This window comes from Mustela erminea, chromosome 10, assembly GCF_009829155.1.
Source record: "Mustela erminea isolate mMusErm1 chromosome 10, mMusErm1.Pri, whole genome shotgun sequence".
Classification (NCBI taxonomy): Eukaryota; Metazoa; Chordata; class Mammalia; order Carnivora; family Mustelidae; genus Mustela; species Mustela erminea.
Window position 1 is genome coordinate 21,807,557 of NC_045623.1, and position 72,089 is coordinate 21,879,645.

The 72,089-nt window shown below is 34.6% G+C and overlaps 1 long non-coding RNA gene across 1 annotated transcript; it reads left to right on the plus strand.

Moving 5' to 3' along the window:
• The first annotated feature begins 27,254 nt into the window (after positions 1–27,254).
• On the plus strand, positions 27,255–44,084 carry LOC116600644. The gene is made up of 3 exons (XR_004289740.1): positions 27,255–27,359; positions 29,847–29,852; positions 44,075–44,084. It is a non-coding gene; the product is annotated as an uncharacterized LOC116600644 (long non-coding RNA).
• Positions 44,085–72,089: the final 28,005 nt, after the last annotated feature.

The window sequence follows — 72,089 nt, forward strand, 5'->3', positions numbered from 1 at the left end:
AGCAGGCTCCCTGCTGAGCAGAGACCCCCCCGCCATGTGAGGCTTGATCACAGGACCCTGAGATCATGACCTGAGCTGAAGGTAGTGGCTTAACCCACTGAGTCACCCAGGTGCCCCAAAAAACATTTTTCTTGATCCATGGATGCTACAGCATCTATTATTTTGGTGGATATTAATTTTAGTTTTACTTAAGCTTTATTCTTCCCTTCATTGCTGCTATTTCCTAAGTTCCTTTATTTTCTTACAATTTTAGTTTGTCATATTAGATGCTATCTGTTCATGTATATAGGAAGGACACTAATAAGCTTCTTGAAAATGGTGTGTGTGTGTGTGTGTGTGTGTGTGTGTGTGTGTGTTCAGAATAGAGCTTATTGAGTGGTGAGCTTTGATGTAAAATATTTGGGTGAGACCCATATCTTTCACTGAGAAAGACATTATGTTGATATTTGAAAATATTTTCTCTTGGGTCAATTTCCCCAAAAAGGAATTTCTAGTGTGGCAGTGGGCACTATATAGATAAAGGATGTTGGAGGCTCACTGTCCAAGGGTGGATTTTCACTAACTCCTCCTGCTTTTAACAGAGGCCACCAGCCCTCATCAGTGCCTATTCTTTCAAGTTTAAATTATCATTCATTAAATCTTATTATTCTGAGAGGTTTTCTAGGATGTGGGAGCTTATCCACAATTGTGTGTGTGTGTGTGTGTGTGTGTGTGTGTGTGTGTGTGTGTCTTCCAGAAAGTGGTACTTACCTAGCTATGCTGAATGGCATAGCTGATCGAGAGTGTATATATATATATATATATATATATATAACAGCTTTTCTGCCAGTCATCCTCTTACATTCAATTAGACCTGAAATTCTTCTTCCAAGACTGTGCTCCAATCCTTTCCTCTCCCCCATCCTTATAGGCAGACACTTTGGTTTTGGCTTTGTTGAGTCTGTTTAGTTATTGCTCATTCCTGTATTGTCCAATGTACAAAATGTTGTTGTATCCTCTCTTGTTTTAAAGTCAGAATGTGGGGGCGCCTGGGTGGCTCAGTGGGTTAAAGCCTCTGCCTTCGGCTCAGGTCATGATCCCAGGGTCCTGGGATCGAGCCCCACATCGGGCTCTCTGCTCTGCAGGGAGCCTGCTTCCTCCTCTCTCTCTCTCTCTGCCTCTCTGCCTACTTGTGATCTGTCAAATAAATAAATAAAATCTTAAAAAAAAAAATCTTAAAAAAGAAAAATAAAGTCAGAATGTGTGTTTAATTGCCATGCTTTACCAACATTAAATATTAAACATTAAATATCTTAATATTAAACATTATATCTTTCACATTAAGAAATATCTTAATATTAAACATTAAACATTAAATATCTTTTCAAAAGACAAAATAACCATCATTAGCTCATCTGTCATAGAGTGATAGTTGATTTTCTTAATAGCAATAACAGTTTAACAACAATGTATGTTAGATGGAGATTGCATATTTGACTATTTGTCACTATACACCATGATATTGTCAGCTATGAATTGGGTAAATTAATATAATTGTAGTGCATAAAAATAATTTGTATTTAGTACTTTAAAATTATTATTAAATTTGAGTTAAAATACAAGGATGAAGACCTCAAGAAAAAAGGACATTAAATTACGAATATTTTTAAAGGTTAGCTAGGTATTGTCATCCAATAAAACCACACATTCAATTAAAATGTCAGCAAAAATGAAAAGCTTATCTTCTCTTTATACTTTGGTTATATATTTTATTTATTTATTTTTTTAAAGATTTTATTTATTTATTTGACAGACAGAGATCACAAGTGGGCAGAGAAGCAGGCAGAGAGAGCCGGGAGGGAAGCAGGCTCCCTGCTGAGCAAAGAGCCTGATGTGGGGTTCATCCCAGGACCCTGAGATCATGACCTGAGCCAAAGGTAGAGGCTTAACCCACTGAGCCACCCAGATGCCCTAATTTTTTTTTTTTATCATTCTTATTCTCCTGATTTCTTTGTTGGAAACAATGTGTTAATTTTTCAACTTAACAATGAACGCTTTCACTACATTTTTAGATCTCAGCTTTGTAAGATAACTATGTAAGTTTTGAATTTTCCATGAGATTTACATATTTAAAATATGTGTCACTTAAAATTTTAATTTCTTGGGAAATTACTATGTCTAGGTTTATGCTTTCATGGATTTGCAGCTATATCATTGGCATGTAATCAATTTTGAACTATTAGGAATTAATACTTACTAAGTCTAGGATAGAATTAGGAAACCAAATCCTTTTGTCCATATTCTATTAATGCTGTTTGCAAAATTAAGATATAGACAAAGGAAACATTCATTAATACCTTTGTAAAGTGTGAGGGTTATAAGACAAATCAATTTTGATTTTATATGTCGGTAGACCAACATAATGGATGGATTGGGTCATTCATTTACTTTTGGTGTCATAAAAAAGGTGCAGACTGGACCTATGGTCCTACAACATTCTAAATATAGGAGGTTTTTTTGTAATTAATTATGAATAGAGTTATAATGAAATTGGTCATTGCAGTGAAGGTAGTAGTACCTACACACATACTAACTAGGAAGGGAAATATATTTTGACAAGTTTAAAACCAAATATAACCTCCCCCAATTTAATATTCTGCTGGATGAATTTGTTATTGTGAACTATTAGAAAATTTCTTCTTTTAGAGTGGAATATTTGATGTCTTATTTTATTTAGTGCTTTGAAACAGCACTTTAAATATTAAAATAAAAAATTCTATATCTGGTTAAAATTTTTAAATACACAAGAATATATGTAGAAATTAAAGTTGTTAAAATAAAATGACAATAGATAATAGCTCAGTGTCTTAAATACATAAGTTGATCGATTGATTGATTGACAGAGCTAATATTTATGTAAGGTAAAGAAGCAAGTGAATGAAGCTGTAATTTTATTTCACTTACTCTTAGGACATTCATAACTATTTCCATCTACATAGATCTTTAAAATAAGCATACATGAGTATTGACTATTATCTACAAATATTTATTGTAACACTTGAATAGAAATATAGGTTAGCATGATGTATTTATTATTATTGAATTTAATTTAATAATTTAATTAGAATTTAAAGTTTGTATACCTAAAAGATTTTCCCATATTGCTATTTCTTTTTATTTTTTTAAAGATTTTATTTATTTATTTGACAGAGATCACAAGTAGGCAGAGAGGCAGGCAGAGAGAGAGGAAGGGAAGCAGGCTCCCAGCTGAGCAAAGAGGCCCCCATGGGGCTCGATCCCAGGAACCTGGGATCATGACCCGGGCCAAAGGCAGAAGCTTTAACCCACTGAGCCACCATGGCACCCCCATATTGCTATTTCTAATTTAACTTACCACTGACAAAAAGTTCCTGTAAGGATTAATGAGATACTGTATTGAAGGTTTAACACACCTAGCCTAACATATCATAATCACTTTATTAATGCTAACTAATTTCTCTTAACTAAAAATCCAAATATGAAAGAGGCATGCATAGCAAGGGTGAAGAAAGAGTACAACTAACTCATATTTGATTCAATGTATATTTATTATTCATCTAACTTATGAGATCAACATGTTAAAATCTAAGATATGTTAAAAAGACTATATCGTTCTTGCCTTCAGATCCATGTTTTAGTTTTTTTGTTTTGTTTTTTAAGTAGTCTCAGCACCCAAGATGTGGCTTGAACTCCTGACCATGAGATCAAGCATTGCATACCCTGACTGAGCCAAACAGGCACCCCAGGGTTATTGCTTCAAAGAGTTCATTTCCATGGACACATCTTTATGAATAAAAATAGTTCTGTGAATTGAGTGCTAATGCAGCGTTGTACAAGATCATATAACAACACTGAGCATGGAGCATCTACTTGTGACTAGAAGACCAGGAAGATTTTTTTTAAGGAAAAGACAGTTAATTGGAGGCTTGCAGACTTCTGCCTGAATTCTCCAGATCCTGTAAAATATGATTGAGAACACCCTAATGAATTCCAGTTCCACAAACAGCGAGTTTTGAGTTCAATATATCCTACTATCCGTCTGTACAAACTAAGGTGTTGAAATGTGATGGGGAAAGTAGTGCACTATTTAATTACACAATAGCAATGCTCTTTAAGGGTGCCATTAAGCTACGATAGTATTTATTCCAGTTTTTCAACATGGGGATTATAGATCTGTCATGAGGCTGTGGAGGGATAGTTTTTATAGGTTCACAAAGGAAAAGAAAATATTCTTTCATGGTACTTCATGCATTGGCTTCTCTATTACACTATATTTCCTAAACCTTTATGTTTATTTAGAGCATATTTTGAAATGAGTTGAAAAAGGAAGGTACAGTGTTGACTTCCATGGATCTTTACCTTTATGTATTTGATTTTTAAGCCAATTTATTCTAAAAATCCTTTACTGCTAGTGAATTATGATTTAATTTAATTTAATTAGCACAAACTATAATGCTAATGTGTGGGAGTAGTCATTTACTTGTGAGTGAAACTAGCCAACAACTGTGCATCTGTATTTCAACAATGTCTTTCTGATTTCTGTTTTCATGAAATAATAAAGAAAAAAATGATTCAGGTTCATGTGTGTGTGTGTACATGAGGGAGAGAGAAAGAGAAAAAAAGAAAAAGGAGACAGAGTATGAGGGGAAAAAAAACCTTCCAAAGAAAATAAGTATTATCACTTTCTTACAGCTTTCCACTTTATTTTCAGGTCAGTGATTTTTTCTTATCCTAAAAATTCTTCCCTATATATTCTGGGGACTAGGGCTATATATGTTGTAAATCTTGATTCATCGTATTTTCACTATCTGAATCTCTTTTGTTGAGCAGATGTTCTTAAATATTACTGTCATCAACTTTGTCAACTTCTTGCTTTAAGGCTAACATTTTACCTCATTTAAGAAATGAGGCTAATTTAAGAAATTTAGAAATCCATTTAAGAAATTAAGGCTTATATTTTACGTCATTTAAGAAATCTTTTCCTACCTTGAGATCATGAAGACAGTCTCTCTATTTTCTTAAAAAGTTTTATAATTTTGCCTTTTTAGGGTCATTAACTTCCCTGGAATTGATTTTTATATGTGGTATGAAGTCATCATTCAAGAATTTTCTGGTTTTAAAAAAAAAAATCTTCAAGCTAGTTGGCTGTTTGGATATATTGGTTGAAGATAATACGTGGGCCTGTTGCTGTCCTGGAAATCTCTGCCACATAGCTACAGAACCCAGAATCACTCCCGTTGGTATTTAGGCCAGAGTGGACAACTTTCACCATGAGGTATTAAACTACAGGCAGGACCTAGACAGACCTGATTCAAGCAGTCATATTTCAGGAACTTCCAGTGTGCGCACCCTGGTTTTTTCCTTGCAATGATGTAACCTCTGATTTTATAAAGCCAAATTTTCAGACTGTTTTAATGGTGCTGTGCCAGGCTTTTACTTTATTTTGTTTAGAGATTTACATCTTTTTTAAAATGAGGTTAGCTTATGATTTTTCTTTGTTCATACTGTACTTGTCACTTGTTATTAAGATTTTTCTGGGGCGCCTGGGTGGCTCAGTGGGTTAAAGCCTCTGCCTTCGGCTCAGGTCATGATCCCAGGGTCCTGGGATCGAGCCCTCCGTCGGGCTCTCTGCTCAGCAAGGAGCCTGCTTCCTCCTCTCTCTGCCTGCCTCTCTGCCTACCTGTGATCTCTGTCTGTCAAATAAATAAATAAAATCTTTAAAAAAAAAGATTTTTCTATAACAATAATAATTATGATGATAAACCATTACAAAGGGCTTACTATATGCCAAACTATTATGAAAGCACTTTATATGTACTAACTCAATCTTTATCATCACTTTATGAGGTGGGTAGAATTATCATTTTCATTTTAGAGATGACAATAGTAATGCACAATCAGTTAAGTAACTTGCCCAGACAGGGATAGAAAACAATCAAGCCTCCATTGCTTGTGAAGAATTACACTTGTGTGTTCCTTTTATGTTTGGTAGGGTACAACTCTCAAGGTCTCATCTCTTTATGAGCATATTTACTATAGATTCAATGTATATTCTGATCAAAGAACTGCTAGGGGTTTCTTTTTGGGGGGGCATTTTCTAGAAATGAATGTTTCAAATTTTTTAAGTGTTTTTTTTTAATTTATGTAATTTTGTAATTTCAATTTTTTTTAAAAATTTATTTATTTTTTAAAGATACTTATATATTTGAGAGAATACACAAGGTAGGGAGGGGCAGAGCAGCAAGCAGATTCCCTGCTGAATGTGGAGCTGGATGCAGACTTGATCCGAGGACCCCAAGATCATGACCTGAGCCAAAGGCAGATAGTTAACCAATTGAGCCACCCAGGCACCCCAATATTTTTACTCTTTATACCATTTGTGGTTATGTGCCCACTCTCATTCTTAATGTGTTAATTTGTACCGTCTCTCATTTCCTTGATAAAGTTTGTATATGTAGCCTATTTGGCTCAGTGGGTTAAGGCTGCTGCCTTCCGCTCAGGTCATGATCTCAGGGTCCTGGGATCGAGCCCCGCATCGGGCTCTCTGCTCGGCAGGGAGCCTGCTTCCTCCTCTCTCTCTGCCTGCCTCTCTGCCTGCTTGTGATCTCTCTCTGTCAAATAGATAAATAAAATCTTAAAAAAAAAAAAAAAGAGTGGCTAACTGTTGCTCTTTCTTCATCTTGCCTAATTTTCGGAAAAAAAAAAAAGCGGGGGGGCGCCTGAGTGGCTCAGTGGGTTAAAGCCTCTGCCTTCAGCTCAGGACATGATCTCAGGGTCGTGGGATCGAGCCCTGCATCGGGCTCTTTGCTCAGCAGGGAGCCTGCTTCCCTTCCTCTCTCTGTCTGCCTCTCTGCCTACTTGTGATCTCTCTCTGTCAAATAAATAAAAATAAAATAAAATAAAATGAGTTTTTTGAAATATGCTTACTGGTTACCATATATAGTATAATTTTTCCCTTTGATTATTAGCTTAAAACTTAACTACCTTGTGAAAAGAGATTATGAATCTTAGACTGTGTCTCTACTTTCTTCCTTGGCAGATTGTCTTCAAATTTTGTAACTTTCCTTAAATATTAAAAAATAGTGTTTTCTCAACTTTTGGGTGAAGTGTTCTACTTTTATCCACTATTTAAAACTTGTTTATATACTTTTGAGATCTTTTCTATTCCTTTTTCCTGTTGAATATACAAGCTAGGACAAGAGATATGTTGAAATCTTAACATATCTCTTCTCATATCACAGATCCTAACATATGTACATAATATATGGACATTAATGTCACAGGATTTTGACATTGGATTAATCTGTTTCTCCTAATAGTTCTGTCAAGTTTTGTCCTTATGTATTTTGTAGATATGTTATCTGTTATATTCAAGTTTGTAATTCTTGATTTACCCTGGAAAATTGAAATTTTTGTCTTGTTAGAGTTTTTCTTTATGTGCAGAGCAATGCTTTTTTGCCAGGAAGTTTATTTGTCTGATCTTATAGCTGTGCCACCTTCCCTTTTATTGGTATGAACCTAGCATAACTTTTTATTAGTTCTTTACTTTCAACCATTCTGTGACCCTACTTTTTAGTTGTAGGTTTCACAAGTGGGCTATATTGGATTTAGTTTTATAATTTTTTAGTCTATCATGATAAATGCTGACTTGATTATAACATCTTGTCCATTTTACATTTGCTATAATCACTAAGATTTTAAAATTTGTTTCTACTATTTTATTTTATTCTTTTTATTTTCCCCAACTTTCCCTTCTTTTGTTGTTCTTTCTTGCTTATTTTGAATTAATTTTTCTCCTTCCATATTGTTTGCTTGAATAAATGGTCATAAGTTCTCTTTGGGAAGATAATGGAGGAAACATGAGAATATACTTGCATGATATTTAAGGGTCCTTCTTCCTGGGTACCTGGCATCTCCAGGATTTTGGATATGAAAAATGATTCATATTCAGAAAAAGGGCAAGGGATGACCATTCTACTGGAGGAGTTTCCACAGGCTCATACTCATTTATCCTTATTTTCTTTTGATTGATTATGAAAACTGAACAATGCCCTTTTTGGATGGTCATCTATCTTGTCTCCAAAAACTTTTGATTTCCCTTCAGAGCTTTCTGCTATTTATAATAAATATAATGTTTTTGATAAATATTCTTATATTGCTTCTGCCCCTCTGTCGTTATCACCTGGACTCTATTAATTCAGGATCTTATCATCTTTATTTCAGTATTTCAGATCTATAAGAAACCTGGATATAAATGATAGCTATTACTGAGTTTCTCAAGAATGCTAATGCCTTTTTACCTCTTACCATTTCAATAAATGGAGGTTTCTCATGGAACATATAGTTGGTGAATTTCTGGTCATGTGCATTTTATCCACTGTAGCTAGTCTACTTCCCTGAGACTTTTGGTCCCTCACTCCACAATCTGCTATTGTTCCAGCATTTCTACAACCTTAGTGTAGGTCATAACTTTTTCTAAGCTTCCAAAGAGCCACCTAAACAGTGTGTTAGAATAGTCTTCCAGGGTTCTTGTCCAGGTGTTTTATCCTGCATCTCTGGAAATTTCTCCCATTTCAGAAAGCTATGTTTTATCCAACTTTACATTCTGTTCTGATCCATCACCCTCAGTATCCATTGCAAACTTTTTTTATTGTTCCTTTCCTCTCTTAGCAAGCCCAGTACTCCCCACCTGGGTGACCTGTCCAATATTATTAATCTAATGGGAGAAGGAGAGATGGAGATAGATGTTCCTGTAGGTACATGTTATTTTTCAGGTTAAAATTTTCTGTATAATCTTTAACATGGGATGCATCAATACAATTAATACAATCCAATCTCAGTGTCCTAGACATCTCTCCAATTTGATACCTGGCTTTGGTACAATGGACTGGCTCAACTTGGCAGTGAAAACTTCTCTTGAACTCTGCTACCCTTATAATAATTAAGGTTTAGGCCTTATCCACAGTATTTTTCTGTACTTCTATGACAGGAAATAAGAGACTCTTTATGTGATTTCAAGAAGGCTCTCATTTGCCCACTCTCACCACTCTTGTTCAACATACTATTAGAAGTCCTAGCAACAGCAATCAGACAACAAAGAGAAATAAAAGGTATTCAAATTGGCAATGAGGAAGTCAAACTCTCTCTCTTCGCAGATGACATGATACTTAATATGCAAAACCCAAAAGACTCCATCCCCAAACTACTAGGACTCATAGTAGTTCAGTATAGCAATTCAGTAATGTGGCAGGATACAAAGTCAATGTACAGAAATCAGTTGCTTTCTTAAACACTAACAATGAAAATACAGAAAGGGAAACTAGAGAATCGATTTCATTTACTATAGCACCAAGAACCATAAGATACCTGGGAATAAACCTAACCAAAGAGGTAAAGGATCTGTACTTGAGGAACTACAGAACACTCATGAAGGAAATCGAAGGAGACACAAAAAGATGGAAGACCATTCCATGCTCATGGATCAGAAAAATAAACATTGTTAAAATGTCTATACTGCCTAGAGCAATCTGTACCTTCAGTGCCATTCTCATCAAAATTCCACTGACATTTTTCAAAGAGCTGGAGCAAACAATCCTAAAATTGATATGGAATCAGAAGAGACCTCAAATTGCTAAAAAAATGTTGAAAAGAAAAACAAAATTGGGGCATCACATTGCCTGATTTCAAGCTTTACTACAAAGCTGTGATCACCAAAACAGCATGGTACTGGCATTAAAACAGACACATAGACCAGTGGAACAGAGTAGAGAGCCCAGATATGGACCCTCAACTCTATGGTCAAATGATCTTTGACAAAGCAGTAAAAAGTATGAAGTGGAAAAAAGACAGTCTCTTCAATGAATGGTGCTGGGAAAATTGGACAGCTATATGTAGAAGAATGAAACTCGGCCATTCTCTTACACCATACACAAATATAAACTTGAAATGGATAAAAGACTTCAATGTGAGGCAGGAATCCATCAGAATCATTGAGGAGAACACAGGCAGTAACCTCTTCGATATCAGCCACAGCAACTTCTTTCAAGATATGTCTCCAAAGGCAAAGGAAACAAAAGTGAAAATGAATTTTTGGGACTTCATCAATATCAAAATATTCTGCACATAAATGAAACAGTCAACAAAACAAAGAAGCAACCCATGGAATGGGAGAAGGTGTTCGCAAATGACAGTACAAACAAAAGGCTGGTATCCAGGATCTATAAAGAACTCCTCAAATTCAACACACACAAAACAGATAATCATGTCAAAAAAAATGGGCAGAAGATATGAACAGATACTTCTCCAATGAAGACATACAAATGGCTAACAGACACATGAAAAAATTTTCATCATCACTAGCCATCAGGGAGATTCAAATCAAAACCACATTGAGATATCACCTTATACCAGTTAGAATGGCCAAAATTAACAAGACAGTAAACAACGTGCATTGGAGAGGATGTGGAAAAAGGGGAACCCTCTTCCACTGTTGGTGGGAATGCAAGTTGGTGCAGCCACGTTGGAGAACAGTGTGGAGATTCCTTAAGAAATTAAAAATAGAGCTTCTCTATGACCCTGCAATTGCACTACTGGGTATTTACCCCAAAGATACAGATGTAGTGAAAAGAAGGGCTATGTGTACCACAACATTTATAGCAGCAATGGCCACCATTGCCAAACTGTGGAAAAAACCAAGATGCCCTTCAATGGACAAATGGATAAGGAAGATGTGGTCCATATACACTATGGAGTATTATGCCTCCATCAGACAGGATGAATACCCAACTTTTGTAGCAACATGGACGGGACTGGAAGAGATTATGCCGAGTGAAATAAGTCAAGCAGAGCCAGTCAATTATCATATGGTTTCACTTATTTGTGGAGCATAACAAATAGCATGGAGGACATGGGGAGTTAGAGAGGAGAAGGGAGTTGGGGAAATTGGAAGGGGAGGTGAACCATGAGAGACTATGGACTCTGAAAAACAATCTGAGGGTTTTGAAGGGGCAGGGTGGTGGGACATTGGGTGAGCCTGGTTTTGGGTATTATGGAGAGCACTGGGTGTGGTGCATAAACAATGAATTCTGGTATCCTGAAAAGAAATTTTAAAAATAAAATACTTTAAAAAAAAGAAGGCTCTCATTTCACATTTTGTCTTCAACTGGTGATTAATAACCCTTAGCCTTAGACAATAAAAATCTTTCACTAGTGCATCAATATCACCCAGCAATATTCATTGGATTCTATAATCCTTATAGTTACTTCTTCTGAACCTCTCAAACACCTGCTAAAAACTGCTAATGCAGCCCTTCCTTTGATATTCCATCCCAGTTCATCACTGTCAAAACAATGCAGCCTAACAGCAACCATCAGATGTCCTCTTAATATATGTGATGGTGTCTTCATTGCCAGTTAGCCAGTACAAACTACAAACCCATTTTAGGGTCTGCTTTCTAGGAATATATCAATATATTAGATATCTGGAATGAGATGTTTTGAAGTGTGACTTGAATTATGTATTGCTATATAACAACAATGATAAAACTGTAACTTAAAAATAACCTTTAATCATGTGGGTCAGAAATGTGGGGGCAACTTGGCTAAATGATTCTTCTGCTTCATATACGGTTTATAGTAGTCAGTTGGGGCTATATTCACTTGGCAGCTGTACTGTTCAGCAGGTCACTCGCATGTTTGATGCCTTAGAAGAGATACCTATAAGGCTATACTTAGCTTGTCTCTTCTCTTTAGTCTTGTACTCCCAGAATCACGGCATAAATTATTGAAGTGTCCCTTACATTGTAGGCTGTTGATCAAAGTGGTCATAGGGCAGTCATTTCAAGAGAAAGAAACCTAGGGGAACCTGGATGGCTGAACGGGCTAAAGCTCTGCTTTCAGCTCAGGTCATGGTCTCAGGGACTTGTGATCAAATCCGGCATCGAGCTCTCTGCTCCGCGGGGAACCTGCTTCCCCTCATCTCTCTGCCTGCCTCTCTGCCTACTTGTGATCTCTCTCTCTCTGTCAAAATGAATAAATAAAATCTTTAAAAAAAAAAAAAAAGAAGTCTAGGAAATCTAGGTAGAAACCTAGACTTTATCTCTTGGGAAAAGAATGTCAAAGAATTTGTGGCCATCTTCAATTTGCCACAGTTATTCTTAAGAACAAGCGGTATTAGGGAACAGGGGAAGTAGGATGGGGGTGGGAAAGGGAAACTGAAATAGTCACACCAGATGCCTCAGCCAATCCCATGAAAGGTTCTGGAGCTCGAATGGCTATTTGAATTTGACCAGAATTGTGTCAAGGAGGTCAAGTTCATGTGTGACTTCATTGGGCCACTACTTTGATATGGACTATCTTTGGGGTAGGGAGGCATGCGACTTTGATTTAGAGAGTTCCCTTTTGATCTAAGCAAATCTCAGAGAGTAATTAAGTTATAAGCTATTATCAGTCAATACTCCTGCCAACTGAGCACCTCACTCATGAAGGGATAATCCGAGTGGTGCATCACAACATTCATTACACATGTCAAGAAATCGACTGAGGCTATAAACAACAATAGCACTGAAAATTAAAAATACTGATGTGAAGGAAAGAGTTGATTAAGTATATTTGTTAAATACAATAATTCATATATTTTATTAAAAAGATAAAGATACTAAATAAAATGTGTTTTAGGGGCACTGGGTGGCTCAATGGGTTAAAACATCTGCCTTTGGCTCGGGTCATGATCCCAGGGTGTTGGGATCGAGCCCCGCATCAGGCTTTTTGCTCATCGGGGAGCCTGCTTTCCTTCCTCTCTCTTTGCCTGACTCTCTGCCTGCTTGTGATCTCTGTCAAATAAATAAATAAAATCTAAAAAAAAAAAAAAAGGTATTTTAGGAAGTATAATTGGTGTCTCTGAAGGCAGAAGCCAATCAATGGAACAGAATGATTTTTAAAATATATATCAAGAAGAAATCTTGGGGAAAATGATTCTGAAGATGATAAAAACACATAATATGCAAGAAAAATTTGTCACAGTCTGCTGAATACAAAGATATTCTTTTTAAACTATTGCATTAAGAAGTAAAACTAGAGGGGCGCCTGAGTGGCTCAGTGGTTTAAAGCCTCTGCCCTGGGCTCAGGTCATGATCCCAGGGTCCTGGGATTGAGCCCCGTATTGAGCTCTCTGCTCAGCAGAGAGCCTGCTTCCTCCTCTCTCTCTCTCTGCCTGCCTCTCTGCCTGCTTGTGATCTCTGTCTGTCAAATTAATAAATAAATAATCTTTAAAAAAAAAAAAAAAGAAGTAAAACTGGAGTTCTTTACTTCCAGTAAATGGGGACTTGTACAATGTCCCATCTTTCTCTAATGTATCTTATAAAAGCAGCAAGGCAAATTAAAACAAACAAATAAACAAACAAAACCTGCAATTTCTTCTTACATTGAAATCAGAAAACATATATACCCCATAGATTTTTTTTTTTTTTTTTTACTGGGAAGTATTTTTTTTTTTTTTATTTCCAGCATAACAGTATTCATTATTTTTGCACCACACCCCGTGCTCCATGCAATCCGTGCCCTCTATAATGCCCACCACCTGGTACCCCAACCTCCCACCCCCCGTCCCTTCAAAACCCTCAGATTGTTTTTCAGAGTCCATAGTCTCTCATGGTTCACCTCCCCTTCCAATTTCCCCCAACTCCCTTCTCCACTCTAAGTCCCCATGTCCTCCATGCTATTTGTTATGCTCCACAAATAAGTGAAACCATATGATAATTGACTGGCTCTGCTTGACTTATTTCACTCGGCATAATCTCTTCCAGTCCCGTCCATGTTGCTACAAAAGTTGGGTATTCATCCTTTCTGATGGAGGCACCCATAGATTTTTTTTTTAAGTGTAAAGACTGCTAAAAACAACTAAGATCGGCACAAAACTGAATGGATTGAAGGCAGCACGAGGCACCTGTGCAGATAGTAAGGGGAATAGCAAAACAGTCCAGAAGCAACAGATCTCAGGAAAGGCTTAAGTGAAATAAGATCTATTGGGATCAGGGAAGGACAAAGCAGAAACTGACAAGATAAGCAGGTCAAAGTGCATGAAAGATATGCATAGAATATGTATAGAGTAACAAATAAGTGATGAAGTGTCTTAGAAAATACCCATAAAACTACACTCCCTAAAGGCAAAGCCTGCAATTGCTGGATAAGGAAAATCTCGTTTGTTTCATAATAAGAAGTAAGATTCAAGCTGGCCCAGCTTTGGCACACAGCTAATAGAAGAGGTAAAAGGGGAAAGACTTACCCAAAAAGCACATCACGAAATGAGAAAGAACAGATGAAAGTTCTTCCCAAATAGTTCATCATTAACCAAAAAATAGAATGAGAAAAATCAAATAATCACTTTTACAAAAGAAGACTTTGAAGTACAACCATAAGATTTTTAGAAAAATATGGTAAGAAAATAAAAGGAAATGAAATGTACTTTAGTAAAACTCAGGAAAATGCAGGAAGAACAATGAAAAAAAAATCACAGAAATATAAGACAAAATTAGAGAACAAAGCAGCATAAACATTGAGGATAACACAGGAAGAGATCTGGGGTATAGAATGAGAAAAGGGACCAAAATAAAAGAGAAATGCAGAGAACTGAAAAAGGATTAAAGGGAATAGTTAGATACACAGGAAAGGCAAAAGAGATCAAATGTGCATAATTGGAGTTTACCAAGAAGAAAGCCAAAATAATGGAACAGAATATAGAAACATATAATTCAAGAAAACATTCCTGAAATTAAAGAAGGCCTGGATCTACATTTTGAAAGGGCATGTCATATGCCAAGACAATTTGAACCAGAATGGTCAATAATGAAATACATTTGATAAAGTATTGGTCCTTAAAGAAAGAATTCTTTGCAATGCTAAGCCAAGGTATCAAGTCACTTAGAAGAGGAAAAACAAATCCACCCAATTTCATGTTTTCCGTAGCAGTAGTCAGCATCAGAAGACAATGGAGCAATATTTATATGATAGGCAAGGGAAATGTAAGCCAAAGATTATATTTCCAGGCAAGTTGTGCTCCAAGTGAAAATTCAACAAATTGTTTTGAACACACAAGCACTCAGGGATTAGTATTCCCAAAGTCCTTATTAAGGAAACTCCTTGTAGATGAACGTTATTCAAACAAATGGTAACTGGAAAGGAATGGCAAAGTTATGAACTTTGAATTTTTATTTATAGGAACAACACGAACTAAGTAAAAATTTTATATGATTTAAGAATGAGAAAATATTGACCACTAAAAGAGAAAGAAGATAAACAGTAGAGCAAGTCTGTTTTCACATCTGAAGTTGTCTAGTAATCTAAGAATATCATTTCAAATTTATAGAATTAAATAATAGATAAATAAGCATATTGACTCAAAAATGCCATTAGTGACTATCTATATTTGGAAATTGTTTTTAAGATTCCTCTTCATTCTATGGTACCTGGTTAAAGTTGGTCAAAGACAGGAACTCCTGGAAGGTCTAGGGTGAAAATAGGAAGAAGCCATTTAATTTGGAAGGTCCTGGTGCTCAGACATGATAATGGTCAAATGTAGCCATAGGTGGTACTCCTCAGCTTGTGCTTGTTTTCCTCCTGTGCTCTGAGTCATGGCATTTTCTAAGCCTCTGACCTCCTGACCACTGCTGGCCCAAGTGCTCACTACCAGCACCATGCAATGAAACAGAGGCAGCAGTGTCCTTTGACCTCTGCAAACACCCTCATTGTTTGCAGAGCATAGCGTCTTGTATATTTTCATGAGTTCAGACTATTGCATTTATGCTTCAGGCATTTGTGATTGCTGACTCTGATTCTCAAATTCTCTCTTTCCAGATGTTGACTTCCCCAACTACTCCCACATTGGTGTAAATTCGAATTCCTAAATTAAACTTTTCACTGACATCACACTAATAATGTCATGGTTTATGACTGATACAATCAGTAGCTAAGCAAGGTAATTTTATTGACTGTAGGAATAAACCAGGAAAATACAAATTTAAAAGAGAAAAATAAGAGTTGTGATCTTAATATCAAACAAATGGAATTCAGATCCCGAAGTGTTAAACTACATGAGGAAGGGAAATTTCTTATGCTAAAGGTCTCTATTTATAATCAAAATACAAATTTATGAATATATATGCACAAAATGGTACAATAGCAACATTAACTAATGGTAGTCATACTGACAACTTAAACTATTTTTTTATTTCAGTGGCAGTGCTTATGACATTTCCCCATTATGCATGATGGTGGATTTGGATGGGAGATATGCTGTTTTCATTTTAAGGAGTCATTAACCTAGGGTTTCGTTTTGTTAATTTGAGAGAAGCAGAGCATATTTGTAAACTACAAGGAAGGATTTAGATGAGGGAACAGATTTCATGATATGAAGACAGTAGTAGGTCATGATGAAGACTGCAAAGATAGACCTTGGACAGAAGCAGGGAAACCTCCTTTGAAACTGGAGTTAATATAAGGGATGGCTGCAGTTAAATCTTATAATAGAATATCAGGAAAATTGATAACATTCTGCTTAAGCGGTCTTAATTTTATTTTAGAAAGTGGGAAATGAAGACATTTGTGAAGGAGGTAAGAAAGTAGTACTGTATAAGAATAATGAAGTTTGGACTGGATATCAATGAAAATAGGAGTGAGCAAGTCAGTTCTAGCTCAGTTTGAAGACATATTTTTGGGGGAGGCACAGTTTTGCTGTAGTGATGTTTGTGCACTGAATTAGGTATACAGGGTTTGGAGTTTTTAAATGATGTACAGATGTATATTGACAACTACAGATGTATATTGAAAGACTAACTGAGGGGCACCTGGGTGGCTCAGTCGGTTAAGAGTCTGCCTTTGGCTCAGGTCATGATCCCAGAATCCTGGGTTGGAGCCCAATCTGGCTCCCTGCTCAGCAAGGAGTCTGCTTCTCCCTCTGTCCCCTCCACATGGTCATCTGTGCTCTCTCTCTCTCTCAAATAAATAAAATCTTTAAAAAGAAAAAAAAAAAGGTTAACTGAAGCAAAAAGACTAAATGCAAATACCTAAAATTACATTTTTAATGTAAATCTGAGTTTCTCAAACCCAAGTTTTATTTAATTACAATGACCTCAAAAGAAAATATAATGAAAATAGTGTAAAAGCTTGCATTTAAGTGCAGTAAAATATTTTCCTGGGATTTAAATTGGCTGGCTAAAGTTCTTCATAAACTTTCATTTACATTTTTAAAAAATATTAGTCATTTCAAAATCTTGGGCATATAAAAGTTGGATTTTAATGCTAGCACAATACTCGAAAGAGAATGAAAGTAATGCAAGCATTGAAATATGTACTTTTCAGATAGCACTTAAAACTTTAAATAGAAATGTGACCCACAGTTGACAGATTGTTTTTGTCAGCCTTGAACAACATGTAGACAGCAGGCTGCATGGGGTTCATAAATACATCTGGAGGCCTGCTCTTTGCCTGCCTGCTATGTGGGAGTCTTTATGACCAGCAGCTCTACAGGCATCAGAATGGAAACAATAGTCCATCATCTGGATATGATAGGCACTTATTAAAATTTCAGCCATTTGCATTCTTCTTGAAATACCATTTTAAAGATATTCATTGGTAATTCAAAAATAAAAATTTAGGGCTTCTATAATGATATAAATCAGCTATAGTAATGATTAAATTGTTCATTTGGAAATTATTTTGTAAGCAAGTAGTGGGATAAATAAAGCAGATTAATAACATCATTTTTAATAAATTATACATTATGTATTTTTTTTATTAACTAAAATCTTAAATGCAACAATTACTTAATGCTACTGAGAAAAATATACACTCAAATTTGACAAATTAGTATTTACACCCTTCAAAATAGGGATTTTTCCACCCTCTGGTCTAAGGCAGCCAGCAACTGGCTTAGGTTTTTATATAAATTGGCATTTTCTGGGCTCACAGAACCCAACTCATCTTGTAGACATTACAATTCCTTACTGCCACAATGGAGAACAAAGAGAACTGGAAGCTAGCACAGCAACTTGACATTTGGCTCAAAAACAGTAACTCCCAAACACTTAACAAAACTTTTCTTAAGCCCTTTCAGAAGGTGTGAGACCGGTCAGTACAATGACATTTAGCCAACAAAGAATTGTTTCCTCTATTTTATAGAGATGCTAGGAATTCTTCCCATTTGCATAAACTATCTCATAAAAATCAACAATAGTGCTGATTATCTTCTCAAAAACAAGTGAGTACATCCAATAGAAGAAACACACATACACACACACCCCATGAGGTGATAGACTCATTTAGTTTAGCAATTCTTTTTTTTTTTTTTCTTCCATTTCATGGCACATCTATGCAGCCTTTCAGATTCTCTGAAAATATTTTGGGTAGAAAAAGTAAGAGAAGATTGTTCCCTGTTCTCTTTTGTTGACCAAACCATAATAAACACATTCATGCCTGTTGCATACCGTATTGATCCATACATACCAGCCATCATGTATTTTTCTGTAGCTCACTCTCACTTCATATCCTATCTGTTCATGCAAGAAATAATAGATTTCATGATTCCAAGGACTTCAAAAAGATTTACCGAAGTATTTTTAAATGCTAGTTTAATCAGGACTATAGGGTACCGTCATTTCTCCCTCGATTTTGACATTAGCTTCTTAACTTACCTCCCTGCTCCCATGCTTCCCCTCCTATGGTTTGAAGCAACCAGAGTGAGATTTTTGGCTAAGATCAAGTGTAAAATCTGTAAAATCATATCTCAAAATTCTTAAAGGAACTCTCGTCTGACAGTGAAAGCCCAAATTCTTAAATAGCCTGTGGGCTCTGCAAAGGACCTGTTCTTATGTCCTACCCCTTCCCTTTCAGTTGACCTGCTTCAGGCACACTAGCATCCTTGATGTTTTTGAGCATTTCAGACACATTCCCACCTAGGAATATCTGCACTGGTTCCTTCTTCTGTCAGGAAAATGCTTTCCCAGATGTGGGCATGGTTTAGTCCTTCTTCTCCTTCTGGTTACTCTAATAACACTTTTCCAATGAGAGATTCTGTGAACACATTACAGTTGACTCTTGAACAACATGGGTTTGAACTGTGTGGGTCCACTTATACACAGGTTTTTTTGATAAATAAAGACAGTGCTGTAAATATGTTTTCTTTCTTATGATTCTTCTTAATTACATTTTCTTTTGTCTAGATTATTTTGTTATAAGAGTATGACAAAGAATACATATAATGTACAGAACATATGTTAATCATGTTATTTATGTTATCAGTAAGGCCTCTGGTCAACAGTGAGCTATTAGTAAAGTTTTAGGGGAGTCAAAATTTGTACACAGATTTTCAACAGCTTGAAGGTCAGTGCCCCTAACCCCATGTTATTCAAGGGTCAACTGTATTCAAAATTGCAAACCTCATTCTCTGGAATTCCTTATCTTACTTAACTTCTCTCTGTAGGAAGTATCATCTTCTAACAGATTTCCAATTTAATTGTTTATTTATTTTTATTATCTGCTTCTACACACTCTAATGAAGGCTCCACCAGAAGAGGTGCTTTGTTATGTGTTCATTGCAATATCTTCAATACCTGGAACAGTGCCTGGCACATAGATTCTGTCTAATAAGTATTTGTTAAAACTTGTTGGAACTCAGAGGCCCATTTTCAGGATTGTAGTTATACAGGAATTTCTCATACAAAAGAAAAATTTGTAGGGTTGTAGTAAGCAATTGTTACTTATTTACATTTTTACACTTTTTATAAAACCAAGATGAACTTATTATTTATTTTTAAACTTTTTTTTAAAAAGATTTTGTTTATTTATTTGACAGAGAGAGATCACAAGTAGGCAGAGAGGCAGGCAGAGAGAGAGAGAGGAGAAAGCAGGCTCTCCGCCAAGCAGAGAGTCCAATGTGGGGCTCGATCCCAGGACACTGAGATCATGACCTAAGCAAAAGGCAGAGGCTTAACCCACTGAGCCACATAGGTGCCCTATTTTTTAAACTTTTTAAAAAAGATTTATTTTATTTATTTTAGAGAAAGAATGAGAAAGCTGGGGAGAGGTAGAGAGAGAGAATCTCAAGCAGACTCCTTGCTGAGCACAGAACCCCATGTAGGGCTGGATTCCATGACCTCATGAGATCATACCTAAGCTAAAACCAAGGGTCAGACTATCAACTGACGGAACCACCCAGGTACCCCCAAACCAAGATGAATTTCACAGGACATGAAATTTAGGTTATGCATGGTAAGCTTTTATGCATGCTTTAATCTTAAAGCTGGCATGATAATTCAATTATATAGAAAAGGACAACACAAAACATGCCTATAGGTTCAACATTAAATTTTCTCAGATTTTGGGTGATTCTGCCATATTTGTTCTTCATAACTCATTAAAAAGTAAAATAAAATATTGTAGATATAATTTGAACTTTTTGAAACACCCACTGATCCCATTTCTTTCTTACCACATCCCTGGATTGACTACTATGCTAAACTTGGTGTTTGAAAATCCCATAAATCCATATATGTAAGAACATATAGATGGCTCCACATGTATTGTATAATACTGTTTTACATAATTACAAACTTTATATATATGCAGCCATAATTTAATTTATATTCTTCTTTTTTTTTCAAAAAATACTCATTAAAAAAATTTAATAAAATTCGTTGTTTATGCACCACACCCAGTGCTCCATGCAATACATGCCCTCCTTAATACCCACCACCAAGGCTCACCCAATCCCCACGTCCCTCCCCTCTAAAACCCTCAGTTTATTTCTCAGAGTCCACAGTCTCCCTTAATTTATGTTCTTAACTTGCTTTCTCCCTCTGCCCTAATTATGTTGATGGGATATTCACTGGTAATATTTATAGCTCTATGTAATTAATTTTAATTGCTATTTAGTATTTAATATTATATTGACATGTATTTATTCATTTTCCTATTGATAAAACTTTAGGTTGTTTCTAATTATTTTCTTGTTTTATATTGTTACAATTAATTTTTTGTACACTCATCATTGTGAATGTGTGTAAGAGTTTCTTTAGTGTATCTAAACATGGAATTTTTACACCGAAGCTTACACACATTTTCAACTTTATTGGATACTACTAATTTATCCTCCAAAGTGGATAAAGCAATGTATATACATAGAAGCAAGGTTGAGCTCTTTTCTCCTGATCTTGGCTGTGACTTATTATTGTCAGACTTTATTTATTTATTTTTTTCAATTTGACATGTGAAATGATATCTAACAGTTGCTCTATTTGTGTTCCCTGGTTAGTCATGAGGTCAAGGGTGTTTCCATTATTGATTTACTATATAGGTTTTCTCTTCAATGAATTATTTGTTCAATAGCCTTCAACCATTGTCCACTAGAATAGTTTTTTTTCCTTGTAGATTGGTTTTTCATAAATTTTGTATATCAAATTTTTGAAAGTTTTAGTGTGACCACTTATACCAAACCATTTTCAAGAATGGAAAGGTGTACTCTCTCTCTCTTTTTAAAAGATTTTATTTATTTATTTGACACAGAGAGAGAGAGAAAGAGCACAAGCAGGGAGAACAGCAGAGGGAGAAGCAGGCTCTCCACTGAGCCAAGGACCCCATTGTGGGGGTCCCAGGATCCTGGGATCATAACCAGAGTCAAAGGCAGCCTCTTAACCAACTGAGGCACTCAGGTGCCCCTGGAAAAGTTGTACTCTTAATAATTATGTCAGACTAACAGAAGAAAACCTGAATTATCTTGGACAAACTGGTTTGTATGGTTATGCTAGTTGTAAGCATTGACATCTATAGCTTCTTTTAAAACTTTGTTTATAGCATCTTTCACTGAACTGATGATTTATATGCAGTCACATTTATCATGTTTAAAGCCAGTCACAAAAAGGCAAATGCTGTGTGACTGCACTTACATGAGGTACCAGGAATAGCCAAATTCAAAAGTCAGAAAATAGAGACTGAGAGAAGAGGGTAAGAGGGAGTTAGTATTTAAATGTTATTGTTAACTCAATACAGTTTCAGTTTTTCAAGATGAAAAGGGTTTGGGAGATGGATGGTGGTAATGGTGATTAACAACAGTGTGAATGTATTTAATGTCACAGACTATACATTTACAAATAGTTAAAATGAGGGGCACCTGGGTGGCTCATTTGGCTAAACATGTGCCTTTACCTCAGGTCTAGATCTCGGGGTCCTGGAAGTGAGCCGAGTCTTCCTTGCCTTGGGCTCTGCTCAGCAGGAGTCTGCTTCCTCCTCTTTTTCTGTGTGTTCTCCTTCTCACTCTTGCTCTCTCTCAAGTAAATCAACAAATTATTTAAAAAAAAATAGTTAAAATGGTTAATTTTATTTTATATATATATTATTACAATTAAAAATATGAACCAATAAATTAGTATAAAGAAAAAAATCACTATTTTGTTAGTAATTAATTACATTTTTTGTATCTTATGCATTTCTTTTTTTGGTAAGTGAGAGTTTTTAAGGCTTGTAGGTTTTTTTGGTTATTGTTTTAATGACTGAGAATCTTAATTTTGCCCTCATACTTGATGGTAGTTTAGCTGAATATAAAATGTTTAGTGGATGATCTTTTTCTTTGGCACTTCCCTTATATTCAGCTCTATGACCAGTTCTTTGTGTGCAATATTTTCTTTTTGATAACTTTATATTTTCCTTTTCACCTTGACTTTCTACAGTTTTATCTCAACATTTGTTAGTTTCGATTTAGCTTAATTTAATGTACTTAGTGATTAAATTTTACTTCAGTCTGAGGATTTAGGTCTTAATTGATCCTGCAGTTCTCATGGTTGCTCTTTGTTATAATATGGGCAAATATTAATTTTTCAATTAAATTGTTCTTGATTATGTGGAATTTATTATAATTTTAAAATCTTTTTTTATAGAGAATATGTCTTTAATTTCTAATATTTCTGGTTGATTTTATTGCATATCCATATTTTATTTTGTATCTTCTGGGTTTTCAAATTTTGTTTTTAATAAGTATTATCCTTTGTTTTTCTGATTAATCAAGGCATTCTTTTGAAAACTTTTCTTTGGAGTACTTGCCCCATAAGATTATTTTCATGTAGAGTGGATTCATATTTCAACTATTAACTTTCTTGGCCACCCTTCTTAGCATATATTTTTTTAATATCTAATTGAATTTTGAAATTTTGTTATATTGATCCACAAGGGGTAAAAGGTTTTTTGTGGGTTTTTTTTTTAAGATTTTATTTATTCGACAGAGACACAGCGAGAAAGGGAACAGAAGCAAGGGGAGTTGGAGAGGGAGAAGCAGGCCTCCGCTGGGAGTCTAAGCTGGGAGTCTGATGTGGGGCTCACTCCCAAGACCCTGGGATCAGGACCCTGGGATCACCACCTGAGCCGAAGGCAGACGCTTAATGATTGTGCCACTCAGGTGCCCCGGTTTTTGTTTGAGTTTTATTTTGTGCTAACTTGCTTTCTCTTTCTTTCCATTTATAAGATCTTTGTAATTTCTTTTTGCTTGTAACTCTTCCTTGGAAATTTATTGAGGTATTATCTTACATATTGCTATTTTGGGTCTTCTGTTTTATTGTAATATGGAGAAATCTCAAGATCTGGTAATATAAATAGTGGTTATTGGTTGAATTCCTGGGTGATGAGGCTGTGTCTTTTTCTTCTCACCATCCTAGATATGAAGATACCCTTGAAAATATAACCCAAGGCATTATACCCGCAATTTTTTTTTCAAGTTCCCCTTGTATAAATAAGGAGTCCCATCTAGTCTCATCTAGTCACTGCTCAATCAGGTTGTTTAGCCTTTGTCTTCTCTCTTGGATGGATAGAGGATTTTGATCTTTGATGCCACATAGTTACCAAACTATTGAGTTGCACTGTCCACTTCCAGTCTTGAATCCACTGGACTATGATTTTTTCCCAGGTCACTACTTTGTATTGCTATTTTAGATCCATTTTTCATTTGATTATTACTTTGAGTTTTATTGCAATTGTTGTGTGTTTTGAGCAGAAACAATGTATCTAACCGCGCACTTCATGTCTTGACTAGAATCATTCATTAGTATTATAATTCAAAATAGTTTTAAATAGAAAGGAATGGAAATAAAGATTGTAATCTTATTTTTCAAGATATAACTGATATTATGGAGTACTATAATGGCTAAATTAGTTTCCAAGTGAAGGGATCTATTGACACACCTTTTCTTAAAAATTATGTTATTCTTATGTGCTATGGTGAGTGCTGTGAAATGTGTAAGCCTGATGATTCACAAACATGTACCCCCAGGGGCAAATAAGACATTATATGTTAATAAAAGTAAAAAATAAAAATAAAAAAATTTTCAATTGTTATTGCTATAACAATAATTATTCTAATTATTATAGTTTTGTTTAATTGCCTTATCTTTCTTCTGGAGCCTTTAGTTAAAGTGGATGCCAGGAAATGAGGAATAAAGTGAAGTAGATCTGTCAGTGGACACTTTTTAATAAATAAATAAATAAATAAATAATAAATAATTTTAAAGATTTTATTTCTTTACTTGTCTGAGTCAGAGAGTGCACAAGCAAGGGAAGTGGCAGGAAGAGCAGGCAGAGGGAGAAGCAGGCTCCCTGCGGAGCAAGGAGCTGGAAGGGGGAAGCGGGTACTGATTCCAGGTCCCTGGGATCATGACCTGAGCCAAAGGCAGATCCTTAACTGACCAAGCCACCCAGAGGTCCTGGGCATTTTTTAAAAATATTTATTTTTTCTTTCAATTGATTGGAGATAGCTTTTAATATTAGGCACCAGACCCTATGCTGATCCCCAAAATATATTGTGTCCTATTTGTACAAAGGAAAATTGAATATATATTGATTTAGAACAAGATATTTGGACAATTCCTAAAGACATTCCAAATTTCCTACAAGATTTAGCTCTTAAGAAATCAAACCACTGTGACAATGAGCCCGTCTGCTGTTGCTTTAACTGACCCAGTTTTCCTGTGGAGACATTCATCAAATGGTGAAAAGAGATGATGTTGCTTGTTAGTTAAATACAAACTTTAGGGAAATAACATAGAATATAAAATGAAAAACTGCATAGTCGAAATTTAAAACGTCAATTGTGAGCCTCTTGTAATCCAAACTGGTTTGTTGTTGTTGCTGTTATTTTTAGTGAATTAAAGAATATATACTCTTTGAGACAGAGAGACTGAGAAAAGTCTAGTATAAAAGATAGATAACATCAGTGTGTAAAGGAGATAAAGTAGAGTATGTTGGGCGCCTGGGTGGCTCAGTGGGTTAAGCCTCTGCCTTCCGCTCAGGTCATGATCTCAGGGTCCTGAGATAGAGCCTTGTGTCAGACTCTCTGCTTGGCAGGGAGCCTGCTTTCCCCCCTCTCTCTGCCTGCCTCTCTGCCTACTTGTGATCTCTCTCTGTGTGTCAAATAAATAAATAAATAAAATCTTAAAAAAAAGGTAGCGTATATCTAAGTTACTATTTTCTTCTGACCATGCCATAGCTTGAAATGTTATGTAATTCTAGGATAGCTAATGTTTATTAAAAGTATTTAAGGTATTTTTCTGATGCTGTTCATGTATTATTTTACTTAATCTTCCAAACAATCCAATGAGGTAGGTATAATATTTATTCCAATTTTAGATACTGGGACTTCAAGACATGGTTTACTCACCCATGAATGTATGCAGTTTTCAGATTATAAATTCAGTATTTAACTCAGGTTAGTTTGAACTTAACCTTTATTCTAAATTTTGTCTCAGTAATTTAATATATTCAGATTAGATAATGTACAAAAGTGGCGATATGAAACACTATCATTCAAATCTTAGGGCCAGTTTAAAAAATAAAACTTGAAAGCAGGAAATTCTCTAAAACTAATGGAAACATGTCAGCTTTATGTGGCTCCTACTAACCAAATGCAGGATCATTTGAGCAGCAAGAATTATTATTATCATTTCAGCTTAAAAAAAGGTGAACAGGGAAGGAATTAGCACTATTTTTTTTTTTAATATTTTAGGGGTGCCTGCGTGGCTCAGTGGGTTAAAGCCTCTGCCTTTGACTCAGGTCATAATCTCAGGGTCCTGGGATCGAACCCCACATCAGGCTCTCTGCTAAGCAGGGAGCCTGCTTCCCCCTCTCTCTCTGTCTGCCTCTCTGCCTGCTTGTGATCTCTGTCTGTGAAATAAATAAATAAATAAATAAATAAATAAATAAATAAATAAAAATAAATAAAATCAATAAATAAAAAAATACTTTATTTATTTGTTTAAGAGAGAGAGAGAGAATGAGCAGGAGGAGAGGCAGAGGGAGAGGGAGAAGCAGAATCCCCACAGAGCAGGGAACCCAATGCAAGGGCTTTATCCCAGGGTCTTATGATCATGACCTGAGCCAAAGGCAACTGCTTAACCAACTGAGCCACTCAGGCACCCCTAAAACTATTCTATATAGAAGAATGTCAACTGAAAAATGTCAAAGGAATGATAGAAGTAGAAAATCACTGTTTGCAAAAATCATTGTAGTAATCAACTCAGATAAGGGTTATCAATGAATACTAAAATCATTGGATGAAAGATGTTGGGTATAGAACACTTAAACTAGGTCAAAGTATTACCTTGGAAATTACTTGTTAATTATAAAGGAAAATAATTCTTTGCAATGGAGAAATCTGATGGACATGTCCAAGTGACCAAAGGTAATATCACCAAAAGTAAGAAAATAACAATTTGTACCTCCTGATATGACACAGGGACGTACACAGTATCAATTTTGAAATATTTTTGCCAACATTTTTAATGTGTATATAATTAAGAAAAAAAGGAATGAATTCTAGACTGTGGAATGACCAACTAAATTTGGCTAGACTAAAAAAAAGTCGATGTCATGAATTGAAAAAAAGAAAGAGGAGGAGGAGGGAAAAGAAAGAGAAGGAGAAGGAAGAGGAACAAAAAGAGTAGAAGGAGAAGGAAGAGGAGGAGGATAAAGAAGAAAAAAAGAAGAGAAAAAGAGTAGAGAGTTCTAGGAGACTAAAGAGATGTGGTAACTTGTCATCATTGGATCCCAGATTAAAGTTGTCCATTGGCCCAATTTAGGGACAATGGACAAATTTGAATGTGACATATATACTAAGTAATATATCTGAATATTTTGGATGTGATAATGGTAAAGAAATGAGAGAGAGAAACCAAGAAACAGACTCTTAAATATAGAGAACAAACTGATGGTTAACAGAGGGGAAGGTTGTGGGGGATGGGTTAAATAGGTGATGGGTATTAAGGAGGGCACTTGCCATGATGAGCAATGGGTGATGTCTGGAAGTGTTGAACCATACTGTACACCTGAAAGTAATATTACACTGTTTGTTAACTAACTGGCATTCAAATAAAAACTTTTTTTAAAAGATGCATCTAGATAAGGGTTTATATGTGTTCATTGTGCTATGTTTTTCAACTCTTATATGGGTTTGAAATTCTGCAAAAAGAAAACAGTTGGGGAAAACTGAAACTTCATTTATTTGTGCAATTGATTCCATTAATTAATTTGACTGCATTAATGATTCAATGTAGTAATAGTGCAGAGTATTGTGAAAAGCTACTTAATTAGTAAAAATTTGTCTCTACTCAGTGGCTCGACTCTGTCCAACAGCTTTCTTTTTGTTTGTTTATTTTTACTTCCTTCCTTCCTTCTTTCCTTCCTTCCTGCCTTCCTTCCTTTTTGCCTTTTCTTGTCTTGTCTTCCTTCTTTTTTTTTTTCCAATTTAGGAAGAAATGTGGACACATGCTCACTGCTCAAAGCAACATATTTCCAGGCTGTGTATCACCTTTTCTGTGGTAACTACAGAAAGTTTCTTCCTACCTTATTAGACAAACTTGGCTAATGCAAGGCAATCTTAAAACTTTGACATTTTGACTTGGCAAATGCAGAATTCTCTTAAATATATACTTAGAAATAGCAGATGGAAGCTTTATGGTTTCCTAGGTTATTCAAGAAGTAGGCCATTTATCACTTAGGGTTTAATTTTTAAAAGCCACAGTAAGCTATTGAAAAGAGTTCCACTTCAGTCAGCACACAGTTTAATTAGAAAATGTTTGTACTTCATTCTAATTTCATTTTCTTTTGTTTCTGGTTTAAATCATATGCTAAGGCAATAATTGTTGTCACTTACTGAATATCTATTATGTGTCAAACACTTTTAGAAACTTTATATACTATTTCTAATCCAGAAATTTACTACCCAATGGAGGTATTATTCTCCCACTTTGAAAAAACGAGGAAAGAGAATCTGAGCTGTTACGTGTCTTTCCCAGGACCCCTACAACTGGCTCCAGAGTTTTTTCCCTATCTACTACCATAGAATGTCTCCTTGATGGAACGTATCACTTCATATAATCTAAAATGTAAATCTCCCAGGAATAAAAATCATGGGTTTATGTATGTATACAGATATCTGGTATAGTATCTGGTGACATCAGGTAATAAAAAAGTGAATCTATATTTTTTATTTAAAACTTCTGCTCCTGCTTTATTCAAAGTAAATAGAGAGTAATTAAAAGACAAATAAGATATGCCCCCTTCCTTCAAAGAAACTTCCAGATAAAAAACTTAGTTTTTAAAAAATACAAGGACACCCATAGCAGAAATAGTCCCCCGTCCAGCACAATTAATTTTTCTCTTTCTGTTATATAAAATTGTCACTGGGAAATGACTAGCTAAAGACTACATTTCCCAGACCCCTTTGCATCAAGACATGGTCGAGGTCTCATGAATGGAAAACAAACAAAATTGATGTGTTTTATTTTTTGGACATAATTTTTAAAAGTTAGTGTGTTTTTCCCTACTCTTTTTCTTCTAATGAAATCTGAATGGTGGAACTTCAAAATGAAAGGAGCCTAGGTTCATGAGCAACTTTATGAAGGAAACCTAACAAAGGTTAGAACACTTATCTGTCTGTTACATGAGAAAAATGAACTTCTATTGGATTAAGGTATTGAATTTTTAGCATTTTTTTGTTGTTGTTGTACCAGCTAATGTTGCCCTAACACTAATAGTAGTGCACGTTGGTACCTGGACATTAAACTTTTGCAACAAAAGCATAAATATGCAGTACTGGCTTAACATTTGGGGAATAAAGAGATAAACAAAAATATGGAGACCCTATTATAGGGGAGCAATATCTTTGGCAAATTATTTCCTCTTCTTACTACCAAGACAGACCAGGTAAACACAAAACCTATAACTCTAAAGTAAGAAGTTAGAAAAAGCCAGTAAGTAATTGTGTGTTGGTTTTTCACCTGTGGGTGCTGAAAAGGTATTAGAAAAAGAGATGAGTTCAGGCACATATTAGCTGGTTTAAGAGGGAGGATGAAAGAGAATCAAAGAAACTCAAGTGTTTTGATCTTATAGGGTTGGAAAATCATCTGCATCAGGATCCCAAACAGGAAAAAAAAAAAGTTTGATAAAAGTATTGTGATATCAAAGCATATTACAATGTCTCACGTAAACAGAGTTTGTACAAACCTGAGGCAGAGATCAGAGTGAGATATGTTTTTCCAGTCCAAGCCTGCTCAGTGGATCAGGTGGTTCAGGCTGGTAGCTATCATAGAATTGAAAAGAGGTGTTTAGGTGAAGAAGCTAGGAAAAAAGTCAACTTGGGAATTATGTCTGATATTTAGGCTACTGGCAAATGAAAATAACTGTAAGCAAATTGATTAGAAACCTACTAAACTTTGTAATTGTACTGCTAGAGTTACACGTCCAACTTGAGAAACCTTTAAGATTTTGCCATGGAAGATAATGGATTAGGAAGAATCATTCAAAAGATATTGGTCAGGGTCGGGGTAGATCAGATGTAAGGGAGTTTGTCCCAGAAATCAGGATATCTGTGAAGACATTGGGAGGTCCCAGGAAGGGGATCTTTACAATGCCTGACAAGCAAGATTTCTTCATTCTTATGAACTAGTCAAAGCTGAATGTTTCCCACTTTTTCTTTCAAGAAGACAGCTTTTGTGGCGCCTGGGTGGCTCAGTGGGTTAAAGCCTCTGCCAGGGTCCTGGGATCAAGCCCCACGTAGGGCTTTCTGCTCCGTGGGGATCCTGCTTCCTCCCCTCTCTCTCTCTCTGCCTGCCTCTCTGCCTACTTGTTCTCTCTCTCTCTCTGTCAAATAAATAAAATCTTAAAAAAATTTTTTTTTAAAGAAGACAGCTTTTAATGCAGGCATCCTACCTTTGCTTTACTACTGTATTTCAGGTAGGGAACAGGAGACAGATAAACTTGTAATTTTAATTTATAATTAAGTGGATCATAAGGAATAACAATTGGGTCAGTTGGCTAGGAGACTAGAACTATGTTTGAGATCTTAGAGTTTGAGCTAGACAAGGTAATTGGACTTTGGGTAATCTCCCTTAAGGAGAGGTGAACTTGTCTTATGTGAAAGAAAGGTATTGAGAAGCAAAATGTTGCATAGTATGCCAGCTTCTCTGAATTTTGTGCTCTTCCAGTAAAGCACATATCCTGTGACCTGATGTGAAGCTTAACATTCACTATTGGCCTCCAGTTATTAATTCCTGATTGAATACAGTGTCACTAATAAGTAATCACAAATCTTCTTAATTAAATAATAAATTCCTACACTTGAAAAAAATTTGTGTTCTTCTTTCCATAGGGTAATGTTTTCATTAGGAAAAAATTTCTTTTTTTTTAAAAGATTTTATTTAAAAAACATTTTATTTATTTATTTGAGAGAGAGGGAGAGAGCCTGCATATGAGTGAGGGCGGGTAGAGGGAGAGTGAGAAGCAGACTCCCTGCTGAGCAGAGAGCTCTATCCTAGGACCCTGAGATCATGACCTGAGCTGAAGGCAGACACTTAACCAACTGAGTCACCCAAGTACCCCATGGAAGCATTTTTCTATACCCATGTCAACACTAGAAATTATCAGTATTTTTATTTCTTATTTGCCAATCTTATGGATAACAAAGGATATCATATTATTCTTTTATCTGTTCTGATTGCTAGTGAGATGTACACATAATGACCATTGCAGTTATTTTCTGTGAATTGCCTGGTTGTATAGAAGATACCATTTATGTGCCATTTCTGAGCTATTTTATCTAATATCTCTTGATACCTTGACATTTGTTCTGTCCTAGCTAACACTGAGTGACCAACTCTATGGACTCTCACTGCGTCATGTGAGCACATGGCAGTTCTTCACTTCATACCAATTCCACATGACCCTCAGCTCCCACTTCATAAAACCTGTTTGACACTTATATCTGTACAGCCCAGTAGTCAGGAAGTGAAAGCCTCCTAGGGCAAAACTTTCACTAATGTGAAGCAGAGCTAGCTACAAATACATACCAGGAATGGCTCTGGAACACAGCCTCACAGTAAGATTGTGGAGCTGGATAACTCACCATCCGGAAGGCAACTGGAACTCCACGGCAGGTGAGAAGTAGAGTAGCCATAATTGGCAGGATGCAGGGGTCTCACAATTATTAAGGATTTCAACTCTGGCTAATTGGTAAAGGGTAATGTTGGCTTGGGCAATATGTAGGTAGACTAGAATAGTAGAAAGGCAATGCAAATTGCAAAAATTATACCTTCTGTTACAAAAACTATGAGAGAGAGCAAGAGGAAGACTGTGCCAAAAGTAAGCCCTAATACTTAATTCAAAGAGTGTTAGAGATACAAAACAGATGTAATATGCAGCTTCCAAAAGTCTCTTATGTAAAAGTCGGACACTGGTTAAGATAAAGATACCGTAACCCTGGAATGGGAACATTTGAATGAATGAGTCTGAGAACACTGGTCATTCAGTTCCTGTGAAAATTATAAGCCAGCAGTGAGTGGTATCTCCTCCTGCTTGCCAGAAAACTTCCTTTTTCTTGCCAAGAGTCAGGTGACCTTCCCTCAAGGCAAGTAATTGTAAGGTGATGCTTGTAGCTCACCACCCTTACAATCTTCAGGCTGATAATCAGGATTAGGTCTCAGCAAAGTCTTAATAGAAAAGTATAATCCCTGCTCCAGGAGAAATAGCCTATACACAAACATGTTGAAATACCTGATTAATGTATGCCAGCAAGGACCAGGGGAAAGCATGTATGAAGGACGCTGAGGTGGTTGCGGTCAAGGGGGTGGGCTTGTTAGGTGGGATAAAGAAGTTCTTATTGATTTGGGGATACTCACCTGTGATTTGGACTTTAGTGTTTTGGTAATACTTGGACTTAGTCACAACACTGTATTGGGATGTTTGCTAGAAATTTGGACATATGTTGGCCCCACACTGTTCTCACATCCAATTCCCTGTACTAACAGTGAACTAGGCGCTCATGAACTTCTGTTTTTAATTTTGTCTGTTTTGCTCTCTGGGAAAACTAAGCTAAGTTCAGTTCTTTGACACTCTGTTCTTGCTCTGTGTTATATTAGGGATTTATATTTTGCACTTCGCACTTATATTATCTCCATGAATTATAATACATGCAGCCTATAATATATATTATATATTTTGTGTGTTTCAATATATTTATTTATTTTTCATTTTTTTCTTTTTTTGATGTATATGGTACAAATATTTATCTTCTATTTTTTATCTCTTAACTTGCTGACATTTACCATATACACATATTTAACTTATTATATAGATGAATCATACCAATTTTTCTTGAATAGATTCTGAGACATTATATTACTGAAGAAGTCTTTTCCATCCTAGGGAGAGGGAAGGGAGAGAAAGAAAGATTAGAACTTTATTTACTGGGTGCCTGGGTGGCTCAGTTGGTTAGGCAACTGCCTTCAGCTCAGGTCATGATCCTGGAGTCCCGGGATCGAGTACTGCATCGGGCTCCCAGCTCCGTGGGGAGTCTGCTTCTCCCTCTGACCTCTCCCTTCTCATGTTCTCTCTCATGGTCTCTCTCAAATAAATAAATAAAATCTTAAAAACAACAACAACAACAAAAAGAACTCTATTTACTTGTTCTTTCTCCTATCCACTCGATGGTTACTGATTTCCATATAATGTAGTTTAAGGCACTGTTTTCCTCATTTTTTCTATTGATGATCACAACTGATTTATTATCACTCTTATGAATTTAAAACTCTTACTTCTCAGGGAAAAACCTTTGTTTACAGTGGAGGATAATTATGTTAATACTCTACTGGGTTGAAGTTGTTTGTATATTGTTAAGATTTTGGTATACATAAGTATGATTGTTCAGTGGGGACATGGTTGGGGAGAACTGCTTTAAGGGTATGTGTATGTGTATGAAGGAGTATGTATATATATGATTATTGAAACAGTTTTCACTAACGTTTAAGAAATAAGAGCAGGAAACACTAGAGCCAGACTGCCTGGGCTCAAAGTTTGAGTCCATTACTAATGTTTATTTGATTTTACAAAAGGCATTTAAATTTTCTCTCTCCACTTTGCCATCTATAAAATCAACATAAAAGTAACAGTACCTCAAAGGACTATTATTAGCATATTTTTTACTTAATATATTAAGAGTGTTTAAACAGTGCATTTTTTTTTTTAAGATTTTATTTATTTATTTGACAGAGAGAAATCACAAGTAGTCGGAGAGGCAGGCAGAGAGAGAGAGAGGGAAGCAGGCTCCCCGCTGAGCAGAGAACCCGATGCGGGACTCGATCCCAGGACCCTGAGATCATGACCTGAGCCGAAGGCAGCGGCTTAACCCACTGAGCCCCCCAGGCGCCCCAACAGTGCATTTTATATAGTAAGTACTCGGTAAATGTTACTGCTCTTCCTATTATTGGTACTGTTATTATTTCCATTATTATTATTATGTAGGGCTTACTTATTCTAGTTGTTCACATTCCATTGTAATATGACTGATCTGAATCAGACATATATGTTACTTCTTAGTCTTGATTAGGCATTTGTGTTTGAAACACCAGTCTCTTTTTCTCTACCATATTTTTGTAGTTATTTACATGTATTTCACTAGCTTCATAAATTGAACTGTATGGTTTTCCAATTATATATTCCTCCAAATGCTAATAAGATAAACTGAAATACTGGTCCTAGAGGCTTTGGGGGCTATATGGGTAGTGATTTGATAACTTTACTAGCTCTTTGTTCCTATGTGAATCAATTTGGTTATTTACATAGTTCCTGAAAATCAGCATTTTTGTATGTATTAGCATAAAATGTAATTACTATGCTCTTTTGTTTAAAAAGCTAATGTAAATATTTTCTGAATTCTGAAACAGGTTGGATTTTCTGGGAGATAGAATTTAGTGTTCAGAATGTTTCTTAAGAAAGCTTTGGGATCAATAGCTGTGGAAGGAAAGGGGAGAAAGTAGGTTTGGGCCTGAGATGCCAACTCTGATACTGGCCTGATACTCTGCTGACCTGAGATGCTCCTGAGGTGAATAGTCCTTCAAGTTAACCCACACTGGATAGTGGCATTTATACTTTTGCCTTGATTAGTCATTGGATTTGGACAAAGGGTATACCATGGGGAAGGAGTCTGAAGGAACCAACAGTTGAAGGCCATTCACTGACAGCAGAGCCGATAGCTGGGCAGATCTCCAACCAGTCACAGACCCTATTTACAATCATTCCTTTCTCTTTCTTGTTACTTTTAAGTAAATGCCAGGGATTTTTAGAATGTTTGTCTATACTGTTTTAAAAACTACTCTTGTTTGTGCTTTGCTTTTTATTTACAAATTTATGCAATCTTTTTTTTTTCATCCTCATTTTCTCAGACTCATGCTTTCCTTGGAGTTTAGTTTTTAATGGCTTTTCTGACTGAGTTGAATATATAGTTAGTTTATATTCATCTATTTCTTTGCATCTGAGTATAGCTTTGGTTGCAAGACAGACTTTGATATTTAGTATTTTCCTTTTTATAGATATTAGAGTAATCAGTTATGTATTATTTTCATTTAGTTTTTGGGAGTGATTTTTAATCTCTAGAGCCTTCTTAATTTTGCTGTTAGCTGCTTAATTTTCTTTTATATGGTATAAGATAGAGAGCTATATAATGTCACTTTTATAACTTTTAGAAGTTTTTTGGTGGCATGTTGTATGATAAGTTTTTATGTGTTCTGTGAATAATTGAAAAGAAGGTTTTAGTTTTATTTTTTTAGTTTTGGGGGAAAGAGTAGGATAGGAAGTTTGAGGACTATCCATTTTTTTAACCTTATTAATAAAAGTCTTTTATAAGTTTTATTATTAATATTATTAGCCTAAGACTGATAATGGAATTAGAAAAGTGTCAACTACAAAAGTAAATTTCCTTGTATATTTTATGTGTTTACAGTATGAATATTCAAAATTTTTATAGTTTTGATATGTATCTAACTTTTATTAATATTAAAACTTTTTTCTATTTAGTGTTTTAGGTTTGATTTCAGTTAAATCAGATGTTAATACCTTTAGTTCTGATTTTCTGGCTTGAATTTGCTTAAATAGGAATTATATAGTTATATATGGATAAATACAGATATATATATAGTTAGATATGGATAAATATGATAAGGATGAAGTTAACTATAGCACCCTCAATAATCTCATTTCACAGAATTCAAATAAAAAGCATTTTATAGTATAAACAGGGTTATTTCACAAAAAATACTGCTAGTAAATTAAATATATCTGGAAATATATTGATCTTAAAAGTTTTGAAACATAGGATAAATTTTCTTTTTTAGCAATATCTTGCATTTTTCAATATGTGCCCAGAATATTTACATTTAATTTCCAAAAATATTTTCAGGTGAGTACCTCTAAGTTGAAAGCAACAGCTATAATTGTTAGCCTGGAAAAAAAAATACAATATAAACAATATCGAGGCCAAAAGATTTGACATTTTAGGGAAAAGAGTCAACTTTAGTTCAATAATCTTTATGTAGGGCGACCTTAGTAATGATAATTCAGAGCCCAAGTAGGTGGATGGCTAAACCCATTACTTCTTATTGGTGTAGCTCAGTCTCAATGTTCATCATTGGAACATATATGGAGAATTGTGTTTTCACTTGTTTTATGATCTATTTTCTTTCCTTAGGCAGGTAATCTGCCCCTTATTTAGTGGTTTTAGAATTCTTAACTTAATTTTCAGGGTCAGCAGTAAAACCTCGACTTTGGATTTCATAATAGTTTCAAGTTAACTTGGCGTGCCTACCTACTGCCAAGACAAATGCTGCCAAACAAATACCCAACCTGAGTAGCTCTCATTGGTTATGCCTATGATCTACCTTTCAAGGACAATACAGTCCTTGAAAGTCTTTTCAACTCTGCATTCAGGTACTCTTCTTGGGAAGCTCTTTGACACATCATGGCAGATAAGTGGGTGTTGAGTTTATGCCTTTGAAAAAAAGGTGTCAAAACTAAAAATCTCCAAAATGTATCAGAGGAGACCTTTCTAATATTACTTGCAGGACCTTAAAATCTGTGACTTTAGGGCCAGAAGTAGACCTGAAATGGGCCTGAATCCAACTGACTGTCATTTAAATATATCCTAAAATCTTGGACCCAAAAGATAGAATTTGAAAACAATGAAGCAGTAAGTAGCAAATCCAGCTAAGCAATGAAACACCCTGAGATGGGGCTTAAGGGTTGAAGATTAAAATTAGATAGAAATGATTAATTTATAACTTAAATCTAGGATATGTTAGCTATGGAATTGAGTCTTTCTCTCACTTAAGTATGAAGTCCTTATAATATCAGCTGTAAAAAGGGCCAGGGGAAGTAATTAATAAGAATTGAGTCCTATTTCCTAGCCAAATTTTGCTGGCCAAAATTTCATTTTACCCAGCTAAGACTATCACTCCTGTTATCATGGAAAATAGTGACTGGCTCTTTGATGTATAAATGTCTTAACCCATGAAAATTAGAAACAAGTGTATAAGGGATGAAATCACTAAAATACTTAGGATTGCTATTTTCATGTGTTTGGAATACTTTAGAGAACTTGGCAGAATAATCTGATTGGTCAAATGGGTCTAATTTATTTTTTTTATTTTTTATAAACATATAATATATTTTTAACCCCTGGGATACAGGTATGTGAATCGCCAGGTTTACACACTTCACTTAAATATATATATTTAAGTATTTGATTTTAGATGTGTGATTATTGATTTAGCATTATAAAAGAATTTGACAAAGTTTTATTTTTATTTTATTTCTTTTCAGCGTAACAGAATTCATTGTTTATGCACCACACCCAGTGTTCAATGCAATATGTGCCCTCCATAATACCCACCACCTGGCTCCCCCAACCTCCCACCCCCTGCCCCTTCAAAACCCTCAGATTGTTTTTCAGAGTCCATAGTCTCTCATGGTTCATCTCCCCTTCCAATTTCCCCCAACTCCCTTCTCCTCTCTAACTCCCCATGTCCTCCATGCTATTTGTTATGCTCCACAAATAAGTGAAACCATATGATAATTGACTCTCTCTGCTTGACTTATTTCACTCCACATAATCTCTTCCAGTCCCGTCCATGTTGCTACAAAAGTTGGGTATTTGTCCTTTCTGATGGAGGCATAATACTCCACAGTGTATATGGACCAAATCTTCCTAATCCATTTGTCCGTTGAAGGGCATCTTGGTTTTTTCCACAGTTTGGCGATGGTGGCCATTGCTGCTATAAATGTTGTGGTACACATAGCCCTTCTTTTCACTACATCTGTATCTTTGGGGTAAATACCTAGTAGTGTAATTGCAGGGTCATAGGGAAGCTCTATTTTTAATTTTTTGAGGAATCTCCACACTGTTCTCCAAAGTGGCTGCACCAACTTGCATTCCCACCAATAGTGTTAGAGGGCTCCCCTTTCTCCACACCTCTCCAACACACGTTGTTTCCTGTCTTGCTAATTTTGTCCATTCTAACTGGTGTAATGTGGTATCTCAATGTGGTTTTGATTTGAATCTCCCTGATGGCTAGTGATGATGAACATTTTTTCATGTGTCTGATAGCCATTTGTATGTTTTCATTGGAGAAGTGTCTGTTCATGTCTTCTGCCCATTTTTTTGACATGATTATCTGTTTTGTGTGTGTTGAGTTTGAGAAGTTCTTTATAGATTCTAGATATCAACCTTTATTTGAAAAAGTTTTAAACAGTATTGTAATATTTGAGGAAGCTTAATATCAATGATACTTTTAATTTTATTTGTTATAGTTTGATCTTCACTGGCAAGATTGTATTTATTTGTTAAATAATTTAAATAGTTAAAAAATAGAATATTTTGGATTTATAAATGTGGTTGAAGTTGTTTATGATAGTTTCATTAATTAGTTTTCTACATAGCTGATTTAGAAGTTTCCATTGGATTAATCAAATATTTTTTTGAAAGTGATACTTAAAATTTGTCAGATTAATAGATTTTTAAGTTAGCCTTTGTATTAGTTTTCTATTGCTAATGTAACAAATTACTGAAAACTCGTAACTTAAAATAAATACTAATTTATTATCTTTCTGCTCTCAAAGTCAGTAGTCCAAAGTGTTATTTGAGGCTAAAAGAATGGTGTCATCAAGGTGATGTTCTTTCTGGAGGCTCTTGGGAGAATCTGTTTCCCTGAGTTTCCAGCTTCTAGAGGCCACCTGTGTTCCTTGGCCTAGGACCCCAGTCTTTATCTTCAAGCCAGCATCTTAGCATCTTCAAATCTCCCTCTTTGTCTACAATCCCTGTTTCTGTCCTCATATCTCCTTCTCTGAATGTTGTCTCCCTCTTATAAGGACCCTGTAGTTACATTAAGCCCTCCAGATAACACAAGATTATCTTTTAATTTTAAGATTCTCAGTTCCCATCTGCAAATTCCCATTTGCTATGTAATATAAAATAATCATAATTTTTGGAGATTAGGATGTGGATATCTTTTGGTGGGGAGGGATGGTTATTGAATATATTGTACCTTAGATAGACAAAAGAAAGGCTTTTTAAATTTATAACCTCAATACATTTCATATTAATATTAATAATTCAGTTAACCACAAATTTTCTTTCTGTGCACAAAGAACTCTCAAGACCACCAGAAAAACACATCTTAACTCATCAAGACATTTGCTTCTTATTTGGCTGATTATCTGTGGTTATATTCTTTGTTGCTGCTAGTTGATTTATGAACAATTATTATTGATGTTCACTGACCTTGACAAAAATAGTACACCTTGTCATATGATTCCAAGGCCCTATCAGGACTGAATTTAACTTTATCCATATTTTAATTTTAACTTTTTAGGCATTGATTTTCAGTGAATCTCATAGTCATAAATTAATTTTGTTTAATTACCTTATTTAAAAAATAAATGGGGTATAAGACAAATTGTTTTTTCAAACTCAGTATATGAGTTCTTTTTTTTAATTTGAAAATTTAATACCTTATATATGTTAAAATTAGAAGAGCATATCAAGTAGAACATTAGGGCTTAGTTCTATAACTTTATTTGATGTATTCTGATTTTTTTTCTTCTTTAATGTTCTTAGTGTTCTCTATTTTTTTCACTGTCTGGAACCGATTTTGCCATCTGGCAGTCAACAAGTCAAATCTTCCTTTTCAAAATAATTTAGAAAATGTTGATAGAGGTTGGGTCTATATTATACTTTACCAATTTGGAAATTTTACATTAAAAACTCACACTTTCATCTTCTCTTCATAAGCAGTGAGATCTGGCAGTACACTGTGTGAAGCTGAGTAATTTCTGCTGCTTTGGAGGGACAAGGACACTGCCCATTTCAACATAAGCTGTACAGTTCCCCCAACTCACCCATGGTGGCTCGATTTAACCCATTTTGCAGTTAACTTAGTCCCTGTAGGCACTTGAGGATAGGACTCCTGTTTTGTTTGCTTTTGTCTTTAACAGTTATTTGGAAGTTAAGCAGTTTATTTTAAATTTAACTGGTATTTATCTTTAAGGCTATCAAATACCTCCTTGAACACATATTTCTCTAATATTAAAAATTCCGTAATCTTTGCTCTCCTCAAGAGGAATAAGGAATTTTAAATACCTGTGTCTCACCTTCCCTTCAATATGCATCAATTTCTGCAATATTAATATGAGAACATTGAGACAATTACAGCAACGACCTTTGTTTAATATTGTTGACTCTAGTCAACATCCTGTATAGTAGATTCCCAGAACTTAATTCAACTTATAACTGGAAATTTGTATCCTTTGACCAACATCTCCCCATTTCCCCCACCATGCGGCAATCACCATTCTACTCTTTTTTCAAAGCTAAGTTAGATCATGTAACTCCCCTGCTTATATTTCTGTATTGGTTTTTCCAAATACCATAGAATAGAATCCAAAGTCCTTAATGACTACATTGCCCAGTGCTAAGTAAACCCTGAATATTCCACTGCTGCAGACTTCCACAACACTCTTCCTTACCACACTTCTCTCACAGTGGTCTCCCTGCTGTTGTTGGAAAAATGGCAAGCTGACTCCTACCTCCAGTACTGGGAACTTTTCCAAAAACTCTTCTCTAGGACTTTAAAAGCCTTATTCTCTCATTTTGGTCAGGTTTCTCCTCCTTAGAAAGACTTTCTTGAGTTTGCTTATCAAAAATTGCAACTGTCTTATATCCTGACCCTCTTCTATTTTATCAGAGTGCTGATCACTATTTGACACTTGTCTAGCTTTTCTCTCATCCATTAGATAGCACCAGCAAAGCAGGTCTATTCTTATTTCTCTTGTATTTAGAATGGTTTCTGCACACAGAAGGCCCTCAGTAAGTTTTTGTTAAGGTTATATGGCTCTGTATTCCATTGTGTTAATCTAATGTCTTGGAAAGCTTGTTTGGAAGTTCTAGCAGGGGAGCGCAGCTACTCCTATACCCTTGGTCGAAGAACTGTCCTCTCCTCTGTCAGGGAAGGTTGTCCTCTTCTACTGAGAGCGCAGCTTCAGGAGGGACGCACATGGAGCGGTGAGGGAGGAAGGGGACGCCCACCTAGCCAGCCAGATCAGCCGAATCAACCCTGATGATCAATGGGGTGACAGATGTCGCAGCCAGATTGCCCTCACATCCAATCTAATGTCTTTAAATAGTCTCAAAGCTCAACACCAGTATTATTATTTTTATTTATATTTTTATCTCTTGCATTATATCATCGATCCTTTTTTTTTTTCCAAGAAGAGTGTTTAGCTGCAATATTTTCCAAGTTCTTATAACATAGGAGTGTCTTCTGTTGCTTTCATAGTAGAACAATAAATTGGTTGATGTGGAATATTCAGTTCACAAAATTTTTCCATTGAAATTCTGTGTTGTCCTCTGGCATTCAATTATGCAGAAGAGAAATTTGAGGACAGCTCAACTTTTGTTCTTTCATAGGTAAACTTTCTGTTTCTGCTTGAGTGCTAATACTTCATTTTGGGTCATTTTTTTCTTTGCTTTTCTTGGGTCCATGAAGTTAGTCCTTTTATTCATGGACTTGAATAATATTTCAGTTCAGAAAGATTTTCTTAATCTTTTTTTTGTGTGTGTGAGAACTCTTAAGATTTACTCTCAGCATATTTCAAGTATAAAATACAGAATTATTCATTGTAGTCACATTCTATACATTAGATCCCCAGTACTTATTTGTTTATATAATTGAAAGTTTGTACTCTTTGACCATTATCTCCCCATTTCTGTTTCCTCTAACCCCCTAGGCAACCAACCCTTTTACTCACTGTTTCTATGAACTTAAATTTTTTTAAAAGTCCGCATTTAAGTGATATCATACACTGTCTTTTTCTCTCTAGCTTATTTTACTAAACATAATGCCATCCAAGCTCATCCATGTTGTCATTGTCACAAATGACAGAACTTCCTTCTTTTCTGTGAATGAATGATTTTATGCATACACATACACACAGTACACATTTTTGTTCTTCATTAATCTATCAGCTGATACTTTGGTTGTTTCCATTATCATGACTATTGTGATTAATGCCATGATGAACATGGCAGTGCAGAGGCCACCTCAAGACTCTGATTTCATTTCCTTTGCGTATATACCAGAAGTGGGATTGCTGGATCAGATGGTAGTTCTATTTTTAATACTGTTTCTCATAATAACTGTGAAATTTACATTTCTCTCTTTTTTAAAAAAAGATTTTATCTATTTATTTGACAGAGAGAGAGAGATCACAAGTAGGCAGAGGGGCAGGCAGAGAGGGGGAAGCAGGCTCCCTGCTGAGCAGAGAACACAGTGTGGGACTTGATCCCAGAACCCTGAGATCATGACCTGAACTGAAGGCAGAGGTCTAACCCACTGAGCCACCCAGGTGCCCCTAAAGTTTACATTTCTATCAACAGTGCACAAGGATTCCTTTTTCACCAAAACTTTACCAACACTTATTATCTCTTGTCCCTTTGGTAATGGACATTGTACAAGGTGTAAGGCATCTGATAATTTGATTGTACTTTTAATTTGTATTTCCCTGATGATTAGTGATGGTGAACATCTTTTTGCATACATGCTGGCCATTTTTATGTCTTTGGGTAAATATTTATTATGTTCTTTTCCATTTTTTAATTGGGTTATTTGTATTTTTTAATTAATATATCAGAGTTCCTTTTATGTTTTGGTGTTAACCTCTTATTGTATATATGGTTTGCAAGTATTTTCCCCCATTCTGTAAGTTGCCTTTTCATTTTGCTGATTTTTTTTTTTTTTGGTTTTGAAGAAACTTTTGTGTTTGATGTAGTCTTATATATGTTTGCTTTTGTTACCTATGTTTTTGGTGTCAAATTGAAAAATAAAGATGTCAAGGGACTTAGCACCTGTTTTCTTCTGAGATGTTTATGGTTTCAGACCTTATATTTAAGCCTTTAATCTGTTATGAGTTAATTTTTGTTTATAGTTTAAGACAAAGGTCCAATTTCATCCTTGCATGTAGATATTCAGTTTTCCCCACCACCATTTATTGAAGAGTCAGTCCTTTCCGATCATGTATTCCTGGTACCTTTTAAAAGTAGTTGATTATACCTACATTAGTTTATTTCTTGTTTTTTTATTCTGTTCCATTGATCTATGTGTCTGTTTTTATGCCAATATGATACTGTTTTGATTACTAAAGCTTTGTAATATAGTTTGAAATTAATACTGTGATGCCTCCAACTTTGCTCTTCTTGCTCAATATTGCTTTAGCTATTTGGAATCTCTGTGCTTCTATACAAATTTTAGCATTTTTTTTCTATTTCTGGGAAAAATGCTGTTGAAATTTTTATAGAGATTGCATTGAATCTGTAGATCACTTTGGATACTATGGACATTTTAATAACATTAATTTATCTAATCCATGAAAAAAAGGGCTATATTCCATTTATTTCTGTCTCTTTAATTTCTTTTGTCAATTTCTTATAGTTTTCATGTACAGATTTTTGCTTCTTTGGGTAAAATTATTTCTAAGTATTTCATTCCTTGTGATGCTATTGTAAATTGGATTTTTTTCTATTTATATTTCAGGTAGCTCATTGTTAGTACATAGAAACACAACTGATTTTTGTATGTTGATTTTGTATGCTGCAATTTTATGAATTTGTTTATTAGTTTAACAGTTTTTTGGTGTAGTCTTTAGCATTTTCTATATATAAGATAATGACATCTGCAGACAATTTTACTTCTTCTTTTCAAATTTGATGCCTTTTCTTTCTTTTATTAATTTTAGCTTAATTTCTTTCACTATATATACAGTATCATGTTGAATAGAAGTGGCAGAGGTAGAGAACTTTGTCCTGTTCCTAATCATAAAGGAAATGCTTTCAGTCTTGTTAACATTGAGTATGAAATTAGTTGGGAGTTTGTCATATATGCCCTTTATTATGTTGAAGTACATTTTGTCTGTATATAACTTATAGGAGAAGTTTTTTTCTAATCATGAAAGGATGTTAAATTTTGTCAAATACTTTTCCTACATCTGCTGAGATGATCATATGATCTTTATTCTTCATTTTGTTATATAGTGTGTCACATTTATAGATTTGTGCATGTTGATCCATCCACTCTTGCATCCCAAGGATAAATCCCACTTGATCATGGTGTATAATCCTTTTAATGTACTATTGAATGCAGTTTGCCAATATTTTGTCAAGTATATTTGCATCTATAATTATCAAGAATATTAGCCTATAATTTTCTTTTCTTGTAGTGTCCTTGTCTGGCTATGGTATCAGGGTAATGTTGACCTCATAAAATGAGTTTGGAAATGTTCCCTTTTTCAATTATTTGAAAGCATTTGAGAAGGATTGTTATTAACTTTTCCTTTGATGTTTGGTAGAGTCCACCAGTAAAGATATCTGGTCCTAGACTACTCTTTTTGGGAAGGGTTTTTTTGTTTTGTTTTTTGTTTTGTTTTGTTTTTGTTTGTTTGTTTGTTTAATGGCAGAGAGATTTTATTACTGATTCAGTCTCATTACTATTGATCTGTTCAATTTTTTTATTTCTTCATGATCCAGTCTTAGTAGAGTGTATGTTTCTAGGAATTTATCCATTTCTTCTAGGTTATCCAATTTGCTGACATATAATTGTTCATAGTAGTTTTTTGTGATCCTTTGTATTTCTGTGGAGTTTTTGTAACCTTTAGTTAGATGAATTGAGAAAAAAATAGTGAAGACACAAATAAAATTGAAATTTTTCTTTCTCATTTAATTTTGAGTTATTGCCTACTGTTAATTTTTTAGAATTTTTGCCAGAGTACGCTCATAATTCTTAGGTGTGGTACCTAATCTCTCTTCTATAGGACCTTTTCTTTTATAATTTTGTTCTTTTTTAAAAATCCTATTTGGAAAACCAGTGATTCAGTTCTTTGCAATGGGAATTCTGTTTCTTTTGTCTCCATGTGAACTTTTTTTTTTTTTTTAAGATTTTATTTATTTGTCAGAGAGAGAGAGAGAGAGAGAGAGCACAGACAGACAGAATGGCAGGCAGAGGTAGAGGGAGAAGCAGGCTCCCTGCCAAGCAAGGAGTCCGATTTGGGACTCGATCCTAGGACGCTGGGATCATGCGAAGGCAGCTGCTTAACTAACTGAGCTACCCAGGCGTCCCTCCATGTGAACTTTAATTTAACTATTTTTTTTTTCAGTGTTCCAAGATGCATTGATTATACTCCATACCCAGTGCTCGCTCCATGTAACATGTGCCCTCCTTAATACCCACCACCAGGCTCACCCAGTCCTCCAACCCCCACACCTCCCTCCCCTCCAAAACTCTCAGTTTGTTTCTCAGTGTTCACAGTTTCTCATGGTTTATCTCACCCTCTGATTTCCTCCAATTCACTTCTCTCCTTCCAATATCCTCCGTGTTATTCCTTATGCTGCACAAGTATGTGAAACCATATGATTCTTGACTCTCTCTGCTTGACTTATTTCACTCAGCATAATCTCTTCTAGTGCCATCCATGTTGATACAAAAGTTGGGTATTCATCCTTTCTGATGGACGCATAATACTCCATTGTATATATGGACCATATCTTCATCCATTTGTCTGTTGAAGGGCATCTTGGATCGTTCCACAGTCAGGGAGATTCAAATCAAAACCACATTGAGATACCACCTTACACCAGTTAGAATGGCCAAAATCAACAAGACAGTAAACAACAAGTGTTGGAGAGAATGTGGAGAAAGGGGAAACCTCTTACACTGTTGGTGGGAATAAGAGTTGGTGCAACCACTTTGGGAAACAGTGTGGAGATTCCTTAAGAAATTAAAAATAGAGCTTCCCCATGACCCTGCAATCACACTACTGGGTATTTACCCCAAAGAAAGAAATGTAGTGAAAAGAAGAGTCATCTGTACCCCACTGTTCATAGCAGCAATGGCCACAGTCGCCTATTTAATTTTTAAAATTCCTTTTCAAGTTGTCATTATTTTTATCAAGTCCACTTTCTTTCTTTCTCAAAATTAATTTCTTATCAATTATAGTATCTCTTTCATAGAGGCATATCCTTTGCATATATTTCAATGGACTGAATAAATATTTTCTAGAATTTTATTTCCAATTGGTTACAATTTTCAGAAATATGTATAGATTTGGAATGTTTAGGATAATGTTCCTTTTCTATTATACTACAAAAACTTTTACAAGGCTTTGCTGGTTTTTTGTTGTTCTTTTATTTTTTTAATAAGTGAGTCTATAACTTTATTTTTATTTTTTTTAATATTTTATTTATTTATTTATTTATTTATTTGACAGAGATCACAAGTAGGCAGAGAGGCAGGAAGGGAAGTAGGCTCCCCGCTGAGCAGAGAGCCCAATGCGGGGCTCGATCCCAGGACCCTGAGGCCATGACCTGAGCCGAAAGCAGAGGCTTTAACCCACTGAGCCTCTCAGGTGCCCCGGTTTTGCTGTTTTTATATACAGGAAGATATGTCCAGAAAAATAAGCTCCACTATTTGTTCAATGTTAAGTGTGACTTTAGACCCTCTTGCTGTGTCCTTGTCCTAGAAGGTTTTGTTTTGCTTTTGTCTCTTTTTCTTTTAGAACTATAGCCAAAGGATGGACAGATATATGTCTTACTTCAATGACTAATCCCTATCATAGATTTTTCTAGGTAGTTCTTTGACACAGATGTAGAATTATTTCTTTTGATAAATACAGAGTTTTTTTTATGTTCTAACTTCAGATAGAACAGCAGTTCTTCATGTAAGTGTCGTATGTAAAGAATATAATTAATATAGATGTTGTTCACAATAATGTATTTCTCCCGCTCTTCTCATTTGAGTAAATAGCAGTTGCTTACACTGACAATCTAAGAGTTATCATTAATTCTCTCTACCTCACACTCAATCTACTTTTCTCTTCATTTATTCTGCCAGTGCTTTCTTGGCCTTCTTTCTGTTTCTTGACCTGGCTAAGGCCATTCCTTACAACCTTAGAGATGGATGCTAATGTCTTGCCACAAAAGGTTTTAAGAAATGTAGTTAAGGGGCACCTGAGTAGCTCAGTGGATTAAAGCCTCTGCCTTCAGCTCAGGTCATGGTCTCAGGGTCCTGGGATCGGGGCCCCACATCCGGCTCTCTGCTCAGTGGGGAGCCTGCTTCCCCTTCTCTCTCTGCCTGCCTCTCTGCCTACTTGCGATCTCTCTCTGTCAAAATAAATAAATAAGATTAAAAAAAAAAGAAGAAAAGAAACGTAGTTAAGATATCACAAACAAAAAATCTAAAAGACAAGTTTTGAGAAGAAAGATCACATATTTATTATTTAATATCCATTAACCTACACATTTATACATGAGGGATAGTAATTAGCAGGCCAATTTACTGTTACCACATACAGTAATTTCCAAACCAATGAAGGGATAAGGCTATGAAACCATATGGTATGCATATTATAAGGCAACCTGTTTCATTTTTTTTGAGTTGCTATTACTGCTTTGACACAGCTACAGGAAATAAAAATGCTACTGGAATGCAGACCAGGAAAAAGTATTCCCACAAGGCTTTGCAAAATGAAATCTGCAATCCCTGAATGAAAACAGATTTCTAAAAACTAAGTTTTCTATCTTCTATAGCTGAGATGATTGTTAAAAAATAAAATATGAATTTGACCACATTTTGTAGTTTTTAAAAAATATGTTAGAGGAAAAGAATATTGGCGTAGAAATTATAATGCAGTATTTAAAGTTTAGTGTGAATAACAATAATATTATGTCAACATAATGTGTTGGCACTCAAGATTAAAATCTTTCATTATACTGTACTTGAATATACCATACTAGCTTTCTTCTCATCATAAAGGAACAAAATTCCTAATTACTTCGTTATCTATTGCTGTGTGACAAACTACCCCAACATGTAATGGCTTAAATTAATAACCATTTTATTTGTGTATACTTCTGTGGGTCAGGAATTGAGATATGACACAGCAGAGAAAGCATATCTTTGTTCCATGTGATTTGCTAGAGTTAAAAGATCCAAGATGGCTTCTCTGGTCACATGTTTTAACTTCAGCTAAGAAAGCTTGAAAAGCTTTGGGTGGCAGGAAGAGTTCAAATGGACCTAGAATCTCTGTGCTAGCTGTCTTCTGGGTTTCTTGGTTCAACTCTATATAGTTTCAAGGTCTCCCACTTTCTACATGGGCTCTCTATGATCCGCATGGTCTCTCCAACAGAGTGGCTGAAATTTAGGGTGAATGCAAAAGCCGATACTACAGTGTCCAAGGTTTAGGGCTAAAACTATCACAGTGTCACTTTCACTGCATTTTATTGGTTAAAGCAATTGAAAAATCATAGAGGACTTCATAATGGTATGAATATCAGTGGTATGATTTTTTTTTTTAAGATCATCGAAGTGATAATCTTTCAAAATTTACCCTCTAGGAGTGCCTAGGTGGCTCGGTCGGTTGGGCATTTGCCTTTTGTTCAGTTCATGATCCTGGAGTCCTGGGATCAAGTCCCATGTTGGGCTCCCTGCTCAGTGGGGAGTCTGCTTCTGCCTCTACCCCTTCCCCTGCAGGGGGCTTGTGCCCTGCAGACCCCCCTGACTCTCTTTCTGAAATAAACAAAATCTTAAAAAAAAAAAATTACCCTCTGGCCCCAATAACTCACAATCAAGGCACAACCAAAATATACTCTCCCAAGACTCCCAGATACTCATCCAATTATGATAGCAGATTCAGTCTTGTAATCTAAGATCTTGTCATTTAAAATAGTTGCAAGTGTGAATGAAATATCTTTGACATAGCTTCTCTTACTCTGAAGACCTGCAAATTAAAGAGAAAATGTATCTGTCCTCAATACTCTCAAAAGATAGGAGTTTGGGATGGTAAAATTGTAATCACTCCATTTAAAATATGGGTTAAATAGAGCTAAAATGATAAGTAGAATTACGACTATAGTGGATGCTAAAGGTACCCCTTTGAGATCCTTTTTATTGAGGATTTCAATCTTCAATGTGCTGACTATTGACTCAAGCTGTCCAACACTATCAGCTGGCATCTCTGAATGATACAGTATTTGTCAGAACCAACAGATCCCATTGTCATGTGTTTTAGGGGAATTTATACTTTTGGTCCCTGCAATAGCAAACTTTATGGTTTAGGCTCAATTCCTAGAAAAGGAACACTTTTACTGGGAGACACAGTAAGAGTATCACTACACTTAGAACTATGACTTCCACTTGATGACTTTGATCTCCTGATGCCAGTAGAATGAAAGAAACAAAAAGGAATTATTATTGTCAAGAGTAGTTAGAACTGATCATCATAGGGAAGTAGGACTGCTACAGAATATAGGGGCAAAGAAAAATACACTTGAAATTCACTTGATCCATCTGGCATCTACTGCCACTTTTAATTGCTAACAGATGAATATAACAACCATGATCTGATAAGGGTGTGGTGATCAGGGTCTCAGATCCCTCAGAAAGAAGAGATGGTCTATGTTACTATAGTAGATGCTGTTATTATCTCTCCCAGATCCTGCTTCCCATATTTCTCCTTCTCCCATGAATTTCCTATTCTCAGGTTCTAGTTTTAGGGTAAACAAACTTAGAGGCAGAAAATCTTGGGTTTAGTCCCAGTTTTACCAGTTGTTAGTTGTATAATTTTATATAATATTATAGATCAACCTAACCCTGCTTGCTCCTCAATCTTAGAATTAATTTTCTCATAAAGTTCTTGTAAAGATTAAGGAAATTAAAGAAAATAATTTTGCTGGCATCATGGTTCAGTTGGAAAAATGGCAGAGAGAATAGATACTCAAAAGTTCCACCCAATATTATCATTGTATTTTCCTTCTCCCCTGACATACCTTGAGCCATGACTTTAGGGGGGGAGGGTGGGCTATACATCAAATATTAATTTCACATAGAATTGTTTCTACAAAGAAATGTGCTGAAGCTGATTACCTTTCTATACCCAACCAAAACACTAATCAACAAATGAAAACTACATGGAAGTATTATTGGGCAATATAATTATATTGTTATTACTGATATATGCCTCTGTCTCTTTCATCAGGTTATAAGCTTACTTTGTGAAGGACCACATATTATTGATCATTTTTAAAATAATTTGTTTGAAATAAAATGTTTCATATATGTCATATTTGACTTATATTTTTATTTTCACATATATCTCTAAGAATATATTTCTATATGGATGGATATTCTATAGATTAACTTGCTTATTGAATTATGTGATTATCTTTTACATTATTTTATCATGATTTTAGCTACCTGAGCTTGAATCAATCTGTCTAATATCTATGTCAAAGAAGACACATATTCTTAAATCCCAACTGCTCATCATTTTCAAAACCTTGATAGGAATGATTTGACAGGTGTTCTGTATGAACCATTACTATTTTAAGTAACCACTGGACATCAACAGTTTTGTAAATAACTCTAAAATTGAGTTAAATATTTAAAATGAAAATCTTTAGCTAAATAAATAAATAGGACATTACTACTCAGCTTATACCTTCCACAAGGCAGACTTTGGACAAGCTTATAATAATTAATTTAGGCTTTTCTCTCACATTCTAGTTTAACCAAAAAATAATTTTTTTAAAGATTTTATTTATTTATTTGATAGACAGAAATCACAAGTAGGCAGAGAGAGAGAGGGAAAGCAGGCTCTCCGCCAAGCAGAGAACCCGATGCGGGGCTTGATCCCAGGACCCTGGGATCATGACCTGAGCCGAAGGCAGAGGCTTTAACCCACTGAGCCACCCAGGCGCCCCTAACCAAAAAATATTTTGAAAGAAATCTTGCAGTAACATTATGCTGAGTGAATCACAAGCTATTAAAACTACTAGAAATACAGTAGTTTATATAGCATAGTCAGTTTTTCCCAGTGTCTATGCCAGTTCTTGGGAGTGTCATTAGATTCTTTTGGAAGCTGTAGTAGACTTAATATTAAATCATCACTTCACTGCACCAAATGGTATTTACTGTGGCAATTTTTAAAAATTACATCAAAATGTCTCATATCATTAACTTGTAAAAGAGTAGCATATAAACCAGAAGAAATGCTCGGTGATTAATATTTACCAAGTATATTTAATGCACAGTGTTACATATAATAGGTGGTATTTGTTTATAATTCATTTGGTTAATAAATGCATATGAATACAACTAAGCAAAATTTATGTATTATAAACTAAATATACATGTTTTTTGTGTGTGTACATATATATACATATATATAATTATTATATATTATATATGCTATATTATATATATAATTTGAAGAGAATGGAATAGTGAAAATAAGATTGGATGAATTTTTAGAAAGCATTTAGAATCTTACAAATGGATAAGGAAAAGATGAACTCAGTAGAAAATAGGCTAAGTATATGAAAAGGTTATACAGAATAAAGTAAAAGGGCAACAGAAACATGTTTCAGTTGTTAGAGAAATGTAAATTAGAATAAAATAACACAACATTTGTGCATGTTGATTTTATAAAAATTGAAATGAAAAGGACAAAGAATCCCTATAACTAGGTACTTTTTAGAAAAATGGTTACTTTCATACATGCTGATGGTAATATGAGTTGCTTTGTTCTTTGGGAAAGTAAACTGACAATAACTATTAAATTAAAATCATTGGACTTCCACTCCCAGCTGATACAATAATTGGTACAGGACTAGATCCCTACTATAAACTAAAAACTAAACAATATATATTAAGCTGCTGTTTATAAACACTGTGAAACAGTCAACCTAATATTTTGATCCCTTTTAAGAAGGGCAACCACACAGGCTGTGCACATATGATTTCTGTCTAGAAGCAGTTTTTTTAGACTATGATATGCAGAAGTGGAGCCCATGTAGAGCACGGAGGTCTTGCTGGGGGCACAGATTGTTATTACAGACCTTCTGAGCAGCTGGAATTTGTGGGGTAGACAGGAGGGATCTGTAAAAAGAACCTTTAAATATCTGCCTCATGTGTTTGGCTGAATACTGTACCAGACATTGTGATGACAGAGATGTTGGAATTAAGAGACAAGGACCTTAAAACAGCTATTAAAAATATGCTTATGAGTTTAAAAGAAAGGTGGACATATTGAGTGGAAAATATGAATATCAGTAAAGAAATGAAATCTTAGGAAAAAAAAAACACAAGGAAATTTTGGACCTGAAAAATATTAGTATCTGAAATATAAAGACATGGATGAGTTAAAAACCTGTTGGACTTTTCCAAAAACAAAATAAAACAGTGACTCTGGAGATAATGCAATAGAAGCTGACCAAAGTAACGTTTGAAAGGAAGGAAAAAATAGACTTCACAATATGTAAATCCTCAGTGGACTGACACAATATCAGGTGGTCTAAGTTATGGGCCAGAAGAAAAGATAGAAATGATCTAGAGTAGGAATCGATTATTTTTTTTTTTTTTTTTTTTTTTTTTTATTTCCAGCATAACAGTATTCATTATTTTTGCACCACACCCCGTGCTCCATGCAATCCGTGCCCTCTATAATACCCACCACCTGGTACCCCAACCTCCCACCCCCCCGTCCCTTCAAAACCCTCAGGGAGAGCAGCAGAATTCCAGAGGAGGAATACTATGCAGCCATCAAAAGAAAGGAATCGATTATTTACAACAAGAAGTCTTATCTGGAAATTTGAATGTATAAGTATTTATCTTCCAGAAAAATAGAAAGATAAAATGTCTCTTAATTGTGTAGAAAATAAGATATTTTGTGAAACCAGATTCCACTTTCAAAGACCAGGAACTCTAATCATACATCCTGTACATTTTATTTCTTTGTGCCACTACATATATTTCCCTTGTCTTCTGTGAGAAGCTTATTTAAATCTCGAGACAGTTCTAAATATTGAGAACAAATAATATTTGGTAAATCAGCATGTTTTTATCAGTTGCATTAATGAAATAAAATTTGTTGAAAGTGTGTTTTTAGGGGCACCTGAGTGGCTCAGTTGGTTAAGCTTCTGACTCTTGGTTTCAGCTCAGGTCATGATCTTGGGTTTCCTGGGATATAGCCCCACAGCTGGTTCCCTGCTCAACAGGGAGTCTGCTTGTCTCTCTTTCTTTCTGCCCTCCTCCAGTTTGAGCTCTCTCTCCCTCTGAAATAAACAAATAAATCTTCTAAAAAATATGATTACAACTGTCCGTAGAGATCAATAATAATAAGCAATCAATAATTTGGTATATGAAACAATTAATTGCAAATGGTCATTAACATAGGATCTTTGGGAAGGTTAAAAAAAAATGGCTGTAGTGAGGGAGGGAAAAGCCATGGGCCCTCTGGATAATTAGCTCTAAGTTTTTAAATCCAGCGTACCTATATTATTTACTTGTTTCACTAAGGGTTAATTACTCAATTGATCAGAATGGGGAAATTAAAACAGAAAATGATAAAGTTCAATTTAGGAAACAGACCCCAGCCTAAACCTCTCATTTCCATAAAAAATTATTTTTTGTAAACCCATTCAAGAAATGCCAACATATATTTAAGTAGGAACTCCTTTTAAAAATGTTGTTTCAAGTCCTAAAATCATTTGGTAACACATACTGAGTTTATCCAGTCTTTTATTTATTTATTTATTTTTAAAAAATATTTTATTTATTTGTCAGAGACAGAGGGAGAGAGAGTGAGCGAGCACAGGCAGACAGAGAGGCAGGCAGAGGCAGAGGGAGAAGCAGGCTCCCTGCCGAGCAAGGAGCCCGATGTGGGACTCGATCCCAGGACCCTGGGATCATGACCTGAGCCGAAGGCAGCTGCTTAACCAACTGAGCCACCCAGGCGTCCCCTATCCAGTCTTTTAGAAGAAAAATTTTTTGGAGTCTTGTAGAATTGATGCACTGTGGCATGTGACATTCCTCCCTATTCTGCAAAAATTCAAAGTATTGACAATGAGTGAGTTCTCACAAAGAAGAAAACTCGGTCCAATTTTAAGAGTCTCAAAACCATATCTTCAAATAAATGAATTTATGAATTCAACTGTCAGTTCAACTCTCTCAATTGCTGCTTTTAGCTTGTCTGGGAGTGTGTTAGCTGTGCTGTTTATTTTCATGCAAAGGACAAGCTAAATATTCAAACTACTATCATTTCCCAGAAAAAAAAATAAAAAGAATATGAAATGGTGAATGCCAAATAAGAATCTAAATGCAGTAAACCTTAGGACAGAAACATTTGCTCTCCACAAATAAAGACGGTAAATGTGGTAGACTATGTATATATGGAACAACAGTTCTTTCAAAGTTTGCACACGTCCCTCTCTCTACTTTCATGAATAGTTTCTTTCATTTCAGTGTGACCTGTTTGTATGTGTGCATGTGTGTGTGAGTTCTGGAAGACTAGTCTGTTCTACCCAAGTCCAGCTGCATGTAGCAAATGTTTTGAGATGTCTAAATTTGTATAATTCCATTCAGTACTTTGTAATGAAATTCAGCCCAATGTGTGAAAACAGGAATAGAGGAAAGAAAACAAATAAGTAATGATAGGAATTCTACTCAAACTAATATATAAAATGATAGAAGATGGCAAGTGAGAGATGTATTAAGATTAATGTTTTATCCTCATTTTAATGAAAAATATAAAATATCACACTTTAAAACTTATATTTATAAAGTTTTTAACAACTTAATTTGTTTCTTCTTTACACTGTGATGCATTAGCCACCATATAAAACCTTTAAATTATATTTTAATTTTTATGGTTATATAAAAAAGAGCAAGCTATATGAAGGCTAACATAAAAGATGAGCAGGGTAATTGTGTAATTTAGTCTAAATAATAAGTTAGGTATTTAAATTTTTGTTATTTTATTAGGTTTACATGACAACAATATTAAAAATCTATAAGCAAAAAGTTTTTCTAAATTAGGCATCAGAATTTTGAAGCATAAATGCATCGAACTAAGAAGTCTCCAATGTTCTAGTCATGACAGTGTGGTCGTCTTTGGAGAGGCATGGCTGTAACTCAACTTTTCATTATAAATTGAGGTTATAGGACTCTACTATTTCAAGATCCTTTCTTCTTTGCAATTTTATGTACTATGATTTATTCCTTATCATTTTAAGGGAAATATATAAAACATTTACTAGAAAATAAACTTTCAAAGGAAATGGTCAATGTTCCAAATATTTGGTTCTTTTAAATCATGATATAATACTTTAAACAGATTTTTTTAAAAATCTGAGAAATAATTTTATTCTTCCAATGTTCCAAATTATTCAATAGCATTTCTGTCCTTCTATCTGTGCTTAACTTGGAAGCTAATTTAAGAAACCAGAAAAACAAAGTTAAGCAGATACGGCAAATTAAGGAATGCATATAAACATTAAAGTTTGATGCTCTCACAGATATTCTTTGAAATGTACACAGTCATCATGTCTGTGTAGGTGTGGCTAGATATGGAGGTGTCAAACTTTATGGAGAATATCTAAGATAAAACTTGTTAAAACTCATTCAAGGGGAAGAGAAAATTTGGCCAGAGGAGATGCCTTCATTTTTTTTTATTTGAACCTACAGTAAGAACTACATTTTATATTAATGATATAGCATACATATATTGTATGTGTATTTATGTTTGAGTGTGTGCCTATCTATCTATTATGAAGCAGCTTATTCCATTAGCTCTAAATTTCAGTTTTTAAAAAAGAGGTTTACTTATTTATTATTTGACAGAGAAAGAGAGAGCACAAGCAGGCAGAATAGCAGGTAGAGAGAGAGGGAGAAGCAGGCTCCCCACTGAGCAGGGAGCCCAAGGCAGGCTCCATCCCAGGACCCAGGGATCATCACCTGAGCTCAAGACAGACGCTTAATGACTAAGCCACCCATGCACCCCTACATTTCACTTTTTAAAAACATTTTAACAGCTCTGAAATCAGGATATCCTTTTACAAGATAAACCATTCAGCAATTGTGACATTGTTGTCTTTGCCAAAGAATGAGTACCAAAGCATCCAGATTGCATATCAGTGTCTCTGAGATGCATCCTAAAGATAACAGTGGAGGATCCTTTATGTAATGGTCCATGAACAATGGTCTTGATGGCACAGATGATGTTCTCATGGGAAAATAAAGCCATCTATTACTCTCAGTTGAAAACTTATTTATTTTGTTATTATGTTAGTCACCATATGTAGTTTTTGATGTAATTTTCCATTGTCCGTTATTTGCCTGTAACACCTAATACTCATTGCAATATGTGCCCTCATATTACCCATCAGCAGGCTAGCCCATCCCCTTACCCTTCTCCCCTCTGAAACCCTCTGTTTCCCAGAGTCCAGATTCTCTCTTGCTTTGTCTCTCCCTCTGACTTCCCCCCTTCATTTTCTTTTTCCTAATGTCCTCCATGCTATTTCTAATTTAAAATATCAAGCTCTTGCAATCATATGGAGTAAACCCTAGAATATAAATTCAATATGTTCAATTATTCATGGGAGGTTTCTTTTATATGACTGTCAAATAGGGCAGCTACTAGACACATATGGCTATAGATGTATTGACATGTGGCTAACAGGAATTCAGATGTGCTCTAAGTGTAAAATATACACTGATTTTAAAAACTCGGTATTAGAAAGGTAAACAATCTCATTAATTTTTAAATATGGTTTCATGTTGAAATGAACATATGCTATATTTGCATTACAAAAGGTATTTTATTAAAATTAATTCCACTTGCTTTTATCTGTTTAAATGTGGCTACTATACATTTTTAAATTACATGTATGGTTTGCATGACATTGCTTTGGATGGTGCTGGCTTAGATGTTTGGATCACAACCGTCAAAGGGGCTCATGGATTATCTGTGCTTTTCAATATGTCTGGCCCTTCCCTGAGATAAAAACTATAGGTGAAAATCTGCTTTTGTGAAGAAAAGTACAGGACAGATAATGGATTAATTACCTCAAAGCCATGGTTCCCTCCTCCTGTTCACATATTGGTAGGTATCCAATGCTAATGTGACATTGGTTACATAAAAGCAGGCGTATGCTGAGGAGTTGCATGAAGGTAGAAAGAGCCTGGATCTTGGAGAGCGGTGCTCACTTACATTTGAAAGCTGATACTAGAAATTTATAATAAATTGGAGTAGGCAAATCAACAATTACTTGGCAAATGGATTAAATAGCATAGGTGGCATGGGTCTCCCTATTCCCATTTTATGCAATTGTTTAGAAATAAAATGATATTCAAAATCAGCATTTTATGAAATAGTTTTTACCTTAAAGAAGTATTGGTAGGTAAATAATTCTGGCAAAATAATTTTTCCATATGATGCTAAACTACTAAATTTTAGAAACTGTTTCAAAGCACAGGAAGAAATGAACTCCAGAAAAAAAGTGTAGGCAACTCCCTTCAGAGGAAAGGTACACTTTATATGTTTTAGGAAAATTGTACCTTCAAAACTGGTAACCTACAGTTTTTCCCAAATTCCTGTGTATTTTGCTATATGTGTAGTCATCAATGGTAAGTAAGAAACCCAAGTTGAGCTGCAATAATCATAGAATATAATAACCCTATGTAGGAAGCACCAACATAATATAAGAGAAATAGCTCCACATATTTCCTGCTCTCTTTTGCAAAATCAGTAGTTTTGTTACATGAAAATTTACATGTATATTTAATTTTGATAATTATTTTGATACAACTTTGGTTTGGAGCAACATCATTTTTTTTTTCTGGTGTGCATGGAAGTTCTTAAAATCAAATTAACTTAGTGGAATTGTTGTATTCATGAGGGGAATCACTTATACCACAATGCATTTCTCTATTTTACATCTACTCTGGAAAACTCTCCTTCACAGAAACTATAAAGCTTCCTCCTTTCCTTATCATTGAAATAATGAAATCTTCTCTCCTTAGAAATGTCAGCTTTCCTATCTCAGATAATACATCCAGAAGAAAATATATTATTTGGGCAATATGAAAAACTGTTCTAATATATATTTTTTAATCTAATGAACTTTTGCATACTTCTTGCCAACTTAAATTTCTTTGGTAAGTTATTTAAATATTTTTTCTCAAAAGAAAACACTCAGTTTTATGACTCTACTGATGCAAAATTATATTCACACTCCAGAGAAAGGAATGTATTTTTAAAGAGCTCAGTAAGTCTAAAAACTAATGGAAACACTTGGATATTTCCTAACATACGCCTACACTACAGAAAGAATTTTAATGGATGATGATAAATCAAACTATAGTAATTATTTGCTGAAATAATGTGGACTTTTAAAATATGGAAAGTTACTTAACTTATGGTAGAATCTATCATTTACATATTGCCTAAAATTTTTCATTATCTAAATAAAATATTTATTCCTCACATTTGCCTTTACAGGACAGAATTCTCATTTTGTGTGGGTGAAAGCTAAAACCTGGGTAAACTGGCTTGTAGCATAATTGGGAATATAATATACTACTCTACTTTTTTGAGATTTTCTAATATATACTGCAAAATGAGGTCTTTTGTACTTTTATACCAAATGAATAGAAAATAAAAACTAAATAGGTCCACCTGGGTGACTCAGTTGGTCAAGTGTCTGACTGTTGATTTTGGCTCAGGTCATGATCTCAGGGTCATGAGGTTGAGCCCTGAGTGGGGCTCCATGCTCAGCATGGAGTCTGATTCAGATTTTCTCTGTCCCTCTGCCCCTCCCCCATCATGCTCAGTCTCTCTCTCTCAAATAAATAAATCTTTTTAAAAAATGAAATAAACCTGGTGATTCACAGACCTGTATCCCTGGGGATAAAAATATATGTTTATAAAAAAAAAAGAAATAATCAGTTATAATTAAATAATTATTTGACTAAATATGATAAGCCATTTAACCTGGAAATTAATTTGGGTAGCTAATACTCTGAGCATACAAATATACATAACCATAACTATTTGCAATTATAGAATTGTGAAATCTGCAGAGGATAGCTTCTTAACAGTAACATGAGTTTATCACAATAAAATTGAAACTTATCAGAATTACACTGCAAGTGGACATGTGCTGAAAGTGAAACATTTGTTGATGTTAAAAACTGGTTAAAATTCTAAAGCCATTTTCAGAAAATTGGAGTATTAAACTATAGAAAATTTAATTTCAAGGAAGATAAGCAATAGAAAATTATTTTCATAGCTAATAACTATATGAATCTTTTTTATTATTCACTAAAGCCATTTATATAATTATTGGGAAAGGTAATGCCAAAGCTATCCTCAAAGATCTTATTTACTTAAAAATGTAGTGTGATGAAAATAATCTCCTCAGCTCTCATTTTTCCCATTTCACTAGTCCATTCATGGACTAGTTTTATCAAAAAAGACAAGAAAAGCAATTCTAGTTATTCTCGAGTCAGAATTAGAATAAGAAGGTATATTAGAAAACCTGCATGTCTTAGTTCATTCTTATCTCATAGCATAGCTGTGTGACTTAAAGGATAAAAGTTAAGTCAAGGAAAGAAGCACAATCCCTGGTGCATAGTCAAATGTTTAATAGCCATTTACTTCTTCCCTTGTTACTTCATTCAATAGCCTAAATAGTTAATAATAACTTACTATTCCAGGTAGTGTGTTAGAATTTAGATGATATAGCATTAATGCCAAGATTTCAAATAACTATTTATTTTTTTCTTCAATAACTGTAGTCTGGAATCCCAGAATAGTGTTTGGTATATGGTAGGAGCTCAGTTAATGCAGAAGGTATGAAAGAATGTTTGCAGTTTGGCTGCCATACTAAATGAGATAATCTACTTAAAATGCTTAGAAGGGTGCCAGGAGATAGTATAATACTTTATAACTGTTAGCAATTTTTATTTGTTCTCACTTTTATTCTCCTTTGCAAATGGTCCCTCTTAATGTTTTCCTCTGAGTAAGTTCAATTTACTGCTTAGCTTCTGTTTATTCATATTTTCTCTCCTAGCCTGCCATAACCCCTCTCTTCTTCTGAACCCATGCGTGCATTCTTGAAGTCCTAACTCCTGTAGTGATTTATGTTTATCTGTGTATATTTTGCAATTCAGATTCCTGAAAAGAGACTATAACTGGGTAGGCTGTTCAGCCAAAACCTCTCCATTCTAGGCAATCTCAAGGCTGAGTGTCTTTAGGACAGATGCCCATTCTTGTCTAATGAGCAAAATTCAGGGAGGTGTGTGGGCTCTGTGCTATAGAATATTCTGTCTCTGTCCTTGGTTGTGATTTCCTCCGTGTAGTTACAGTCTACAGTATGTGGGTAACACTGCAAATAGTCCCTGAAAACTTTGAGTTTATATGATCCTTATAGCCCCAGAGAACCCACAGCTAGCAGTACTAGTGAAAGAAAGCCTTTTTTACTCGTATTGCCAGCTGAAATATCAAGGAGAATTTGAACAGCCTTGAGTCCCTGCTCATTCCTGAAGCAATGAGTAATTGAAGCTGGAGTGGAGGAACGGACGGAAGACAATGATTGTGAAGACCTGGATCTTGTACTCAACTCTTGAGCCAGGAGATTGGATCAGATCTACTTGAACCATGTAGACTGGAATGGAATACGAGTTGTCCTTCAAAGAGCAACTGGAAAGATTAATACTTTAATAAACTTTGTACAGAAAAGCACACTCTTTTTGGAGAAATACTGTTTGTCACACTTTAAAACATAATCTTACTGATATTTGGCTACTTCTCTTTGATGTAGTTTACAAAATAATTCTTGAATTATTTTTCATATCAAGCAATCTTCCTGAGGTAATTTAAATTCAATGGACTTTTAGAGAAAAATGTACTAAATGACAGAAACTTTACTGCCTACCGTGTGAGAGATGCAGAAATGAGCAATATATAAGCCCTGAATTCAGGCAGTTTACAGAATAAAGGGAAAAAGAGAAAAACAAGATAAATTCAATACAGTGTGACGAATTCAATGAGGGAGGTCTGTTTACATTTGGGGAGGATGATGGTGCCAATACAAAGCAGGAAAGCGATATATAGACAAATCTTTCTGGTAGGTGGGAGCACTGGGATGGGGTCTGGGAAGGGTTCATAACAAAAGGAACCTACAATCTAGGTAGTACTTGAAGGATCAATAGGGGGTGGTTAAGGAAAGAAATGCCTACATAGTGCAAATGAAACAAGTTTAGACTTACTTTACAAATAGTGGTGTAGAAAACACATACATACACAGAAACATATATATAGCTTACCTTTAGATGTAGCTTGTAACAGGAAGAAAGTCTTGATTATAGGCTATTTTCTGTTATATATACATGTATATGTGTCGCAGCCAGTGCGACAAATCGACCAGGAACGTGAGGGTAAGAGGATGGTGAAAAGAAATTAAGAGACAAAGAGATGGTGGCAGGAGGAGCACGGAGGAGGTTGTCCAACAGTGCCGATTTTATTCAAGGCTGTGAGGCATTATATAGTTAACAGAAACAATTATAAGGAAGTATCTATTTTCGGTTGATTGCTCATACACAGGTAACATTCACATGAAACCCCTCAAGCATTACGAAGCCCATTTCCCAAGGGCTGGTAGCGGGTCTTCTGATGCCAGTAACTTTTGTCTACTTAGCTAATCTTTAACTAGCAATTCACGAGCTTACAATGGTGCAATTTATAATCCGTGCAAGTACAGGATAATCTTGTAACAGTTAAATGCCCAACCCAGTTTTGCCTCTAATAGGTGCAGGCAGTCACATCAGCGAGTCTTAGGGTCCATAGCTCAGGCTCTTTCTCAAGCTGAACTCAACTAATATTCAGGAGGCACGAGTCAGGGCCTGGTTTGATCCCTCGCCTCTAGCTAGGTCTGTGGCTGCCTACATCATATATGCAATTTATGATGACATAATATTCTACTACTATGGATATGTTAATTAGCTTAATTTTGGTTATCATTTTGCAATGTGTGTGTATATACATACATATATATATATATATATATCAAATCAAGTTGTATACCTTAAATATACACAATTTCTATTTATTGAGATACCAATTGTATCTTAATATATGAATATACAAATTGTTAGAAGGTCATTTGTAGCCTAATGCTATGTTGCTCCCTATATTGTTCAATTCCCTTCATCTCATCACATAGACATTTTATTACCTCACATCATTACAAGAAGAAGGATGAACACAGTGCAATAAGATATTTTGGGGAGGGGGAGGAGAGGAAAGGAGAGAGATCATAAAAGTTTTATTATAGTTGTCATCAAAAATAGCTATTTATTTTGCTAGCAAAATGAGTTTTTTGGGGAATAACAGAGGAATTGCAATTTGGGACATGCAAGGTATGGTGAACCATAGGCAAGTCCAAAGAGACAAAGGAAAAGTTAACTTCTGTTAGAATTTAGGCTGTGTAATCATGGTATATATATATATATATCACATCTTTATCCATTCATCAGTCAAAAGACACTTGAGCTGTTGAATCACTATATTGTACACCTGCAAGTAACATTAAAGTGTATGCTAACTAAAAAAAAAAATCTTCTGTTAAAGATTATTTATTTATTTGTCAGAGAAAGAGAGAGGACACAAGCAGGGGGAGTGGCAGGCAGAGGGAGAAGCTGGCTCCCCACTGAGCAAGGAGCCCAATGTGAGGCTTGATCCTGGAACCCTGAGATCATGACCTCAGCTGAAGGCGGACACTCAACTGACTGAGCCACTCATGTGTCCTTAAAAAAAATCTTTTTAAAAACGATTTTAGGAGGACACTGGGGAGGGTTATTTGAAAAAATTTCTCTGGAGAAAACAAATTCAAAGTTGATGTGCTCTCTACTGACTGCAAGCAATATCCTATGCTACTGCTTCTTTTCTTTGTAGTCTACCTTGTTCAGACTTAATTAATACCTTTTAGATTAAATCATTACCTTTGAAAAGAAAGGTAGATAGGGAAGAAGGAAGGAAAGAACAATGAAAAGATGGAAGGACTAAATTAATAAAGAATCATGGAACTATAAACTTGTATCCCTTTCAAAAATATGTACAATAAGATTTTATGCAATTGGATTTTTTTTTATTCTTATCTCTTTAAAATTTAAGAGATAATTTTTTATTCTTATCTCTTTAAAATTTAAGTTTGAATATTGCTATTTCAATATTTGCATGGAAGACATCAATATCATTAAATTATAAGACATATATGTAAAATTATAAGAAAATATTAAAAATGTGTGTTTTTGAGTTGGTTTTCTCTTCACCAAAATCCTCGGTATAAATTACTGTAATTTCAGAAAATATGTTGTTTTTTCTTATTCTGGTGCAAAAGTAATTTAAAAGAAAGCTTAAGGATATATAAAAAGATTGGGAGAAATGCAATACTTTAATTTTTGCAGTTTGGCCTTTAGAGAAAGCCAAACTAAATTCAGTGTTTTTGAACAAAGTAACCACAGCATCATACTCAAGAAACTGTCTACGTACTGACAATTACATTTGATCGTCTTGGTCTTCTTTACAGAAGGTAGTACACAGAATTTTAAACCACTTTCATTTGTGTATCCACTCAAGATAGAACTATATAGGGCTACTATATTGCACTTCTTCCATGTTTGGGACTCTCTTTTTTTTTTTAGATGTTGTGATTTTTATGAAGACACCTAAGACATGTTTGGCCCCAGAAGTTTACAGTCTAGAAAAGAAAATAATTGTGGTAGGAGGCAGAATATGTTGGGTGGCACAGGCAACAAGTTTTTGGAATTCAGAGGGGGAGAAAGAGCACCCTTGACTTTAATGGTTTGCAGTCTTCCTAGAAAATGTGGGATTGAAACCTGACCTAAATAGTTGACTTCTTCTTCTAAATATTACCGGGTATAGAAATAAATATATTTTTGGAATGATATAGATAAAAGTAAAAAGACTCTAAATTAAAGCACCATTAAAATTTGTAATACAGTATTGCTCAAATAATTATTATGTGGTAGAAAGACTCTAATATAATAATTTGTTAAAAGAATATTTTGTAATTTTTAGTTTTAAAATTATATTTTTATTTATATATTATTTAAGAAATCTATTTACAGAAGGTAGTACACAGAATTTTAAACCACTTTCATTTGTGTATCCACTCAAGATAGAACTATATAGGGCTACTATATTGCACTTCTATTTATACCAATAGACCTGAAATTCTACTGATACATTTTTGCTATTTTTTTGTGTCCAAACTACTTGGCTATAGCTTGTGGGCAGTTGGCCATAAACTTTCAAGAGACCAATCCCTTGAAATAAATATTGTCTCACCATGTAGTTCTAGAATGAGAATGAGATTTGGATGAATAATTACTTTAATCTGACCTTAAAAAATATACAATATCATGAGCAAATTTTTATACTATATACAAGGATGGCTTCATGGATGTATGACCTGGGCAGTTGAATAGTGCCCATGCTTAGAAGGGCCCCATGCTTGGATTAATATTCTATTGTCTTTTTAATAATTTTGAACAAAGGATCCCGCATTTTTATTTTGAACTGGTACCCACAAATTATGTAGTGGATCCTGCCTGTATCCCTATTAGTTTGTTCTCTAACACTGTATTGTATAAGTGAAATTTGCTAAAAGAGTAGGACTTAAATGTTCTCACACACAAAGAAAAGGTAAATATGTGAGATGATGGATGTGTTAATAATGGGATATCTTTTTACAGTATATATGTATACATATATTAAATCATCACATTGTACTTTTTTTTTTTATAAACATATATTTTTATCCCCAGGGGTACAGGTCTGTGAATCACCAGGTTTACACACTTCACAGCACTCACCAAAGTCACATTGTACTTTTTAAACATCTTACAATTTTGTCAATTTTACCACAATGGAGCAAGAAAATTTTAGTCTCATATTGATTCTTCATTGACTTGATAAAATAATAATATATGTATTTTAAAACTCCATCATTCTGTCTTTAAATCTTATTCTTTTTCTCCCCCTCCATATTTTAATCTATGTGTGTATATGTATGTAGGTATATCCCATACTAGATTGCTAGACCATCAGCTTCTGAGGGCCAGGGTGATTGCTCGAAACAGATGATCATCTTCAATAAAAAGGAGAATAGACACACTGAAATATTAGTGAACTTGTGTTTATTCATGAGACAATATATATTACGTGATTATTTAGGCAGCGTATTTTCATGTTAGTTCATACATTTCAAGAAAATAACCAATGTCATAAGATTCTCTCAGGTCATTCCTGAGGGGATTAATTTAAGCATTCCAAATAAGTTAAGTAAAGCCATCCTTCTTTAGCACATTTAATTACCCTACCAAAATTCATGATCTTCAGGTCTTCATGATCTTTTGAACTTCAGTGATAATAAAAAACCATGGTGTTTACTATTGTAAACCATGGTGTTTACTAATGTCAGAACTTATTCTGACATCTGATTACGATAAATGATACATCAATCTTTTCTTTTTCTTATGCCCATTGTCAGAATTTTTAAAAGTTACAGTGTTTTCATCTCCTCTAACCCCTTTAGTGTGCTTTGGGTACAGACATAGCAATCTTATCTGACACTAAGATAATTTACATTTAACTCTTTTTCTCTCATTATGGTATGGAGTAATCCTAATTTTTTAGTAAGAGACATATGAAATGCTTAGTTGCAGGATCATGGCTTACACAGATGCGTGTTTTCATGTGTGTGTGTGTGTGTGTGTGTGTGTGCAGTATTTTTGCTAGTAGAAAAGACAAGTAAGAGAGATAAAGAGTGATTTGATCAGAATAAACAAGAATGAAGGAAGGATGGAAGGAAAGAAAGACTGACTTTACTGTTGAAGTTGTTAATCCCTATTCTTTCTTTTCTGATTAAAATATCCATTTATATCAATATGATATTAATTAAATACAAGAAATTACAACATGTATCATCATGGTATAAGACAATTATTTCTATAGTATTAACATATGAGGCAATATAATCATATGTTGTATAGGTCCCAGAAAGTCACAGAGTCAATCTTATTCTTGTCTATTTAAAAACTAAATTGGGACGCATGGGTGGCTCAGTTGGTTAAGCGGCTGCCTTCGGCTCAGGTCATGATCCCAGCGTCCTGGGATCAAGTCCTACATCGGGCTCCTTGCTCGGCAGGGAGCCTGCTTCTCCCTCTGCCTCTAGCCTGCCACTCTGTCTGCCTGTGCTTGCGCTCTGTATCTCTCTCTCTAGCAAATAAATAAAAATCTTTAAAAAAAGAAAAAAAGATTTAAAAACTAAATTAAAAAAAATATTTTTAAAAATTAAAAAATATTTTTATAAATCATAAAAATTTTTATAAAGAATAAAAATTTTTATTAAAAATAAAAAATTATTTAAAAATAAATAAAATTTACTTTTTGAATATTTCCATAAGACTATGATTAAATTCATATCTTTTTGCTAATAAGTATTCAAATAGGTGGGAAGTAATATCTCATAGTAGTTTTAATTTGCATTTCCCTGATGATTAATGCTGTCGAGCACCTTTTTGTGTGTCTGTTGGCCATTTGTATGTCCTCTCTGGAAAAGCATCTATTCTGTTCTTCCTGTTTTTTTTATTAGATTGCTTGCTATTGAACTGTCTGAGCTTTTTTAAAATTTTGGATACTAACCCCTTTTCAGGTATATGATTTGCAAATATTTTCTCTCATTCCATAGGTTGACTTTTCATTTTGTTGATGTTCCTTTTGTTGTGCAAAACCTTTTTATTTTGATGTAATCCCACTTGTCTTATTTTATTTTTGTTGCCTTTGCTTTTAGTGTCAAATCTAAAAAATCATTGCCAGGAATGATGTCAAGGAGCTTATTCTCTATGTTTTCTTCTAGAAGTTTTAAGGCTTCCAGTCTATGGTCAAGTCAAGTCTATTTTGAGTTAACTTTTGTCCACAGTGTAAGATTGTGAAACACTGTGTGAGATAGTTTTACTCTTTGTATATGGATATCCAGTTTTTTAAAATATCATTTCTGAAGAGATTATCCTTTCCTCATTGTATGTTCTTTGCCTTTTTGTCATAAAGTAATTGACCATATAGGTTTGGGTTTACTTCTGGGCTCTCTATTCTGTTTCATTAATTTCTGTATGTTTTTATGCTAATACCATATATGTTTTTATTACTACAAATTTGTAATATAGTTTGAAATCAGAAAATGTGATGCCTCCAGATTTTTTTTTTCTTTTTTTTCTCAAGATTGTTTTGGCTATGCAGGGTATTTTACTGTTTCATACAAATTTTAGGCAATATTTTTCACAAAAGTGAAAATGTTTTCATTGATAACCTTAAGATTGGTCTAAAGAAAAATCTTGACAATTACCTTGAAGTCTATTACTAAAGGGATACTTATTTATACAAATTGAGCTGTTCAACTAGAGTCCTTAGTTATTTCTTTTTCTTCTTATAATTAACAAAAATTCTTTTTCATTTCAGCCTTAAGTTTCTTTTGGTTATATATGCTCCAAATACAAAAGGTAACTTAATTTCTATTATTATAAAACAATAGACAAAATAGGAAGCTTATTATCTCAAACTCAAAATTTGCTCCTAATTCTGTATTTTTTGATTTGGTTAAGAATCATCATATTTCTAATCACTTTGCTTTTATTTTTGAAGTTACATTTTAGCAAACATAAGTTTCTGTATTCTATAACATATTCTCTGATTTTTAAAAAAAGTACTATCTGAAGTATGATTAAAAAAAAATTGCAGTCACTTTTTAGAATCTTGTTACATTCTAAAGTGAGCAACAGAGGGAACAACCTTCAGGAAGTCAGAGGATGGAAAAATTCCTGATGCCTGGTACTCTCAGGGAAGACTTCAGAAAGAGTTAACACTTGAAGTGAATAATGTGATTTAAATCAGTGAGTAAGTTATCAAGGTTTGTGGGGTTTTGTTTTGGAGGGGAAAATGTAGATGATGTATTGAGCAGGAAGATTGCCTTTAGGGGAACAGGCAAATCTCTCCTTTCAGATTGAAATTGAATTTGGATTTATTCTCTGGACATTGGGAACAATTGAAGTTTTTTGAGCAAGGACTCTATATTACATAAATTGCAGATTTCCAAGCATTAATTTATTAGTGTTTTATAAGGTATACTAAAGAGAAGGAAAACTTGAGACAAGAAAGCTTGTTAAGATATTGAACAAATCCTTAGGTGGTGTGGAAGAAGGGATTTACCAGAGACTTTGGTCATTGGTGGGAAGTTCGGGGAGATGAGAATAAAGTTACAGGAAGAAGACTCCAAAGTTCTAGAAACTGGTTCCTTGAGAAATCATGCTATGATTAGTAAAAAATAAAGAACAAAAAGGCTTTGAGATGCTATGCCTTTGACCTGCTCTGTTTGAAAACTTTTTTTAAACCACACACTGAGCAGCTTCCATAGTATGCTTTATATATTTACAGAGTACTGCACACTGTTGTGACAATTCACTTTGAAGTTACTCTCAGTGGTGTATGGCTTGATGAAAGAATGTCCTGTAATCTTTCTGAGCAGGTCTGGGATATGGTAAAGCAAAGGGGAATCATGGGGAATAGGCCTGACCAGGTCTTCAAAAGATCTTTTCTCTCCCTGTTAAAAAGTGTTCATTCTTAGTTGCCACCCTCTTAGAAAAAATTGTGACCCTCAGGGGTTTTATTTGGAACAACATGAATGGCTTTACTTTCAATAGTCACAAGGAAAATGACAGGTTATATTTAATTTTTTATATATCTTTATTTACATAGACTTCAGTGATATCCCTGCTTGCTGTATAATTTGATTTATTTTGGGACATCAGAAAGAATCCATTGAAGTTGCACATGGCAACTGCCTACTTGGGCAGCAAAACATGTAGCACAGAACAGAATAGTAAATAAAATTCAGTTTAAGAAAAACACAGAGTACTTTAAAAGGTAATTATGGGTACTTTTATAGAAGTATACTTTATTCAAATACAAAAATATTAGTTGAAGAATAATCAAGTCAGTATTTGAGAATATGTTGCCCCTAATATTCATAAAAGACTTACAAAATGTGCAATGGATTTAAGTTCCTCAAATTTTCTGATGATGGATACAGACATGTGTGGATATGGGGTAAATCACATAGATTATTTTAAAATATAACTATAGAGTTTAGAAATAGAATATGACCTTTTGTTTTGCTTTCTTGATTCAATATTTTAAATAGTAATGCTTTCTCTTTTTTATTTTTTATGATTTTTTTAAGTAATCTCTATGCCCAACGTGGAACTTGAACTCACAACCCCAAGATCAAAAACCACATGCTCCATTGACTGAGCCAGCCAGAAACCCCAATAATGTTTTCTTGTAATGTCATGTCTGTGGTATAAAGCTTATTAAATAAAACAGACAAATTCAAATTCTGGTTCTACCACATACATACCATCTCTAAGCCTCAGGTTGCTCATCCAAAGAATGAGAATAGTAATAGTAATAAAGATGCCTATTTAATATAACGATTAGAATTTGGACTCTGGATCCTGAATTCCAATCCTGGTATTACACTTTTTACATGTGTGACCATAGGGAAGTTACATAACCTGTCCATGTCATAGTTTCCTAAGCTATAAAACGAAATTAATAATAAGAGTACCTACTTCATAGAGTTGTGACATTTAGTATGTGTAAAAAACTTTTAGATGAGGGTTGACCATATAGTAAGTGCTACGTGTATTTCTATTATATTCTATCTGCTGCTATTTCTATGAGAATTATATAAGATAAATAGTATAAATACCATCAATAGCACTTGGAATATTTTATATGACTAATAATTAATAGTCATTTTTTAAAAAGAAGTGTATCTAATAATTTAATAAAGAGAAATTATTGTCATTACTGATTAATGTAAATCATCAATTATTTACTTGAAATGAGTTTTATTATTTCCAGAAACATTCTTCAATTTTGGCAATGATTAAAGACTGCTCTTTACTGTTTTCCAGAGAAATTCTAATAAAAAATGAACCTATAACTAGTGATGTGATAAATTCATGGCTTATTATATGCCATCTCTATGGCTATTTTGTGCTTACACATTCAGTTTTAAAAGAAAACAAGAATTTTCCTCCATAGTGGTGATGAAAATAATTTTTAGATAAAATATTCAAATGAAAAAACTTAAATCCTCAATTTTATATCATCTTTCTTAACCAAGTTGTATGTAGTAGTGGCACAAGTAATAACAATTTAAACCCATGATAATAATAAAAATAAAAGCAAGGTAATAATATTTCTTTTAAAAACAGAAGAGAATTGCCTGTCAGATTTCAGTTTAATTCTACACAGCCATGAGGTGACTAACAAGTCTTTAAATGTTTTGTTAGTTAACCCAAGGAATGCAATATAAGTAATACAGCCTCAAATTTAAGCAGCTTAGAATGAGATGAATATACAAAAAAATAAATAAATAAGAGATGAGATAACATAAATTCAGTAAAAGTTCAGTGGGGAATTACAAGAGGAAAATATTCCATATAGTTGAGGATGGGAGGAAAAAAGGACATAACATTGAGACAGTATTTGAAGGATTGCTAGAATTTTGACAGATCGAGATAGAGAAGGAGTAATTTTAGGTAATGATAAAAGCATCTTTGGGTATAGAAAACAATCTAATGTGCTTGGATATTAAGGCACACTTTTAGAAGCTGTAGGAGATACGAATGGAAACATAAATTGAGATTGTTTTTAAGGTCTAATAGAAGGATAAAACATTTGTTTTCAATTTTATAGGTATTTTTTTCCTTTTCATTCTAAAAGTCTTTAGAACTCCAGCTCTGCTCCCTGAAAGCTTTGAAATTATTCCTCCACTCTTTTAAATTAAATCTGTATTTTAATCAAAGTTATATACGTAACATAGTTTTTAAGTCAAATTGTAGCATAAGGTTTATAATGATAAAAATAATTCTGTTCTATCCACTGCCAAACTGCAAGTCCTACTCCACAAAAACAATTTTTAACATACTTTTTAACTTATACTTTTTGAAAGTAGACCTCCTAATTTTAAATAGGTATACTTTGTTGCTATTTCTTGATTTAAATTTTTTTTATATCTACAGACTCCCTATTGTGAAGTTAAGCAGTTCTCCAATATATTCTTCCTTACTGTCTCTTTCCTTTTCTCTTTCCCTGCCTCTCTCCCTCACACCCACAGACATGCACATACTTCCTCTCCACTATACTCTCAATATCACTTAATAAAAACTTAGTTTGAATACTTAGTGTTTACATGCCTATGAATATGCAAATATTATTTAACCTGAACTACATAGTGATCCATGGTAATATTTCTGCCCTTGAATAACTTTTTTTTCTAGAATTTGTGAACACTTGAGCATTTCCTTAAGTTTCAGCGTATTAACTAGTAATTTTCTTCCAAATCTGAAAGAATTACAAGATATCGCCAAATGGTCAATCACATCAAATAATCTATCAGTGCATCTAACTACATATCTTTCTATCTACCTATATTCTTTCTTGCTATCTACATATCTATCATCTCTTTGTCTTTAATATACAATGTCAATGCTCCTGGAGACCCCAACCTTTCTTTTCTACCTGGATTGATTGATTTCCAAAAACCATGCACTAATGTCTTAGAATTTCCCTTTATCATCATTCTGAGAATCCTGTATATCTTTCTTCTATGATAAAGTTACATTTTCTTGATCATTTACTGCTGTTGTCTTCTTTTTCACTCTATCTGCCCTTGCATTAAAAACAACCTTTTATTCCTATAAAGGAATTTTAGTAGGTTTTCTGAGGAAGAGCAATTATACTCCTGTTTAAGTGAAAATGATGATCTAGTTCACAGAGAAAAGAGATGATATTATACTTAAATTTTATCAACTGGGCACCTGGGTGGCTCAGTTGGTTGAGCAACTGCCTTCGGCTCAGGTCATGATCCCGGACTTCCAGGATCGATTCCTGCATCGGGCTCCCAGCTCCTTGGGGAGTCTGCTTCTCGCTCTGACCTTCTCCTCTCTCATGTTCTCCCTCACTCATTCTCCCTCAAATAAATAAATTAAAAAAAAATTATCAACTAATCACCTCCATGCCTTAAGGCTTGTTTGTATTGTTACCAAATCATTTTTCCATTCAAATTTGAAAATTGGCTAATTGCCACCCTGATTCCTTGCCTTGCCAGATCTAGATACTTCTTTTGTCCTTCCTTCATAGCAATGCCTACTGAAAATTTGTTTACTTTTGCTGGCACTTGTCTCCTGAACTCTGATTCC